Genomic DNA, 72,089 nt, shown 5'->3' with positions numbered 1-72,089 from the left:
TTTCTGGAAAATATTTTCTACTCACCGACCAAACATGGGAAAATAAGTCAGAAATCCACTTGTTTTTCAGGAAAAAATATTTTCCTCCATACCAAACACCCAACACAGGGGCGGAGCTACTGTATCAGAAGGAGGTTCGGGTGAACCCACTGACTTTTTCGTAGACCCTATATTTGTATAAAAATATAAAATGAAATTTATAGATAAATTTCATGCGAACCCACAAGCACAATAAAATGATTGGAAGTGGTGTCGTGCACCTAGCGAATTCATTCGGCCCATTGGACGTGGGTTCGAAACTCAGTGTAGCCACTATTTATTTTTGGGATAATTTCATACGTGATTTTATATAAAAACAAAAAATTAAAAGAAAAAACAGAAAAATAAGGAATAACTAAAAACATACGTGGTTTATATAAAAATAAAATAAAAAAGTATTTGTGTTGTACTCTAAAACAATATATGACTATTGATTTCTACTTCAGACATTCAAAAAAGTTTAACTCAATTTTCTTTTCAAAAGTTAGGGTTCTAACTTCTATTGTTGATCTGATTGCTACCATCTGAAATCTAAGTTATGGTTCTAACTTCTATTGTTGATCTAATTGCTACCATCTGAAATCTGGCCTCTGGTATATACTCTTGTCTCTCCCTTTTCATTTTTTTCTGATTTGTTTTCTTTTACACGGTATGATTATCTTGTTTTTAATTTCTGATTCTAGGGTTATCCCACATATTGATAATTTATTATATTAAAATAATTGTTGTTTGCTTTTCAAAATTTTAACTTTTGTTTTTTGGTTGTTATGATAGTGTATGATCAGGTGTAGTGTTGTTGGTATATAAATATGATTATTATCCCATTTATACTTGTAATTAGATTATTGTTTTAGTATAGTATTTGATTTATTTATTTATTGTTATGTTCATTTTCAAAGTTGCAGTGTTGTTTATATTATTTTTAACAGTTCAACTTTATTTTATGTTTTTGTAGTATGTTGTTAAAATAGTTATCATGCTCTAAAAAATATATGTTTAAACAATGGTCAGTATAATGATAGATCAAGACTATTATAAATGTTAATGTGTATACTTTGTGTTGATTTCTAAATATGTGTAATCTTCTTGTTGATTACATATCCGTAATTAGCTATATTGTTGTCTTATTGTAATAGCTGAATGACTCAAAATTTTATTTTTATTGAGAACATTAAGGTTGTTGTTGAGGATCAAAGAAAAGGAAAAGTTGATGTCCAAAATGAACATTTGCAAGATTGTGGAGATAAAGATGGTGTCCAGACACCATCTTTGTTTCGTAATCATATTTTTGATAACAGTTGTAAGTTATTTTTTGTTAGCTTAAATCTATTTTTTTAAACTATTTTTAGTTCATTTCTGGTTTGTGTTTAAATTATCATAAAATATAGATACATAAATGATGTTTGTATATCTTAATAGGTGGGTGTACTTGTTGATTTTGAAATAAATAGAAAAACTCCTACATTGGATGACTTTGTTATGCCCAATATGTGTGAATCACAGTTGGTTGCTCTTGAAACTGGATAAACATATGTGTCATCATTGGTAGAAGTTGAATCTGAAAATATTTGTGTCACACCTTTGGAAGTTGCTGAAGCTGGAAAAACAAAGTTCAATCAGTTTGGTGTTATTGAGGGTGAAAACACACATATCTCTCTAGTTCAACATGTTTGTACGAAGATTCCAGGAAAGTATGTCCAATCACCATACACAAACTTAAGTGAATCAGTTGGCACATCGGTGAACACAGTGAAGTACTGTTTATGGAAGCATCTTTTTGTAAATTACAAGGGGTTTGATATGTACAGTGAAGTTAGCCTTCATTTTAAAAAAATGGGTTGATAGCAAATTATCCAAGAAACGTGGAAAGTATATATTGTTGTATAATTGTATTTTATCATTTGTTCATTCACTTTATATGCTATAACTACTCATTTTGTTTTATAGGAAAACCAGTTTCTTCACTGCTGCTTCAAATCCAATCGATCCTCCTTTTGAGTTTGGTGTTGGTAGGGTGGATTTAATGGATTGGTTTCACCCTTTGGCTTATCTAGGACAACCTTGGAGAGATTTGGTAATTTCTTACTGTGTAACTCTATATTAAAGTAAGATTTGGTATTTGTTTTTAGTTGTGATTTTTAGTGATTGGTAAGTAAAATTGGTTTCATTGTAGTCATTACAATCTGTGATTTAGTTCTCTGGGAACAATTGTTTTTGGTATGTATGTTAGGAAAATAAACTAATGACACAAACATAGACTCCTAATTATAGTTTAATAGTTACAATGACACAAACATAAAATTTTAAATATAGTCTAATAGGTAATAATCAGATAATGATGATTTTTTCAATCAAGTTGTGATATTATTTTATTGTTTGGTGCTAACTAATAAAACTTGATATGCAGCATGTTGATGTGATAATGTATTATCTTCGCAAGTTTTGCAAGTATGGTCCTGATAATAGTGCAAGAGTTACTACTACTGACCCTTTTTTCATCAGTTGGGTTGTTCAAATCCATGATGCGTGGGAGGCCAATGATAAAGATGAAAGTCTTATTAGTACACATCATGAGGTTGCACAATATATAAGAGGTGATAGGATTCTTGCTAATACTCCATGGGTGGATATTGATCATGTATGCATTCCAGTCAATAGTAGTGTTGCATTCCACTGGTTTCTGGTTGTTTTTTTCATAAGAAAAAGGTGTTTATAAATTTATGATTATTTAAATAGTTATGGGGTTAAACATACCAATGCAGTAACAAGTTTGGTTCAAAAAATATCTAGAATGATACCTTTGTTCCTAGTTGCTACTGATTATTATGCTTTAAGAAAAGACATTGACTGAAATACAGATGTGCATTATGCTGGAAGGTCAGTTGGTGATCCATTGGTATATGGTAATTGTGAAAACATCCCACAACAACGCGACAATTCAACGTAAGTATAATTTGTCTTTTTTGTGGTTGATTATACTATGTATTGTACTAATTATGTTGATTGGGTAATATTTGTAGGGATTATGGTCTGTATACCTGTGCTTTTGTTGAATATGTGTGCCGTGGAGATAGGAACATATTTATGTCGGGTTTAAATGTTGAAAATCTTCGGTTTAGATTTGGAGCATTACTGTGGGAATATGGAAAGATGAAAATTAATACTGAATCTATTAGTGAATATGAAGCTTCTAAGCAAGGTGGTCAGTTAAATCGGAGGGTCAAGGAGTAAAAAATGTAATTTCTTAAGACAGAATTTCATGAATGTTTTATGGTTTTGAATCTCTTTTGTTATTTTGGATAGTACTTTAGTTGCGTTTATGATTTTGATTTCGTTGTTGGATATTGTCTTTATTCTGTGATTATGCATTTATTTGGTTGCTTTTTTGGTTAAATTTTGTGATAAATTTATAGTGTGAGTTTGCTTTGTACATGTATGAGTTTGGTATAAATTTGGGTTTTATCATTATTGAAAAATTATACTAAATGCTTGTATATGATCGATTGGATTTCATTCAAAGTTACAGGTTTGTATACATACCAATGTGTTTACCCGGTTTTGTGTTTTCTTCTTTCATATGTAAACCAATTTTTTTTCTTTAACAAAGTGTGTTTTTTTATGGTTTCAGTGTTAATCAAGATTGTAGTCATAACCTGTTTTTTCCGATATAAAGTTTTAGGTTTGTATATAATGTAAGCATTCAACTTATATATACCATCATTATTATGACATTTGGTTGTTATATATACCATCATTTATACCAAGTTTTGTGCCTGTTTTAACAAGAGTAAACCAATTTTACAATAATTGAGTGTTAATTATTGTAGCGTCCAAACTAATATACTAACATTTAATACTTTTCAATTTATTGTTTTAGGTTGGTGTACAATGCAAACATTGCTTTACTATATACAACCATTATTATGATCCTTGATTTTTACCACAAATTTGTGCCTATTTAGCATAATTTCACCAAGAATTTGGCTTATTTACCATTTCAAATCAACAGCAGAATATCATCCAATAAGTTCATTTTTTATCAATATTTCTGGATATGTGACAACACGTAATCCAGAAGAGTTCATGATATCTATTATATACAAACATTTATAACAACTATGAATTCAAAAATATGAATAAGATAACAAAAAGTAATCAGCTTTGAAATAAGGTAATGAAATTTAAAAACAGCACATCTAATAAAAGTAATATAGTTCAACTGTATAACTGCAAAGTAAAAATAACAACAAAAATACCACAAAGCTAATTATCATGAGATTTTTTTGGGCAAGTCTTCTTGTTATTCCCAACTATATGTCACACCCCGAGCCTACACCCTGGGCGGGACTAGCACTCGGAGACCATTGTTGGCCCCAAGCGAACCCTTGGCCTGGCATACTTAACTCTACGAAACACTTAACTCAAATAAACAGTCTCAAATAACAACTTAAAGAATAATAAACTGGCCAAAATGGCACTTAAGTCATTAAACAACATCTGAAGGATAAAGAAAGACATCTGCACTAATAACTATCTGACTGTCTATAAAGCCTCTAAAATACTGAGATGGATGTTGGGACAAACCCCACAACATCCTAATAAATGAAAGACTGAAAGAGAATAAAAGAGTCCTCCGGAATGCAAGGAGGCTCACCACTGACTCTGCGCTGCTCAACTAGATCAACGATGCGCCGGAATGCCGATCCTAGATACCTGTGTCTACATCATAAGACGATGCAGGCCAACTGCCATTAGTACATTGAATGTACAAGTATGCGAGTTGAAATGCTAAAACACCATAGGCTAGAAAGAATCTGAGAGAAACTAAAGAACTTACCTGGCTCAACTCAACTCAACATGACTGAACTCATTTCAATATAAAGCAGTTTAAAAACAAGTGCAATATAAAGAAAAGTTGTTTTAAAAAAAACATTACATTAACTCTTTGTGTATGCAAAGATACAAATAACTCTGAGATGTATGTAAAAATACAAATAAACTGATGTATATAAAAATACAATACTTCTGTGGAAGTTTCTCTAACCGACAACCATCACACAAGAGCTATAGTGATGATACAGCGATCTACCTTACGTTGCCAGCGCAACCTATACCCGGCCAAAGGTATAGAACCTGAACTGCCTAATGGATCCACTAGTCTATTGTGAAAATGATTCATCTAAAAAGTATGACCATTTTCTACCCATGGTAGCTACATGGTTCTATGGTGACGTGAGTTATCTGAACTCATGCTCGTTCCCAATTCGGTGCTCAATATTACTCCCAAAATATACTGGCTCTTATGTTTTAAAAACATACTTCTTCTGTTATTTAAGATTAGTGCTCAAAATCTTAGCTCAAAGGCTGTCTTGGAAATCTCAGTTTCCCTTCTTGCTTCATTTAGAAAGCTATTACTCTTTTCTGAAAACTAGCCCAAAGGCCCTTTGGAAATCTCAGTTTCCGTTCTTATTTAAATGTGAAAAACATTTTTAAATCTCTTTAGGGAAATAATTAGTTCCCATATGCTTCTTTCAAGAAAAGAACTTCAACTTTACTCTTTACTGAGCTTAAAACTTAAGTCTTAAAATAAAGTTAAAACATTTGTGAAAGACCTTTTGAAAACTTTAAGAACATATCTTAACTTGACTCTTGACTTTTTTTTACTTTGATCTTAACTGCTCTTGACTTGACTCTTAACTGATCCTTGAATTGAATTATGGATTCAAGGATTATGATTTGTGTTTGGAAAGACCTCATGATGTTTAGGAATGATTTCGAATAGCTAAACTTGAGAAAAGTTACGAAATCACCATCTTGGAACAAGTCCGCGACGCGGAGATGTTTCTAAATAAATACTCACGAAATTTAATTTTGAGACAGAAAAGTCCGCGATGCGGAGTTAATTTTTGTTCACTGGGGGAACAAGTCCGCGACGCGGACTTGTTTGACGAAGTCTGCTCGACTTTTTCCTTCTTCGTTTTTCAGCCCCAATTCACCTAAACTCGAATATTTTACTCAAATTCATTTTAGTTTCCGATACTCAGCGTATGTACTCAAGAACCTAACTCAAGGTAACTCTAAAACACCGCGTAAAGACATCAGAAACTCCATAATTCAACCCAATTCAAGAACAACATTCAAATTCAAGAATTCATGTCAAGAACATCAACATTCAAACTCTTTTAGGACGAATTGCGCTGAACTAAACATGTTTGGTGCGTGGGTGAATGAACCCAACACTATGAGAGACTCACATACCTTGTAGGATCAATTCATTGGCGAATCCTCCACCAAAATCGATCGTTCTTGGCGAATCTTGCTTTTATTATTCTCCTTTCTCTTGCGCTCTTTCTCCAAAAACCTTTGCTCTAATTTTTAAAAGCGTAACCTGAATTAAATCAGTCTTGACCCCAATTATTTTACTAACAACGAATTTAATTAATTGGGTAAGGAAAAGACCAAACTACCCTTTAAAAATTCGGATTGAACATTTCTTTATTCAAACTGCCCAACTTCCTAAAGGCATATCTAACACATATGATGTCAAAATCGTGCAAACTTGGCGGCGTTGGAAATATCTCTCCAAGAGCAATGCAACCATATCAAGATCTGATCCTAACTCATCCTGAGCTAGGAGTTATGGCGTTTGAAAATGGCCAAAGCTCACTTTCTTAACTTAGACAAAAATTTCCAGATTTCCTTTTTCTTTCCAAAAATCAATATTTTCATATTTTAAACTCTTTATATTCGTTTCTAGGTGCGATATGTTACACTATACCACATTCACTACAGGCTACTTTCCTCTTCTTCCCCTTTCCTTCGGTGAATTCCTTTTTGCGATCATATTTTGGAGGTTTGTCTGGTTGCTTTCTTGTAATTGGTGGTAATATTACCTCTTCCAAGACATGTGATGGAACATCCCAAGTGCTTTCGCAAGGCAAGGGTTCAATTTGTATTGCATATGTATCTTGATAATTCTTATTACTATAATAAGCTGAACAGTAATCATCGTGATGTTTATTCCTATATTTGATCGTTGTAAGTGCATGACTACAAGGGATCTCATCATGTTGAAATCTGCCACAACTACATATTCGTGTATTCAGACATACCGTAAGGCTCTTTGCACCATCTGTAATGGTATGCAGTTGTATTGTTGATGCGCGTACCTTCATTTAAGAACATGCATTATCAATAATAAAACCAAAACATACTATGCACAGTAGAGAATTGTTAATACTTACAAGCATATGATGAGACAAATTTCTATTGTCCTCCAACATTTCATTGTATTTACTTGTCAAGGTTGTTGTAGTATTTCTACCTTCTTCGTTCTGTTTCTCATTCCAAGCTTCAATTGTTTTTCTAACAAATTCCAACAATGGTACCACTGGTAACCTTCTTCCAATAAGAATAGTGTTATTTAGTGACTCTGCAATGTTACTTGTTAGTGTCCAAGTCCTTTTTACTGGTGAATGTGTGTGTGACCATGTCTCATAATTTGCCTTATGTAGATAATCACGGTATTTTGGATTAATTTGATCCATTATTTTCATCAATTCATCAAACTCTTGAACATTGTATGCTTTTGCTAAACTGAAGAATAATGTTCTCACCTCTTATGTATCTTTGTATGTTTTCTTTAGTAAATTGGTCCACCGATGGTATATGCATGTGTAATGTCTGAATTCGAGATAAACAGCTGCAGTAGCATTCCAAATGCTCTTATTTCTATCAGAAACAAAGCACATATCTTCCCTTTCACCGAATGCATTTTTTAAATTCTCAAAGAACCATAACCATGAATCATCATTTTTTCTGAATCACCTATTCCATATGCAAGGGCAAGATGTGACCTATACAACAAATATCTTCAAAATAAATACAACATATATTGTTTATATATAAAAAAAAAATCAATCTAGTTGCAGTAATGGTATAAACAGTACCTCTTGGATCTAATGTGCTAGTTATCAACATTGTGCCTTCGTATGTTGATTTTAAATGTGTACCATTCACGACTACTATTGGTCGACAATACTCCCAACCTCTTATACTTGCATCAAGTGCTTTAAATGAATATAAAAAATAATTTTCATCTGTTTTTTTATAATTCACAATTGTTCCCGGATATGTCTTCTCCAATATATATAGATATGTTGGAATTTTTCCATACGATTCGGCAGGGTCACCTCTTAATGTCTCGAAAGCTTTTTTTACCTCTCCATGCTTGCATGTATGTCAATGAAATACCATGTATCCTTAGCATGTCTGCTCGTATGTTTGTTGGTGTGTAAATAGTTTTCAGATCGACATACTTTTCAACCAACATTGCACCAAGCACACCACTTGTTGATTGTCATTTTCATTGAATCTGTTCCTTCAATGGACAAGAATGTGTATCATAGAATTTTCTCACTTTGAATAACTTTGAATTATTCAAACATGAGGATTTAAAAACCCATGAAAAGTTTTCTCTAGCACACTTTAGATAGTAACTGCAAAAACTCATGCATTAATATACATGGTAAGTTGTTAAAATATATTGGTAATTTTTAAAATCAACATATATAATAACTCACCAGGTAGGACTTGATCTATTTGCAATGAAACAAAACTCTCTTAGAAATGCATATCCCTTCATAACTTTCGATATAGTTCGCTTGTTTATATAAACTTGATCTTCGGCCACCAAATTGTGTTGAGGATTTGAAATTATTTCAGTACCTTCAGATTCTTCAATATAACATTTCAAAATTGGATCCATGCTAGTCAAACATAGTGTGTTGGATCCCAAAATATGTTGACATGTTGTTTGGACATTAGTTTGGTACTCAATGGATTCCATAGCTCTGTCCACACATGTCACACATAAAGGATATTTTGAAAAGAAATCTGAATTGCATCTCTTTTGATCTAATTAAACTTGCACTCTCATATCGTTATGTATCTCCATTGGTGGAGATGGACCACTCACGAAATACTTGAGTTTCAAATGATAAATTGTTGTGTCCACTCCCAATTGTGAAGATATAGTTGTAATCAAGCCTTCGTATTTGGTGGCTGGATCATACATAACTCCTTCAATATGTAATCCACATAATTGCCTGTTTAAAATAACAAATTCTTTATTAATTTTAAAAGGAACTTTCAGAATTACTTAATACAGCCATCAACTTTTTTAGCTTTGTTTTTACATTGATTTTCGTTGGTAAATAAGCCAATTATTGAAATACCAAAGTATTTTATCAAAATTTTAACCATTTAATGAACTTAAAAAAAAAACAATCAAAGAAATACCAAAGTATTTTACCAAAATTTTAACCATTTAATAAACTTAAAAAAAACAGTCAAAGATTACATACCCTTAAACCAATTTTTTAAATTTATGATTTTATCAGGTTACCATCAATAAATGTAGGAACTATTTTTCATATTATTATTTACACCAATTCACATACTTAAAATACAATAAAATATGTACCATATTTTTATTTATGAGGTTCTAATTATATACCACAAATCGTCAAAATTGTAGCTTTTTACACCACCAATTACACCAAATAATTTATTACTGCAATCATTTTAATATACGTATGTTCATATGTAAGATAATATAAATTTGACCAAATAATACACCAAAACATACATCAGACTTTATGTTTGGTGTCAGTTATTAGCGACAATTATACCAAATCACATACCAAAACAAATACAAAAATACATATCACAAACCTATTGATATAAAATATTTGCTATCATATGGCACACATCATACCAATTAAACCTAAACTTTAACAAAAAACAAATTTGACACATCAGTGTACAACAAAATCATATGAAGTTGTTGTAATTACACCAAAATTTCGGCGATCCAGAACATCAACCAAATTGTAGGAATTAATTTAAACCAAAATTGACAAACTAAACAAAACGAATAACTACCAGAAAGTACAAAATAGATATTTGTGAAAAATCAAATTCAACCACGTAATAAAACACCATGAGAATTATTTTTTATATAATTATCTGATGAGTCCCATCGCCCGTTGTGTTGACTTAGAAATGAGAAATTATTGATATGCATTTTTTCGATAGTCGTTCTTCTCAGAGAAAGGGAGTTTTGTTTTGGTAGGAAACCTCTATTTATGGGAGATAATATATAACATATTGAATATATTAGGGAAGGTAAAATTATAGGAGAAATTTGTGGGAATCGGAATAAGCGTGGCTGATTTGGATTTTTTTTTTTTAATTTAAATTCTACTTTTGAAAAAAAAAAAGTATTGCTATATAATTTTTAAAAAAAGTATTGCTATGTTGGTGTAAATACAGTTGTTAAGTTGTATACTTAAAAAAAGGGCCCTTAATTATGATATAAGGCCATTGAACATTACTTGATCGGATCTTTATCCTAGATAATGACCTTTTTAAAAACCATCTCTGAAGTGATGGCTATACTAATTTCCATTTTGTATTGGCTTGCCATTATTTAACACCTTTAATTAATAAGCAACTTCTTGTTTTCCAGAAAATTTGATGAAACTAGTGCAAGTGAGTGTCTAATAAATACTTTTAAAAAGAAGTGTCTAATCAATTCTATGACAGATTAGATAGGTGAGCTATTTGAAAAAAGCATAATTAAACATAATTTATCGAATTAGTTTATTTTAATCGGTTATACTAGATTACTTAAAATCTTTGTAGGTGTCAATAACTAAACACAAAAATTACATAAAAAATTTCCTTTAAATGTATGTTACACCTTATAGTTTATGACTTGAAAACGAAACACAATTATAGGACTACACTATACAAAAAAAAATATTTAAAAAAAAAGCAGAAATAATAAAGTAATTTAATCATGAAATAATAACATTAAATTAAAATAGTGAGTCAAAAAGTTTAATCTATTAAAATTAAAAAGTAGCATTAGGAACAAGTTTGGTTATCAATGGAATGCATAGGAAGATCAATGAGTAAACAAATTCAAGGATTATATACTTTTGACTAGAAAAATTATATGAAAACAAAATAAAATGTAATCATACAAGAAATTTGACTTCCTAAATTAAATTTAAGTTTTTGGTAGTTTATTAAGTAGTTAGATCGAATTTTAAATTTCTGAAATCTAATGTTAAACAATTATAGTAAATTATTTACGAGCTTTACATATTTCATAATTTTGAATACTTTTTATTTCTAGGATGTCCTCTTCAAAGCAACTATAAAATCATGCTCTTTGTCCGTTGTTTTTCACCCGCAATTGCATTAGTTCTCTGCTTATTCATTATATATATTTTCTCTATTTTTAGATCTCATTTCACCTTTTATTTTTAATATTTCATAAATGGTCCACATTACCTATGACCTACAAATTGTCCCAAAATTTATCCCAATTCTATGTTAGATTTCTTTGAGCGGGTTTATTAAATAAATATTAAATTTATGAGTTATCAAATTATTGAATTAACCACAATGCAAGCAATACATTAGATTGTTATGTTTTATCATAGCTAGAGGTACCTTTGGTTAGAGGCATTTCTAATAGGTAACTATTTTTTCTGTAGTTTATTGATCATTATATTAGCTAAATTTATGATTTTATTTGTTGAATTTATAAAATATGATTTTTATGTATACAATTTGCATAACATGATCAAAAGAGGAGCAATTAGGAGATCGGAGATTTCTCTATCAATTGTGTGGAATGAGTGTATTTGATATTGAAGAATAATATTTCGTTAAAATATACAATTGAAAATGTATCATTTATGGTGATCAATACTTTTGTGTGATAATACTTCTGAATTTTGTATGTGCCAAAATAGATAAACGTAATATTTTTTTTATTTTTATTTTTACTTTTACTCCATAAATAGTGATGTATCTCCATTTATGTGAATATTCATCGCAAATTATTATCGGACCTAAAATTGTGGTAGATTAGTGGTTGATGCACAAATAATGTCTATACTTATGATGGTATTTGTAATATACGTAGAATGTACTCACGAAAAAAGCACAATGAATATTTAAATTTTATATAATCATCGAGTAATGTCTTATTGAGACAAGTTTTTTCTACATAAAAAATTCCTACTTGAGGAGACACAAACGTTTTTTCTAAAACTCACCCTCGATGAAAACTTTTTCGTCGGTAAGAAGTCTATAACTTAATTTATTTTGAAAGTATGACCAAGTAGTGATTCTTTGTGAATACAGTTAGATGTCTTAATTTTTCAATATAAAAAAAAGAAAATAGTCATACCTCAATTCAGATTTGACTACACAGTTCATTACTAAATAGTACTTTTTTTGGGTCAAATTTTCAGGCTTTTATTGATAAAATTTAAAAACAAGTACATAACACATTTGGGCCTAACACCCAAATCTATTAAGACATACCAAAAAAATCTAACAAACAAAACCCACTTCAGATCCAGCCCAAAAACTAATCCCTATGAATACTTCCTTAAGTCTAAGGTTTTCTAAATCAGCCTCTTTTCATTCATCGCCTTCATCCCTAACCATCTCAAAGATGTTCCCTCTTTGGGATAACAAGAAGTTCTGCCTCGACATATTATGGATCAATGTTCAATTCTTCTTCTTGCATCCTTGTTTATCAGCTAAATAAAAGTTAGTCTTCTCTATCTTCCTTACTTCCTTGTCATGCGCCTGTTTCAGCTAACCAAAGTGTTGTTGCAGTTTTGTGTTCTTTGATTTATTGGATTATTCTTGTGCGTTACTTCTAGATCTGATCTCAAGGAAGGATGCTTAATCATTAGGTTGGTGATTTCTACTTCTTCTTTTTCATTTTTGCCCTCATCTTTGATTTCTTTGTTTCTGCTACCTTACACGTGGTGCTTGAATGGAGTGCATGGGTAGCTTCTTTCCACCTCCTCATACTAGTGATTAAAGCTTCTTCTAGGTTAGAGCGTCTTCATCTGACTTAGATCCTCCTATTTCGTCGAGTCCTTTTTGCTTGCTGAAAATAGCCTAGTGTAAATAATGTTTCACATTTCTTATTTCCCCTGTGTCTTTTGTAAATGATGTATATCTGAAAATAGCTTCTCCTCCCCCCCTTATCTCCTTATCGGTGATACTTTTAGATATAGACTTTTTAATTTGTCGCTATTTATAGTTAGTGGCGGGACCAACATTTTTTGTCAAGGGTGTTATTTTTATGACAGGATGTGGATTAAATTATTTAACCAAAATTAAAAAAAATAGTAATTATATTTTAATCATAAAAGGAGAAAGTCAAACACTAAATGATGTCCTTGGCTTGTTGTGATTTAATAAAAAGGAACTTTTTTTTTTAACAATAAAAGAGAGTTTTTCATTTCTTTTTCAACAACAAAAGAGGACATTTGTTAAAGTGAAAAAAAAAACTAAATATAGTTGTAGGAGCCTAGGGTCGTACCCAGATCTCCAAGGAAAATTTGCATAGCTTTAGCCACTGAGCTATCTCTCTTTTATGTCAAGGGTGTTCAACAATTAGTATATATTTAACAATATCTATATTTAATCTATATATTTTTAAAAAAAATTCGACGAAAGGTGTTCATCTGACCATCTTTGGATTTGTGTAGTTCTGCCCCTGTTTATAATTCTTCCTCCTTTCGCATCCATGCTTTGAAAATATATGTGAATATGCAATTTCCTTTCTTTTAGAGTCATGTTTGCCAAGTAGTCTGTAAGTTGATTCTCTTCCCTCATTATATGATGAAATCTATATTGTTTACCTTGTAACCAGTCCCTAATTTTTTCAACGGCTTCGTTTATTATCCACATAAGTACTAAATAGTACTCCTATTTATTGAAATGACAAAAGTTAAAAATTGCATATGAAAGATGATTGATAAATATAATAAATATAACTTCCATACCAAGAATAAATTTGCATATGATGTAATATATTTTTTTCTAATTTTGATGCCTTTATTGTATATTTCAATGATGTTTCTCTTCAATGTGAACGTGATTTAAATGATATTCGCAATCGCATGGTAACTAGAAGCTATGTATGTGAGATTTTGGGTGAAGAGCTCCTTGAACCTCTTTACAAAGTTAAATATTAGTCATAATTTTGGCTAATAAACTATAAAATTGTTTTTTTTAAAAAGCTAAGGACTATTATTTTATTCTCTTTGAATAATTATATTTGAAAGAAAATTTGTAAGCTATTTCTCATTATTTTTTTTTGCATAGTGGTGTTTTAAGGAAAATTTCTCATTATTTCCTTTGTTAAGGTATTATACTTTATTTTAACTGCTAAGGACCTAGAAGTAACAATACATGTTAGGATATAACTAAATTATCCTCAACTTTAAGAGTGTCATCCTTAAGAAATAAGAAGTGACCAGTGATCAATGTGCCTCTAACATATAATTTTTTAATCATAGAATTAAGTTCTTAGGAAAGTATGCAGATGCAATATAATGAAGACTTATATATACATAGAAGTGTAAAAGAAGCATATTTTTGTTAGTAACTATAATCTATATTTTGTTCTACTTACAAAGAAGAATTGAGATGGAGGAGGAAAGATTGGAGCGACTTCTTTTGTACGGCTTCAAAATATGAATAGAGATTTTGGCTTTAAAAATGAGTAAGAATGTTTTTCTGATACTATTACTTCATACTTTTCTGTATTGGTTGCAAATGTTTCCTATAATATTATTTTGTTTCATACCTTAAACATGCACGTCTTATGTATCACTATGATTTAGAGAACATAATAGTCCTTATGCGTTATTATAACATGAATGGACTTATAATTAATTGGTTCAAGTGTTGAAAAGAAGATCAAGTATTATTGAACTATGAGTTCCAAGAATTTTGATTTTCTTTATTATTTAAATAAGAGTCAACATTAACTCTTTCTAAATTCAGCTTCACAAAGTTATGTTGCTTCCTATTTAAAAGTGAAGATCAGAATCCTTGTTAACCCATAGTTCAATAGCAGCACCCAATATTCTCTAAAATGCTTAAACCACCACTAGTTCATCCATATTATAATGAATAAGAACAATTTTCTTCTCTAGTTCAAAAGAACACGTAAGATTGACATGTATAAGACATGAAAATTTTTGTTATTGAAAACATTTGCAATTGACTCAGAAAAGTGTAAGTCGTAGTAGCAGAAAAATCAATTTTGCTAATATTTATCCATAGGCAGAACTCATAAACAAGCCCCTAAACTTGATGGATTTTTCCCCTTCGAGTACCTTCATTATGCTATTTTCCTATTGAATCTTGAACCACCCATAATTTGTTCCTTTTAAATATTGTTGGTTGATGTGGCACAAAATGTGATCTCACGTCGTTTGAGCGCGTGAAGATGTTTTGAAGGCGCTAATGTGGATCCCTGAACCACCCACCAACAATCTTCTTCCCCTTTTAACCCTAATTTCTCCCTTTTTTCTCTTATTTATCCTCTTTTCTTTCTCTTCATCATTAAGTTGGAGCTGCTCATCATAATATATCTCTTCTTCATTGATTTCTTCATAATCACCATGTTCCAATGTCGAAGTTATCTTGTTCATCGATTTCTTCTTCTTCAACTACAAATGTGCTATGTCAATGTGGGGTTGTTGTGGAAATGAAGATCTCATGGACGCAATTCGGACGTAGGTTCCTTTGTTGCAAATTTTCAAAGGTAATTCATTTTTACTATCCAATATAGTAAAGAATTCCCTTATTTGTAATTCATTTTTTTCTTTAATTTTGTAGGCACGAGGTGGATGTGGATATTTCTGATGGTGCGATGATGAAATGCCGGTCCAATCTAGGAGGGTGATATGGGGTTTGTTGAAAAGAGTCAAAACATATGAACTGGAGAGGAATCGATCAAGAAAAGTATGAATGATATGCATTGTCATAGGGGTGATATTGGCTACTTGGATTTACGTAACAAAATAATCTTAGTGCTTTGGTTCATTTGTCTTCTTCTAGATTTCTTCATAATAGTATGTATGGTAGATTGTAGTCTTCTCTATGAGGGCAATTTTGATCGGCTTTTCTATTGTAATTGCCTTCAATTGTGTTCTTATTGTACTGATTTTGATTTAAGGAATGAAGACAAACTGTGTGTTAGTCTCATTTGTTTTCTAATGTGTTGAAATGACTTCTGAAGTAAAACACAATTATTCTCGAACATTTTCACACAAAATGGGGTAAAGCATAATTATGAGCGTTCATACACTTTTACTATTAATTAGACTAATGAGTTCCGGAACAACATAAATCAACACAAATATAACTGATCAACCATACCATTAATTTGCTCTAGGGAGCTCCAATCAAACATACCAATCCATGACAACTAATTAAAAGTAGTACTATATCGGACACACATCTATATTGCTATGTGGTTGTTTGAATATGTTATGTACCTTTGTTTGGACAAGCGATACTACTCATTAAATTCATTTCGTTTTCATTTCTTCATAGTTCATACAACAAATTCATTAAATCAAATACTAGCAGTACTCATTAAATTCATTTTTTTTATTGTCATACAAATTTATTAAACCAAACACTAGTAGCACTTATTAAATTTATTTTTCTATTTCTTCATAAAGCACATTTGTTTCACCATGGGATTAAAGACGAATATACTATTACTAGGAAACATATCCGTGCTTCGCGCGATAAATTAATCAATTTAGAAAATATTTTTAAAGTACAAATTTTGTGAAACAAATATGATAAAACTTTTCATGTCTATGCATAAAAAATAGTAGAAATCTTTCTTATATAATTTTGTTATTAAAATTAGAGTTAGATGAATGGTATATAAAAACATTTTCATTTTTAAATACAATATATGTGATTCTAATAGTAGTAGGTTTGTTTCTTTTATCAGATATATGACATATTTGTTTTTCAAAAATTTCCTTCATTAAGAATAAAACAATAAAAAATAAATGAAACTAAACATATAAAGGGAAAAAAGAAATATAAGAATCCACTACAATGGAATCGCTCCTCTTCAATTTGACGGTTAAAACTTAAAAGGTATTTACTACAATTTCTTTTGATTATAAGATTAAAATTTTGAAATAATATTTTTCTTTTATTTAATTATAAGTATTTAAAACTCTTTTCTTAGTTATTATTATCCTATGTCCAAAATTAAGTCAACTAACAATGTGTTTCTCTAAGCTTATATATGAAAAGTATTACTATAAATTATAATTTTACTCATGTATTTATCAATATGAGTAAAAAGATATATATTAACTAAATTTTGATCGAAATTTATATCATTTGACTCTTAAGAAAGAACGAATTAAAAAGAGAGAACAATTTTAAAAAGTGAAAAATTAGATAACAGGAATAGTACAATAGGAATATGATATGACCTTGTTACAAATTTATCCAAGATATAATATGGATTAATGGATTAAGTTCATAGCTTAGATTTTTTAAAATTTGCAATTACAAAATTCTCTAATTTTAAATTTAAAAGTAGATATTCTAACATTAACAAATATTTGTTAATATAATCCATATCTTATGTAAAAAAAACTATAGATTACAAAGTAAAAGGAAAAAAAATTAAATCTAATTTTGTAAAATATTCAAAATATGAAATATTTATCCTCTACTAATTTATAATTCGTAAAATTTAAAATGGTTAAAAATGTATTGATGAAGAACAATGTCATGGAATTTTATAAGCCTCAACTTGTTTAGTAACTCTAAGCTTATATATGAAAAGTACTATAAATTATAATTTTACTCATGTATTTATCAATATGAGTAAGAAGATATATATTAACGAAATTTTGATCGAAATTTGTATCATTTGACTCTTAAGAAAGAACGAATTAAAAAGAGAGAAAAAGATTTTAAAAAGTGAAAAATAGATAATAGGAATAGTACAATAGGAATATGATATGACCTCGTTACAAATTTATCCAAGATATAATATGGATTAATGGATGAAATCTTCATGTATTTATGCATACAAATTTAATTATTTTCTCAAATTAGTTCAAAAACTTTGCATATCACCTATTTTATAATTAATTAAGTTCATAGCTTAGATTTTTTAAAATTTGCAATTACAAAATTCTCTAATTTTAAATTTAAAAGTAGATATTCTAACATTAAAAAATATTTGTTAATATAATCCATATCTTATGTAAAAAAAAAACTATAGATTACAAAGTAAAAGGAAAAAAAAATGTAATTTTGTAAAATATTCAAAATATGAAATATTTATTCTCTACTAATTATTTATAATCCGAAAATTTAAAATGGTTAAAAATGTATTGATGAAGAACAATGTCAAGGAATTTTATAAACATCAACTTGTTCAGTGAGAAAACTTTTTAGCCAAAAGTAATGTACCCCTTCTCTAATTGCTTTCAAAAATTTCTTGACTGCTTCCTCTTAACACTTTTCTCAAAATCATATTTTTAAAATCCTCATACTATTTCAACATTTATATGAATTGGAACAATTTAATTAATTCAAATAATAGAAGAAAATTCTTAGACATTCTTAGTATAATTTGTAAATATACGCATTTCTCAATGAAACAAATATCTATTATATTTATGAAGAATGGACAATTAGATCATTTCAATGATGCAAATTTTAAAATAAATAAAATAATGATAATTCACAAGGAGACTATAATTTGTTGGAACTTGGAAGCCATATATATTAACAAATAATTGATACATATACTAGATCAAAAAATGGATCAAAATTCACATGTTCTTTCCTCATTAGGAATCAAATCATTAATCCAAATTCATTGAAATAATCTTTTTTGGCTTGTACTTCAAGAGGATCAGTGGCAAGTCCAATCAACTTTAAAATCTCTTTTTTTTTTTCTTCACATGTGTGTTTCGCGAGGCAAGGACCTAGTTATCCTTCAATCGTTATTCCTTTGTTTCAAAAGGAGCCAGAATCACCTCTTTTTTCGATCATGTTCATTTGATACATTTTCTACACACATAAAATTCATAATAAGCTCAAAACACTCAAAATAATAATTTAACAATACAATTATGCATAGAATATAAAGCAATAAGTTATTATTTGCCAATAACGTAGTATAAATATAAACTTTTAGTCGAATACCACTCCACAATTTGACATATGTAGTTAGAGATAATCTAAAAAAGGAAGAGAGATCAAGGAGCCTAGCAACTGATTACATATGTGAAATGAAAGAGGAAAGTTGTTGATGAGATAGAGAATGAATATGTATCTTTAAGCCTTAGAAGGAATTTAATTAGCTGTAGAGAGAATATGCTTAGGAAAATAGTGGGGGATTAACAGAGTTTAAATAGCTATTAAAACTTAAATATAATCATTAATGTTGCAATTACTAAAAAAATTAAACTTTTCTAATTAGTGCTAATTTGTAGATAATCAGTTATGTGGATTAGGAAAACGTCCCAAATTTAATTGGAGAAATTACTACGTGTTATAATTATACTAAATGCACCACTATGTTCTTAGCTGTTACATAATTTATTTTGATAGTAAAAGTAAATGTAAAAATGCTAATAGTAAGGAAAGAGATTAACTGTTAATAATAAGGACAGAGAGTAAATGTTTAAAAAGTTTTTTTGAACAAAAATAAAAGAATTTTTTTTAAGAAAATAAATAAATAGTAATAGAGGCCAATGAAGCATGCCACATCAGCTCTTTTTTTTCCAGCTTTATATATATATATTGATTTTTTAAATATCCGAGCAACATAAATTTTGAGTAAAAATGGTACATACAAAGAAAAGAACCTATGAAGGGAAGTAACAAAAGCAAAAAATAAAGTTGCAATTCATTTCATTGCCTTCAAATTCAAATAAAAAAAACTAACCTGCTTCATCTTCTAAATGAGTGAGTTTTTGTAACACCTAGGTTAGTATTTACAAACTTGGATTGTGTAGTCTCCATGGTGCTTCTTATATCATTTACATAATCTAGGCTAGTGTTGTCACTACTATTTACAAAGGCACTAGTCGTTTGGCATGTCGCTCCAACACTATCCCTCTCGGTTTCTCTGCCATGGTGAAGTTCAATGCTGGATTCATCCATGGAAAGGGAAGAGCACTCACAACCACTATTTAACTTGAGCTTATTGCTTGCAGTGACCTCTGGACTTGGACGTAACTGTTGGATGTTGTCGCCATGAACACGAACACTTGATCCATTTAGTAAACAAAAATAAGAAATCTCACTTCAGATAAAGCAAATTGCTATCCACCTCTAAAACAGAAACAGTTTCAAAATCTTTTCAAACCAAGGAAAAGTGTTGATTACCTTGCTTTTCCGCTCTTGGAAGCTTGAAGGTGGTGACTATAAACTGGAAATAAATGTTTTGACCTTGCCTCAACCATATGAGTTGGTATTACTTCAATCTCAGCCTCTCCACCACCTTCATCGTCTAAGTGAATCCTATCCATAACAAATGATCGAAAAAATACCTGCATATTTAAAAAGACGATAGAGATTTCAGCAATTACTCAAAAAGGATGGAAGTGAGATCACGTTACCGTACAAAGGTTAATGTACCTCAGGTTTTGCCCACACTTGATTATGAGGTTTATGCATTTGGAGTTCTGCTTCGGATATGTAAATATGATGTCCTATCTCAGATCTTATCTTTTCTTTAGTAAATGTGTTCCAAGTCTCGGAAGAGACACTGTTTCCCTTGGTTATTCCTTCAGGAAATACTTTACTGCTATCAGAACATCCAAATTCACCATATATATCAGCATTATCATCTCGTTCTTTGTAATTTTGTTTCTGGAAAATATTCCACTTCTGGATTGCCTCTACCACTAATTTTGTTTCAAGATATGCCTCGTAAGTTGAACCCATAGAAGGAAAGGTTGCAACAGAATCTAGCTCAGAACACATACGCAATGCATACTGCGTCATACAGCCCCGAGATGAAAAAACAAGCAGGCGATGATTTGCTTTTAGAAGGCCTGAATCAGCATATTGACTAGTACTATTGCAGTGGTGAAAAGCTGAAGCAATGGACCCAGAAAAAGAAATTGTCCTTCCAGTTGCAGCAGCTGCAGCACCGGTTACAGTATTTCTCCACCCATTACCTCCACTCCTTATTCGACCAACAGCAGAAAGAGTCACCGGAGGACCAGATTCACAGATGTTATGTAGATTAAGCACCGGAATTTTTGAATTCAAGGTGCAATGAACTGCAGGTTTTTCCAAGACACTAGAGCCATTACTCCTACCAGTAAGAAATGCATCTGAAGATTGAAAATTAACCGTCCCTGAAGGAGGAATTGTAAATAGATGGCTAGTCCCTCTGGAAGAAGTTATCATAATCCACTGGCTATCACCACTAAAACTTATATCCTGTATAACCTAAGATATCCAAAAGGAAAATTTAGTTTACAGTCCTTAAAACACAATAAATTTAAACAGGAAAAGAAGCAGGCAAACTACACCTACCGCATTAGTCGGTCCACGCTGCAGCCTGTAAAGATGGAGATAAGATGAACCAGGATTAGGCGATTTATTTTCAGATAGTATAGGCATTATCTGGAATACATTGATATTATGACCCTGAACTGAAGCTGTCACCAATCGAGTACTGCTAGGATCAAAGCATAGAGCTGAAACAGGACTCTTATGTGCCCTAAACTGAGCAACAAGAGCTTTGCTGACAATGTCCCTGACTATGACCTAAGATGCACAAAATTCATGACGTTAACATAGAGGTCGAATGTTGATCCACAACAGTGTATTCATAAAGCACCAAATGCCAATCACTTTCAAAGATCCAAATTAAATGAAGAGAGACACACACAACACAATAACCACAATATAAGAGTTGATTATAATATGAAGGAACTTATTGCAAAATCAACAGAACACAAAAAAAATAATCAGTCAACAACTAACGTTTTACATGTATCAACTCAAAAGAGGAAGAGAGCGAAATATTCTGTCCACAACAAGGAGCAGATATAGAAAAAAGTAACTGAAATGGCACATGAAGACATAAGTTTAAACCACTATTCACAGTGAGATAATGGATGTTGATCAGAGTAATTTGTACCATTCCGACATTGTCTGCACCTGGGAGATGACCATTAGCAGTTCCTGATATCTTCCCACAAGCAGTCCCAGAGTGAGAACAATTACTATCTGGTGACAGATCAGAATAGTACCTAGCGAGCTTCTTATACCCGATGTCCCCTAGAGTCACAATACCAGCTGCAAGTTGCTTGCTGGATTCCTTTGCATAATGAGTGATTAAGCTGCCATTTGGAGCCAGACTGGGGAAACTAGCTGAAGGAGTAAGGTGCTGTGGATTGATGTGACCAGAATTTGAAATTGAAACTGGACTTCCACTATAGGCCATCCACCTGGGACCCAATGCAAGAGGTCCCACACCTGTACTACCGAACCCTGAAAAACCCGTGATGACAGGATTGGTAACAACAGTATATTCCTTATATAGAGTTGCAGCATCAAAGCAGTGTATCTGCAATAGGAAAAACTTAACCGATGTCTAGCAAGAAGAGATCAACCAAAAGTTTATAATATGATACACATACCTGAGTTGCTTGTAAAATGGCAATCACACGGGAGCTACATCTAACCAAATGAACAACTGATCTGAACTTCAACTGATGCACATAAGAGTGACATGTCAAGGAATAAAACCAAACAATAGCAGGATCAAAACTGGTACTTTCTTGGTCATGATGCTGTTGGATGGTTACATCATGAAGTTTCCCTATGCCCTCCCGAATGTTACTACCTCCAGAAAAACACCCATCAGTACAAAGTATTAAAACTGGGCGACTATCAGAAAATTTGTCCTCGTGCTTCTTTGATGCTATTGGTTTTGGTAATATATGCATGAAAGGAACAGGACCATCTGACCTGGAAACTAAGTTGCGTATATTATCAGAATCTTCAACATCCCAAATCTGGAAACCATACTGACAACCCAAGAGCAAAATTTGACGAGAAGTGCCTCCCTCACATTCCAGCTTGTCAAATCCAGCCCACAGAACCTGATGTGGTAGAAGAAGAATATGAGACGGCATAATTGCCATCGGGAAGTGCAATAAGAGAATCAAAGAATATTCACATAGCAATGCAGCAACCACCACCTCTTAGCACTGCAGGCAAGTGATTGAACTGATATCATATAATATATTTGATCCATCAAACAAACAAATTTTTTGTTTACCACCTTTCTATATTAAGCCTTTTTTAAGAAAAGGCATAAAATTTATTAATGATGGGGGAAACCTCCATATACAAGACGTATACTGAGAAACCTTCAGTATTAAGTTTCTCAATGATGATTACATAAATGAAGAATCATAACTGAATTAAATCCTTGACTAGTGATGAAATCCTAAATGAACCAACCTAAGCTTAAGTGGGTTCCTTCACTGTCGTTGAACCAAGTTACTGCTTTGTTATTGGGTCCAAACAGATATTTCTTATATATTTAATAGATTTCACAATATAAATATAGGTTTAGCACAAAATTTACTGGTTCACCTCAACTCAACCCGGTACCCTAGATCCATCCATGCTACAACACTGACTAGCGCATATGGTATAATTCTTGAAACTATATACAAACTCGGGAAAGTTCTAACAGGGAGTTTACTTTTGTCGCAAAAATATTCATTAAAATGATGGAACAAATATTGTCACACAAAAAATTCTGAACTTCTCCAGAGTAACCTTAAAACACAATAAAAAAAACCAGTGAAGCATTCAAGATATAAAGAATTTGCTGCATAAACTAGCACCATTCAGCATTAAAATTCCATCAAACTAATATTATCCAGCTATAACTTGTTGACAAGATTTTTTTTTAATTACCTTGGTGTCCATCCAACTACTATTATCCAGCTATAACTTGTTAACAAGATTTTTCTTTTATTACCTTGGTGTCTAGACCAACTTTCGCAGCCCTCGACTAATCCATGAGATACCTGCCACCTCCCACCAGCAACAGGTATCAGTAACTCATCTCAGCTGGAATTTGAACCTAAGACCTCACGGCTCTCAACCACTTCATTAACCTCTAGGCCACACTAGCAACTTATTGACAAGATTAACAAGTAAAGTTCCAACCTTTTGCTAAAATACAATCTATTCACCATAACATCTAACTAATTCAAAGTAATTTGAAGCACGAAAATTGCACCTGATCATGATCATTGTCCCTGTCCATAATAGCCGAAGCAGCTGACCTAACAGTAGAAGCAACAGTCGAAGCACCAGAGGATACAATCCTAGAAAGAACTCGAAACGACGTCGGAATGAAGCCATTACTACTCCTACCTGACTTTGATCCTTCCTTTGGTTTTTCACCATCATTGTTCTTCGTCCCCATGCCCCAAAACACAAATCAAAAATACCCCTTTGCTTCTTCAATCCTCTTTCGTCTGCATCCAACACCCAAAACATCCATATACTTGCAAATCACAGAAAAAAACAAGAATCCCACTTCAATTCCAATTTGGGTTTTTCAGATATTCACAGTTTAGCAATTTCTAAGAATCACAACAACTTTTTCAAGAAAATCCTTCAATTGCATGTACTATCTGATAAACCTACAACTAATATATCAAATCATCGAGACCCCAGAAAAAAATTAATTACGTATAAAAATAGTATCTTTTTTACAAATATGAATTTGAATCGGCAGGGTTGAAATCTTGGAGACCCAAAGAAAGAGGAGATAACATCAAAATTAAAAATAAAAAAAATAAAAACATTATTTAAAATTTTCAAAGTTAAGTTAGAGTTGTAGTTGGAATAGTGTTGTCATAGTTTTTGTAGGTAATATTTTTTTAAAATAATAATAATATAATTTGAATCTGAAAAATAATTCAAATTGGTAATTTTATGACAAAATTAAATGAAAAGGTGAAAAAAAATAGTGATATTATAGGCTGTTTGGAATTGAACACACTAGGGTTTGAAAAACTCATGTGAAATTTAGAGATGGATTGAAAGAGTGTCACTAATAGCCTAGCTTACCCAATGTCATCAACTTTTTGAATTAATATCAATTACCTAGTTATAATACTAGAATATATGTTAGCACATCCCTATGATTTTTAATACTTGAAAACAATCTCATTATTGATACATTGTAAAACAATCATTGAAATTTGATATTGAATTGACAAATTGTGTTGCTCAATTTTAAACCTCCAATTTACTTTTCTTGTAATATTTTTGAACATGCAAAAAGCTAGTAAATCAACAACACTCTAATGTGAAACTAGAACCTCATTGCCTATGGAATTGATCCCAACTTTTTAGGTGGTTTATTATATTGCTAGTGATCGTCAACATCTTCTTTGAGAGGTGTAATTGAGCTTTTATCAATTGTGATTGTGATTGCTTTGTAATATTGATCGAATTGCTTCTACGAGTAAAGGATTCCTCTGGAGGGTCATATTCAAAGATTAGATGCTTGTTCGTATTAGTAATTCAAAATTTTAGTTGTTTTACAACCATTATTGTCAATTAGTTCCTACTTGTGTCTATCTTTCTGTCATTTTTTAATCTTTATTATTGTTATTAGTTTTTGAATTTTGATTTTGTAGTTTGGTGTGTATCATCTGTCTATTAAAGTTTGGACATACAGAGGAAATCATGGTATTTTTTCTTTATTAATTTGTTAATCAGAGACCTATGATCACTATTACACTTCATTGATCACATATAGGATTTTTAAACAAAAAGATACGTATGACGAGTTTGACTAGACTTAAATAGATTATCCTTCATATTTCATTAAAACGATAACAATAGCATAAAAAGATGAACAACGAAAAAACAAATTCAAACCAGGTAATACTACTAAAAGATAAGAAGATCAAATAATAATAGAAAAATAAAAAAGTATTACATGTTCAATGAACATCCTAAGATTTTCCATCATTCTCTTCTCCATCATCGTTGTCATTGGGGTTAATTTCATTTTTCAACATTTTCATTCAGTTGTATTTTTTTTCTTTCATCAAGTTTGCTCCTCTTAACTGCAAATAGCTTTAACAAACCTTTAGTTTCTGTGATGTCAAGTAATTCATCAACTCATTTTTCTGCCTTAACAAGTTGGTTGAAGAGTTTCTCCATTTCCTTCTGCTCAACCATTTTCTCTATTTTATAAATATATTTTTCCTGAGCATCCACTATTTTCTTAAGGTGGTGGTCATGTCTTTCCAACTTCTCTAGGTTTCCTTTATTGATGCTAGCTAAATAATTCTTTACGCTATCTTTAGCCTGGATTAGAGATGGCCAAACAAATGCGTTGTTTTCTCTTGGAGTGAAAACAATTAGACCAAGTTCTATATCACATAGAATAGACAACTCATTTGCTTGCTTACATAGTGCTTCTAATCGTTTATCTAAAATGACTTTTTTCATTATCGGATCGAGATTCCTAGTGCTCCTAACCCCCCTTTCTAGTCATATTTTTGTGAATAAGTACCTCTCAATGAATATCAAATAAGAGTATTTGGCTAATATTTTAACATGTCTGAGAGAACTAGATAATAAAATAATTTGAAAGTGATTAATATAATTTGACAAAAATTGGAAACAAACTATTTACACAATCTGATTTTTAAGGTACTTTGTAGCTACTTGCCTAAATAAAGATTGTTAAAATCTTAAAACTTTATCATGAAGTTTGATATTAATTGATTTTATTTTCACAATAATTATATTTGAATATAGAGATAGATTACCTAATTGAAGTTATATGTTGTTTAGAATTGAAAACACATTGAGGTTTGAGAAAACTCATGTGAAATTTAGTGAGAAATTGAAATGTTATCACAAATATCAATAGCCTAACTTACCCAATGGCATCAACTTTTGAATCAATGTCAATCACCCAGTGGTAATATTAGAATTTATGCTAGCACATTCGTAGGATCTCTTAATACTTGAAAATAATCTCACTAATGAAAAATGTAGAACAATTATTGAAATTTTATATTGAATTGACAAATTGTGTTGCTCACTTTTAAACCCCTAGTTTACTTTTCTCATAATATTCAAACATGCAAATAGTTAGTAAATCAACAATAGTCTAAAGCAAAACTAGAACCCCATACCATGTGAAATCGACCCTAACTTTCTAGATGGGTTATTATATTGATAACAAACGTCTACATCTTCTTTAAGATGTGTAATTGAGCATTTATCGATTGCGGCTAGGCTGTTTGGAATTGAAAACACACTGGTTTTAAAAAGTCAATAATAAGTTCTTACTGTTCTTTTAGCTTTAGAATGTTGTGTTTGGTCTAGAATGATCCTTGGTTCGGGTTTCGAGGCTTCCAGATTCATTCGGAGTTATCTCATAGAATTGGCTTAAAATGAAACTTAGGTGTGAAACATACTTTTTATCGAGACAACCTCCATTGAAAGTTGTGACATCTCTATTGAGTCCAGAATATTAAATTTGGTGGGGTTGCATAATTTATTTATGTGCATGAATTTCTGAACCTATCCCAAGAATCCGAGCATCTGAGTAGAGTTCGTTGAGACTTAGCTCATATTTGTTGGTGTCTACTTTAGGACCAGTTGACAGAGTCAATTATGGGATTCCTTGTGTGGGTCATGATGTCATTTTGGACTCATTTTTGGTCCTGTATTTAAGTGCTTCAATTTAGGTGTCTAAATGTCCATTTATCATGATCATTTACTTGATAGCGTGGCAACAGTTGGAGGCGGTTCAAAAGAATAAATCTCTAGTTTAGTTGATTTTGAAGCATGTTCGATCATCTTCGAGGTAGACTATGGATTATCGATCTTAGATTGAGCTTGTGTTGGTAATTACATGTTATTTATCTAGTTTTGGAAGGTGTTCCTAGCACATATCATATTTAGTTGGTAGAGATCATGTTTATGCCTTCTTTTGGGTAATTTCAAGAAATTCAAGCGTGTTTATCTTGTTTGCATAGTTGCCTTGCCATGTTGTAACTCATTACCTTCTTGTATTGTTATTTGTGACTTATTCTTGGACTTATCCTAGGCATAGGTTAGTGATTGTCTTATGATTGTTATTTGGAGTCGTTATGCCTTTGAAATCTCGGATGGTACTAACTCCCTACAGATTGATGTAGCAGACCGGGATCCAGTAGAATGAATTCTTAGTTAGGTGACAACTCAACTCATGTAGCCTTTCATCCATAACTTCCTTATGTTTCAGCGAGATGTGTTTCAAGTGAGATTGCGGGTTTCGTTGGTGATATTGCATCAAGCTGTGGGTTTCGAGCTAGAGTGGATCCTTGATGAATCTGAAGATGGTTTCGCTCTATGTTACGTTTCCGCATGATGATGAGCATATGATTTTGGAGACATTTTGTGTTTATTAGCTACGATAAAAGACCTAGCGCATTTCTATTAGGTGTGGTTCGAGGCTCTGACACATTTGTACTAGCCACGATTTGAGACCCTGGCGCATTCCCACCAGTCGCAATTTGAATCTGAGCACACTTTTATTTGTCAAGTTCGAGTCCTGACATTATTGTTCTATTGGATTTTTCGGGGTGTCTTCATCGCGGTTCGAGTCTAGGCTCAACCATTTTAGTTGGGGAGTTTGTCTAATCTTAGTTTTAGTTAGGGATATCTTTAGTTCTTTTGTGTACTCATCGGGCTTATGGGGGTCCATTTGGATTATTTATTTTGCAATTGCGCACAAGGGTACCTTCTAGGCTTATGAGAGTCCAGTTAGCTTTAGATAACTACTTTACTTTATTGTTCTATTCCTTCTAGACTCGTGAGCTATAATTAGACTTTTCGTTATTGCTTCGCTTGTTTGAATTCTACTTTCAGCTACTTCCTCACTTTTTCATATATATTTACTTCCCAAGCCTAGTCAACCTATGTTACCTACTAGGTACTTGTTATTTTGGTACTCATGGCAGATCCGAGCACCAGTCACTAACGTTGATTTTGAGCTTCATCAGGGATCTTTGGAGATAGAGGGTGAGTTGATGTCGTCGTAGCTCAGCTTATCTCAATTTCTATATAGTTTTGGCTAGTTTTTTTTTTATATTCGCGACAAGTCTGTACTTATTTAGTCTATGTTTGACTGTTTGTCGATTGTACTCATTTGGCAGCTTTGTACCTTCGTCCACCAGGTCATGCGATTGGACCACGTTCTCATGTGTATATATATATAGAGAGATGTTATTTCCTTCTTTCCACTTTATTTTTTTTTATATTGTTATTATCTTCTCGTTGATTGTTGATTCTACCAAAAATGCATGTTTGATATGAGTTGGTTTACGTACTGATGAGTTATGCTAAGTGTCATCATACTTAGATCGTGATACCTTCCCCTAAAATATCTTATATCTTCTTTATTTATATTCATAGTGAGTATTATAATTACTTCATATTCTCTTTCTTCTTACTCTCTCGGCTATTATTTAGGTTCTATATTGAAGAATCCACTAGATCCTTCATTTGACATTATCAAAAGATTTAAGTACTTTTTTTTTCCTGATACAAGCATTAAAAAAAAAATTTGTTAAAATTAATCAACTTAATTAGCATGTTTTCGATTGGACATATCAATCTTGAAGAAGAATCGGTTATCTAATTCCAATTATCTAAATAAGTTTTTCTTAAATTCTCCAATTGAGTTGTTGATCTTCCTATAAAGTTTTAGTATATTTTTAATCCTAATGTCACAAGAGTTTGTAACCAAGCTTGGTAGTATTTTAATCCAAAGAGCTATAAATGTGATTATTATTGTGTTTCTAATCTTATTGCAACTCAAACTATTAATTGTGACCACTATAACTTGAAAAAGTTGAGTATTTCTCCCCACGCAAACCTTATCCCTGTCTTGTGAAGATGAAGAATGCTTAAGCTTTTATTTTTCAAAAATTCACCTTTACTATTTTTGAGTAATCGTTAATTTAAGTCATGAAGTATCCGGCACCAACCATGCTTCGATCCCCTACCCTCACCTCCCATAATATTTTGTATAGATTATACACATAGCTTTTAAGTGTTATATTCCTTTTCTTACATGTTGAACACCAAAGAATAAAAAAAATCCACTTACTTCTCTTAAAATAATAAAAAATCAAGAACACATTTAAGCACACCCTAAATGTAGTATGCTAAAGATTCAAATCTATATGGATGAGGTGGGGAAATGGAAAAGATGTTATCAATGATAAATCATTTTTTTTAAAAATAATGTGTCAAGTTAAATAATGCCATATAAATTGAGACGAAGAAAATATAATATTATTCAATTAAGAAGTTGTTAGAAGTTGCTACTCAAAATACAATCAGAAAGGTATCCATTGTCCATAAAATACTCATCCATGTGTTTTCATTTTCTTAAGGTAAATAATTAGGGAGAAGCCTAGTGGGATATGATATTTCTAGACAGAAAGCATCGAATTATAAACTTTCCAATTTCCTTTATTTAATGTGGCCCAAAGCCAACATGGCTCACAAAAAAGAGAAAGGATTGAATAATTATTAAAAAAAAAGGATGAGGCTTATGATATCAAAACATATAATTCTACATGGTTCTTTTATAGCCACTTATTAATGATGAAACAATGAACATGAATCATAATATTTACCTAAAGAGAATGAGTAAAACAATGGTGTCCAAGAAAAAAAAATCATACAACTATTGTATTCTTAGGTCTCTTTAAAAATATCGACAGATGCATGCTGAATTCTTCAAAAGAAATGTATCTTTAAAGAATATTAGGTAATGTCAACATCCTATCTATAGTAAGGCTCACGAGGGGCTGGGGGCCTGATTAGAGTCATGATCGAACACGACGCTTGTTTGGACGTGGATTTAGTTAAGAAATAAAGTTGCGCATTTGCTATGACCTATAGCTTTTTGCATAATGGTAAACGCTTGATCCTAACAAATGGTATCAGAGCTAAGGTCGTGGGTTTGATCCCAAGAGCAACATTCTGCATAAGACAGGTGTTGGGAGAGAATTGTTGAGTAATGTCAACATCCTGCCTATGGCAAGGCCCACGAAGGGCTGGGTGGTCCAAGTCAAAATCATGATCGAACATAGCACTTTCTTAGTAGACTTATTAAGAAATAAAATTATGTTTTTACTAACTTTAAGCATGATAGTAAGCGTTTGATCCTAACAAAGAATTTGATACAAATATGGTAATATGTTTGAAAAGTCAAAGTAATACGACGATAAACAAGGGTAAGAATTTGACACAAATATGATAATATGCTTGAAAAGTCAAAGTAACATAACAATAAAACAAGTCGGCAAAATTTAATAAAGAATAAATACAAAAGGAAAGATAACACTAAAACTACTGTCAATTTGTCAATTTCAGTTAACAAATAATAAAATAAAATTGACTTTTTTTCAAACGAAAATGACATAAATGAGCTAAACGTAATTTATTTATTTTTTTGGAATCAATAGTTTTTTGATCCAAACTATAGAACTAGGATACAATCAAACCAAAACGAACAAAATATTGAATTGAATCGTACTAGTCATTTACAACAAAAGAATCAAGCTAACCAAAACAATTAGAGGAAAACCTAAACCCATAAGATAGCAATGAAGCTGTTGTGCACTTGATTTACCTGTACTATCCACTTCCAATGTTCTATTTTCCACAGTAAAATTATGTTTCTTGCCAAACCAAAAAATAATCTTGTAACTTACTCTTGTAGCCACATCCACCCTAAAAACCACTTTTGATGTATTTGTAACATTCTTTAAAGCAGCATCCCAAGCCATTTTCTGAATTTCCAGTTTCCCTTTTTTCTTTGCTTTTTTATCATGCCCTTGGTAAAATCCATTTATTGTGCTATTACCTAAAGGGATACTGGTATTTGTACCATAATAGAACCTTAACATAATTTCGTCGTAACGAACACCTTTGTCCTTCATCTTGTTGTTCAAATTGAGCTGAAAATACAGAGTATGATTGGATCTTGTGGTGTTGGAATTATCAGATAGGTTAAGGGCAGGTAAATAAAAATTATGTAAGGAGCAGGATGGTTTTGAGGTTCTTAGACTTAGCCAGACAAAGAGAGCTGTTAAGCCTGCAGTTAATATGAATTTGGTGCAACGAAAACAGCATGTATGTGAAGATCCATGGTCAGACATGTTTAGGGTTATGAATTGATGTTCAACAATCGGAAAAATGGGAAGAAGAGATGAGACGGGAGTATATTAATATTTCATTTTAGACCACTAATTTTATTGATGAGAAGAACAAGATTTTGGGACTTCAAAGAAAGATCTGGGAAAATTACACTTTTTTGCTTTTAGGCAAGTGCTTGTAAATGAGTATGTGAGCACCTCTGTAGTTTCTTGTAAGTGAGTGCACCCAATTGGAAACCTTCAAGTCTTTTAGGTCAATGGCAAGGGGTCAGCCAATAGAGGGGTGGGGTTTCTTTTTATATTATTATATTGTTTCATTCTGACGTACTGACATTATATTAGAGGGGTTTAATTTTAAAAAAAAAATAATTTTACCATAAATGATATATGCTTTGGATTAAGTGTGTTGGATTAAATAGTCGGTGTACGATTCATGTCTATTCAGTATAATAGTTAAGCTATATTCAACTTTTTGAGTGTATCATATTGTATAATTTATATATAACTACTATATAGGTAATCATATTTAGCTTTTTTTAGTGTATCATAATGTATAGTCAATGTAATACTTTCTATATCTTTTGACTATTTTTTATGTAAATAAAAACATGATTATATTTATTGTAAATTAATCACTTTATTGTATAAATTTAAAACCATCCCTTCCCACTTAATCTATGTAGCCAAGCCATCTTCTAGGAAGAGTTCTGTTTGAACTAAACTATGATAATACTAATATTTGTATTTTCTTATTAAAAGAATTTCTAAATCTCGACGATCTTCACTTCTCAACGATAAAACTAGTGGTTTAAAATTAAATCTTAATATGTCCTTCATTCAAAGCCTCAACATATACACCACCGCCTTAGGCAACCTCATGGAGCCAAGCTCAATGCGAGGTGGCTACCTCATAGAGCTAGGCTCTAGTGCGCAACCTATTTCCAACCCTTAATGAACCCTCCCAAACAGTCCAAAGATTTACAAATTAGGCTCATAAGCCCTCAACATGGAATACCAGACAACTCATTACATCAATATACTATATTATATACTCATTATATAATATTATACAAAATTATAAGAGGTATTTATATATTCTTGTATACGATTTTACAATATTATGCATAATTATACATAAAATTATCTTTTTCGTTATGTTTTATCTGAAATTTAACTTAAATCTAACTCAAATTTATTTTGTATCACTTCAAATTTAATTTTTGAATCCTCTAAATATTTAAAAACGACTTAACAACATTCAATTTATATAACTATCAAACTTGAAAAATACCGATCTAAAATAATATAATTCTAAATTAGAAGTGAAAGTGTGTGAGAGAGGAGAGAGATGAAAAGTAGAAAAGATGGGATTTTAGTTAGTGCTGAAATCATATTTCAAAGGATAAATAAATTGTGCCAAAATTGGTTAGAATTTAGAAATAAGGAACTTAGTAACTTTGGTAAACTAAAGAGCATGGCCACTAGTTTGACATTTATCTGTCTTAATTTATGGAATGTCTTTTTTTTTTAAGTTTATTTAAAAAAGAATATCACTTTTTCAATAAATAGAAATAATTTGATTTTAAAATTTTATTTTTACTTTTAATGAAATAATTGGAGTCAACAAATATATGGAAAATATTAAGGTTTGTTTTAAATTACTTATTTGTTTCCAAATAAGTGATACTGTTAACTTAAGCACACCATTTAAGAAATTACTCCTTCATTAAAAAATAAGGAGTGTTCTACCCCTAATTAAGAAGGACAAAATCAAACTCAATTGGTTCAATTTGTTTAAATTTGGGCGGATTATTAACCCACATATTTATTAGCTTAATATATTTTAAATCAATCTATTAAAAATTAGGTTTGTATGTAACCCAAATTGACTCAGAGAAATCTTTCAAAAATATTTTAAATTTAATATGTCATATATTGTTATAATAAAGAAAAAACAATGATTTTATTAGACACTAAAAATCATAAAACAATAAATAAAATAATTAAAACTTGGTAAAAATTGAATTGAATTAGGTCTTGATCCGTTCTATAACTCATTACCTAATTCATTTTGAATCAAACAAATTTGAATTGTGTTGAATCTTTGACACATTATAATCTGCTCAAATTTGATTCAACCCACTCAATTGTCGTCCCTACCCCAAATTAAATGCCTCAAAAAAGTGATTGATGTAAAACTTTATGGATTGAACTAAGAATAAATCTGAAAGAATAAGATCAATTCCTTCTTAAAACAGTGAAATCCTAACAAATTACTTATTTTGAAATAAAAAAATGAAAAGTCTAAAATATAAATTTTGTGTCAAATTAAATTATATTACATAAATTTAGACGAGGAATTAAATATTTGGCCATGAAATTCATTTCACCTTTTTCCGGAGTCAAAAACTTTGGATTAACCAAAAAAAAATCATTCCAATTATAGTGGGAAGTGAACAGAAAGGGCGCACAGGAGTTTATACTGCTCCATCAGACAGTATATAGAAGCTCCACTTGCGTTTTATAATTTGCGACCCCCTAACATATATTCTATCGATCATTTCACATTGAATTGAAATCTTTTTACTCTTAATTTTTTTTGGGTCTTCTCTAATCATCATCTCCATACCTTAACCTTCAAATCAGGTAATTTATATACACCTTTGTTCATATAATAACTTTATTTGATGATGATTAATATTCGAGTCAATTTGTGTGTAACTGTTTTAATTATGGGCGGGTAATTCTCCATTATGATTGTAGTGATCTGAAACTTTTGGGATGATGTTTGGAATTTTTGTATTTAGTTATTTCTTTGATGAAAAATGGGAATTTTAGTTTACATTTCTTTAATTTATGATGTGCTGTTTTGATTTGTTTTCATGCCTTTGATTGTTGTATTTGTGATGAAATATTGGGTTTTCCGAATTCGAATCCTATTTTCTTGTGTTTGATGCATAAGAAGGAAATATTATTTCAGAAGTAATTGCGTATAATTTAGGCAAACATTATGGACTTGGGAGTTGGGTGGTGAGATGAGGTGGAGTTTGTTGAAGGGCGGAGAGGAGACAATTAATGAGGATGTCATTTGTGGAATGTGTTTTCTCTACTTCTATTGGGGAAGTTATTCAAAGATATTTGACCAATCAAACGTGAAAATTGGAAAGTTTCTCCTCCGTATCAAACACACTCTTTGTTTTAGTTTTTGTTACTTTAGCCCCTTCTCCCCCCTGTTTAAGGTGGGATGGGATGTCCTGCACAAGTACTAACTGCTGAAGGGTTCTTTTTTTTCTAGGTCTGAGCATTCAAGTTTGAAGAATTGTGTGTGCTCGTATTACCCTTTCGTTTCAGCCAAGTTTCATGTCTGATCTTGATCTCCAAGTTCCTAATGCTTTTGGTATGCAACTCCATCAATTTACATTCCTTGTTGGTTGAATTTGGTTTATTTCACTATGTCTTGACATCTTTTTAATTCGATCTCTTGAAAATTTTAATCTTGAAGTAAGCACTTGCACATAAGAGGTTATATCTTTTTTTTTTTTTTTGCACTCCCACCCCTTTTTTTGCTTCCTTGGTGACTCGAACTCGCAACTTTCGGGTTGGAAGTGAGGGGTGCTTACCATCCGAGCAACTCCTTCTCGTCATAAGAGGTTATATCTTTATTGTGTTATGTGCAAATGAAAACGAAAAGGATGAAAATGATGAGCTTTCTAGTTAAGAGGAGGAAAATGATGAGCTTTCTAGTTAAGAGGAGTTGTATTGTTCGAGTTATGCTTTATTGTAAATAGTGGTCAATGATATAGATTGAGAACCATTAGGTCGAGGTCTCAGATTTAAATCCTAGCAGGGACAAAACACTAGGTGATTTTTTTCCTATTTGTTAGCGTTGCTAGACAGAGTTACCTGTCTGATACCTGTTGCTGGTGAGAGGTGACAGATATCCCGTAGAATTAGTTAAGGTGTAACTATTGTGGTGCTTTGGTGTCCTCAGATCCCTTTGCTGAGGCAAATGCTGAGAACTCTGGTGCGGGGACAAAAGATTATGTACACATCCGTATACAGCAAAGGAATGGTAGGAAAAGCTTGACAACTGTGCAAGGTTTGAAGAAAGAATTCAGCTATAATAAAATTCTTAAGGATCTCAAAAAAGAGTTTTGCTGCAACGGTACTGTTGTTCAGGATTCAGAATTGGGACAGGTTTGCCTTGAAATATCGATCTCTATATTGTCTCAAAGAGAAATGTTGTAAGCAATATGACTAATGTTAGGGTGATTTTTCTCTTTGAAGGTTATTCAACTTCAGGGTGATCAACGGAAGAATGTTTCAACATTTCTTGTCCAGGTAATTGTTCTTCACATCAATCTGCAGCACCTTGTATAATGTTGTTGTTGTTGCGATGAGAGGGTAACATAGAAGAAAGCATGTCATGCATGTGCCTCGGTTAGTACATCACAAGTTTGATCCTTGCCACAACAAAAGCTTTGTATTTAAGTGGGGAAGTAAAGAGTGGGCTCATTGTCCACCAATTTAGAATATTGCACCAGCTGGCCCTAGGGAATTTTTCGGTTATCAAAATATATATATTCCTATATAATAAGCACTGATCCCCTCTTCTTGATCTCCTGATACGAGGGTCTCTGGGATGTTCTCTAGCTTGATCGAATTTACAGTTTGTTGGTAGTATTTGAATAAATTTTATATTTAAGCTGATGTCTGAATCATTGATTTCTTTGAAACAGGCTGGGGTTGTGAAGAAAGAACACATCAAAATTCATGGTTTCTGATTGCCATCAATCATCAATCACTGTGAAGTAACATTACTGTCTGTTTCAAATAATGCTCTGCTATGAACTTTGAGAGTTGTTGTAAACTATAAACTTGTTAATGTTGTTCTTCTGCTTGTTTGATATAAGTAATGCATTTGTTCTTGTTTTTCCGCGTAATTGTTCTTTGCTTGTTTGATATAAGTAATGTATTTGTTCTTGCGAAATGGTTCTGGCTTGTTTATACAATGGTATCTCAATTATAGCCCTTTAGGACGTAAAATATATCTCTTCTCATCGTTCCTATAGTGTTATGAGACAAAATCTATCATGTCTTTCTCATTTAGTCGAAAATTGATTTTATGATATAGATGCATGTGATCTTCTCCTCTATCCCTTGCAATTACAAACCTTAACCTTTACCACAATGACTCTACCCATACATTTTGATAAATTCTACATATTTTTCATGTAAGACTACAATTTTTTTTTACTTTCTTAATCTATGTGCCAAATTAAAACGAGACAAACCAACTGAAACAAAGGAACTACGATAGTCAACACACCTCATATTCATCCCATCCCCACCATCCCACACCCCCTACTCTCCACTTTCACCTCCCATGGCATTTGCCTAGGTTATATACAAGTAACTTTAGGATGATAGTTTTTGCTTGCTTACCGAAGACAAGAAAATAAGTAAGAAACCAACTCATACTCAGTTTCTTAGAAAATATTTTCTATGGAACATCATTTCTGTTTATCTGCCTCTCTTGATTTTTGTCTTGACCATTCTGTCTATATATCTTGGTAGCCAATATCAAAGAACATCAAAAGTCACAGCAAAGATGAAGCATTGTTTTGTTACTGAAACATGATTGAGATTATAGTACAACCTTTGGAAGAGTGTCCTTGTATACATAGTACATTACATTTGGATTGAATACACACGTACAGAATACGACAATCCTAAGATATTAGGTCTTAGCACATCATAACTACAGTAGCAAAAACAGCTAATGTTCATCGACAAGCCCAAAATATATGAATATAGATTCTTGTCATACCTTCTTGGCCAGCAATGAGGTGATGTTGTCATTATGTTCAGAGAGAATATCACATGAGCTCCATAGTACTCGCCTCTGCTCGACTACCTATTAGTGTTGGCTGCCTGTTTTAACCAGTAGATGTATTTATAAATGAAATCCGTCTTTCGAAAAATAATCTTGCAAATATTGCTACCTAGATACAAGTACTTCAAGAATGACTGTTTTTCATGTACAATATCCTGTTTTTTCTTTCAAACTATCTTGTAATATTAAGATAAAGTTGAACACACGTTTTCATTTATCCGTCAATAGGAAAGGTTACCTTCTTAAGATACTTCTTATGAAGTTTCATAGCGCTACTGCAAGCCTTTCTGGCATCCAAGTTTCCAGTAATATTATTCAGGATCTGAAAATAATAAGCAAACGATTAGAGTATGAATACATACTCTATATGTGAGGTCTGGAAAAGGTAGAGTGTACACAGACGTTACCCCTGCCTTGTGGAGGTAGAGAGGTTGTTTCCATATCAAAGCAGATTTAAAAGGAGAAAACAGGTAATGAAGACATAGCACCTAATTATGTATATGTCAAACCAACCTTAACAACCTCGTCCAGTCCTCTAGCTTCTGTTAGCTTCGCACTCTTGTCCTTCAGGACGCTGGCAACTAGGAAAACAGAAATTGGGAGGGGAGCTTCTGCATCCTTACCTCCACTTCTCATGTTATCTCTCTCATATTTCCCATACTGGCGTATCGACTTAACTTTTGCTCGTCCAGATTTTTCAGCAGTCAAGTCAGGGTCTTCTTCATACAGAAAAAACAACTCTGGATCATATTCCAGAGACCACATCATCTGTTGGCAAATGGGGATAAACCAGGCAAAGAGAAGATTTAGAGAATACGAACATCATGGTGAAATCACAAACTTTGAGAGAAGGGAAATTTGCTAGTGGCTTCGCAACTTCAGATCAGGAAAACATTATTAGGAGGCAAATCTTACCTCCCAAAGATATAACGAATCAGCGAAAGAAAATTCTCGACGGAACATAACCATGAGCATCCGAAAAGCAAACACGTAATTTCCTCCACCCAATGTCTCTGTGTGCCAAGATCACAAGGAAATTCAATGATATTTTTCACAAGATGAAGCATAAAAAGAGAGAATCATTGACTACTTTTGATGGTTAAAAATTTGTACCAGAAGATTAATTCTCAAGCAATTAATATATATAAAAGAATATCACTGAGAGACTCAGTTCACAAAAGGACCTCAAAGTGGCTGCAAAGCTTGTTCCTTTATCAAAGACTGAATGCAGATACGAGACAATTACTGACATGGGGTTTACTGTAAAGCATTGTGAAGATAAATTGCACAGTGATGAATTGAGTTACTTTAGGCATGGCGTAGAAGATTCGGAGAAACATTCACAGACTCTCGGTGACTGAAGCAATGCAAAAGTTACAGAGCTGTATATAAACCTAAGTTGCGCAGACTCTTCACTTTCGATGCCGCGCCCGTGTCGGATTCTCCAAAAATACACTACTTTTGGCGAATCCGACACGCACCCCTTGACATTTTTGAAGAGTCCGAGCAACATAGATATAAACCAGAACATCCTAACATAATAGGTTAACAACGTAAGTGAAGGACTCTTTAACATGCAATGTTCTTCTTGTTTTGAGACTTCCGACAGTTCAACTTCACACAAACAAGAAAATGTGTTATGAATTGGTTGTGAAAGAATTACTAGGATATATGGTATGGTGCATCATTAACTCCCTTGACTTATTTGTAACTCCATCAGTATGACAAAAGTTTGCATCAATATAAAGAGTTGTAGATGAAAATAGAAGTAAAATTGGATAGTGGACTCGGTCTTAGAGGATAAAGTAGAGAGGTGGTACCTAAATGCTGGTGAAGTTTGGGATCGATAACTTGAGTTATTGATGCTAGATTACTTAGCTGCGCCTCCACTCCAACAGAATTCCCAGTAGCTCTGAAATTTTTTCTCTTTAAAAATGCACAGAACACTTAGTATTAGCCACAGTAGTTACAAAAATCTAAGGAATTGCAAGGCTAGATATCAAAAGGATCGATGAACACAAATTAGTGTTACTGGAATTCAACTTGAGGTAACCAAACAAGTTCTGTTATGAAATGATGCGGGTATTCATGAAAATTCAGAAAATTACAATTTACACAGCTATACACAGGCAGTCCGAGTAAAGTTATGTACCAGTCTCTTCATCATACGTTCAAAGCACCAAAATGCATCTGCTTCATCATCAAGTAGAATAATCATGGGAGAACAAAGATCACTCATTCCTGTTCGTATTGTCAAATGTTAAAATAGTTTCAGCACAAGCTACTTGGACTGGAAGGGAAACAAAAAGGATTATTCCCCCCTGGAAATAAAGTTAATGCTAACAATGACAAAAATATTAACATTGGTGAGAAAAGACACAAAAGGACCATTTGTAATATATGGACATCTTCCCTTACAAGAATAATTTATGAATGGAACATTTAGCTTTATAGAAATTTTGAGAGTGTACACAGATTTGAGCAATTAGAACTGATCGTCAACTTTAGCATAGTGCATGGTAGCAAGTCAAAGACGAGATATAAGTAGAAACTACAACATTCAAACCAGTATCACAAACACGAGATCTTAGTCTACTTCAGACCATAACTCACTGTGGTAAAGCAATCACGGGATCACAAAGAAGCCAAAATACTGGAAGAATTATCTTAAGAGGATACTATAATAACTCACCTTGACAATAACTAACTTCTTTGTCGAACCAAGCATAAACAGCCAAAATATCCCAAAGCTTTGATAGATTCTCTTGTTTCTCATAAAAGACAAGTGTCCGGTCAGTACGAATCACATCCAATCCTAGAATAAATATGAACAAGGATTGAAAGATGTAACATACAAATAAAGAAATTAAATTTGATAATAACAAAGAAGGAAGTGATTGCCAAATTAATAAGAAAAATCCATAGTACATCCAAAGCCAATACTCGACTTGCCAAAACTGAAAAATAGATGAATGAATTACATATTGGCATGATAAGAAACAAGTGCATGCAAACCTATCTGGTGTAATGAGAGTTTCCACTGGATTACTTTTTTGTCATGCTCCTTCACCAATTCAAAACCATCAGACGGACCTGTAATTGCACGATGTCCAAAAAACAATCGTCACTGTATACAGCATCCAAGAGCCCTTCCACCAGAAAGGAAGAGAAAGAGAAATCACACTACTTGGGGACTGCACATATTAAGTATTACCAACTTGACCAACTGAAGTTGGTTCTTTTGCCGCATTCAACTCTTGAAGAACTATAGGATCTAGAATAGGGTCACCATCTTCAGTGATTACAGGTGCAGAAATAAACCGACCACTTCCGATTAAGGGAAACATCACACGACAGTCTTCTTTCAACGCAGCATAATGTACCCTGAATGCATACAAGAAATGTGTGTTGAGAATGTGATTTTGACATGGATTAGGTATTGATATACACTGTTGAATGGCAAAGTACGATGAAATTCACATGAGATGATAATTTGTCTATTGCCGAATCATAGATACAGAATTCGCTAAAGGTAAATCTTCAGATATGAAACTTTGGAAACCATTGAGCTTTAAGATCTCATGCAAGCAGCTGAAAACAAGCATGTTTGAGTCACCTTCAACAACAACTTCTATTGTAATTCTACTCGAGTAACTAACTTAGGATGATGAAGCATACAGTTCGAAAAAAATTAATCGTTGCCTGGATATATTTATACTTGCTTAGTAAGGAAAGTAAAATACCTCCGACGTTGTCGTAATTGCTCTCGTTCCTCAAATGTGCTCTTTGAATCATAACAGCCCAGTAAGAACTCCCAAACTTCACCTCTAATTGTTGGATGGATTCCCTAAAAACCACAAATACTCAATACTAAACATTCTGTTACGCTGATGAATGAACTTACCAGAAATAGGTATAAAAGACTAGGATTATGTCACAAGTTCTTTTAATTAAGTCCCACACAAAAAAAAGCATCAAACAAACAGTACAGATGATAAAAATACAGAATTGCAATATTCCTGAATCATTTGGCACATAAACCGAAAGTAACTTACGAATCATGAAGCTAACCTTACCCCACGACAAACTCGACTAAGTATTTTGCCTATATCAAGATAACCTTCAGGGGTAAATGCAGCATGCCATCTTCTTGAACTTAAGGTTTTCCCAACCTGAATAAGTAGATTATTAGATAATAATTATGAGGCAAAACATTAGAAATGAAGGGTGACAAGGATTCAATTCAAGCCATCAATCAATCACACATCAATTCCAAACCAAGTTGAGGTCATTACATGAATCCCCTTCCTTCACAGTCTATTCGAGCTCATTTATTACAGAGTAAATCATGAGTTATCTAAAACTAGAGGAACAAGATTCATTGCAAATGCCGAACCTTATGTAAGTGTAACAACAGCTAAGATGGTTAGATATTTGGGAGTCTTAGTTGTTGTAACAACAACTAAGATCAGTGTTGCACCTATACATCAATACAATTTGATGTCTATATGGGACATGATCAAACCATCTCAGGTAACCTTTTCTAAGTTTGTCCTTTATATTCGCACTACTTGCGACTCTATCTATGATCATTTACAATCTTATCCAACGTTGTATAACAACATATCCAACAATTTTTAGTAATAAAATATCAATACAATTTTTAACTAATCTTATAAAATTGATAATGCATCATACCCTCATTTTATGAATTAATATCAGTTTGTTCTGGTGGTAAACAGAAAAGACAATTTTTTTTCCGACAACTAAAATTGAATCAGGGTTTGGGCATTCAGCCGCGAAATGTCGCTGATGTAAGGATCACTGATGGACACTACAAAATTATGATAAGCAAGAAAAGAGATGGCTATTTAGCTAGAGGTAGAAGCATTCATTCTAGTCGAAACAATGTTTTGATAATAGCTAAACTGATCACTAGGATAGATTGCCTTTGTACGTAGAGAGGAAAATCAGCAAAAAAACAGCTCCAATATGAAAATTGGATATTAGATAATCTATGTATGGTGTAACTAGGAGTATTTTAGTTTTCTAGGACATTTAAGAATAATAGTACTTAAAATGATAACAAATTATTCTTTTTTTCTGTTATTATATTTCTTGTCATCCCCTTCATTATATTTTTGTATCCTCATTATTCCATGTTTACAGAGGATTTTGGGAAGGGGGCCAAAGGCTTTATCCTTTCCCTTGATGTTTATACGGTAAAATTTCAGTTCGCCCGGAATGCTCTAGTTTAGACTTATGAGCAATCTTGAAATCAGTCTACACCATTTAAGTAGAGTGAAAAAAACACCAAGTGTTGTAACGGGAGAAATTCTACACTAGTTCCCACCACCTGTTTTCAGTATTGTGAGGATTCACCATAGACTAGCTAAGATGAGCTTAAATGGAGCAACATGTACAATGATGATACATATATCCGACTCCAACTTGCTTGGGATTGAGTCTTAGGCTCGTAATAGTTGTTGTTGTTGTTAGTTCACACCTATATAGTACAACAAAAATAATTGAGAAATTGATGATCTTTTCTGGAGATCACACCAGCAATTTGTGAAATGTTCCTCACCACCTCCTAACTGTGGAAGCCTCACCCCAATTGCAAATAATCGAGAAGAACCAAATATTCTTTGACAAGATTAAAGGAACCAACAGACAGGAAATAACGTTTGGACAAGTCGGTGAGTTTATATTAGGTCAAACACTTGCTAAGAGTTGGAAAAACTTCCCTCTAGTGTTAGAAAACTTGAATTAAATATTGGAATGGAGCAAAAAATGGATATAGGATTCATATAGCCCCGAAATTAGCTGTGATTGAGGCTTTGATGTTGTTGTATATTTGACAAAAATCAACAGTGAGGATTCATAAAGACGAATTCATTTATACCTCAAAAAGCAAATGATTCGATCAAATCTTTCTATCTCCAAACATGAGATAATCAAAAGCCTAAAAATGCAACTCCAAAGTCAAATTACAGTTAGCTTTGCAATCAAAATCATTGTTCCAAACATTTGCATCTCTAATAATCTCAAAATCATAAATAAAATTCAAGCCTTCATCATAACAGACCAAAATAACATACAACATAAACTTAAATACAAAAATCTACTAAAATTACAACAAATATACAATTAGTTGAACCCATCTAACTCATAATATGTATCTAGAAAAATACCAATTACCTTGATTCTAAACTTGGTTTCAGGAACATCATCAGCACATTCAGGACGGACCTATCAATAAATATACCACAAATTACAGTTGAAAATAAAATAAAACAAATAAATTTTCAGGCTGAAACACAAATATCTCACTCTGCTACACAGTATAATACCTGATAGAATGAATCAGCAGAAGCTCCATAGTTCCTCCACATGCTTCAAATGTCTTAAAAAATTTTGGTACTTTGGAAACTCCTCAAAAATCAAAAATTCAATACTAACAACTTTGATCAAGAATTTCAACAACAAGAACACAACAGGGGACCCACCTACATCATACCTTTTTATGCTTAGCTGGTTGGTGTTTTAATAAAGAGATTAAAGAAAAAAGGGTAGAAAAAGGTTTTTTTTTATAAAAATAAATAAATAAATTGGTTTTTGTTATTTTGATGTTTCAGAGTAGGAGGGGTGGGGGAGATGGGGAGCGGGGGAGGGGGAGCGTGGATGGTACTGAGAAATGTGGTGAGAGGGGAGGGGGAAAGTGGTACAGGGTCATTTGGAAATGGTCCACTTGTATTTGGTCTGAAATCAAACGTGGGTTTTGGGTCAACACAAAAGGGGATAACTTTTTTTGGAAAAATTATGGAACAAAGCAAAAATGTCAATATATTTATGGAAAAGAGCTATAATTTAAAAAAATTATAAAAAAAAATGTTACTCCTTCTATTCCAATTTATGTGACTTACATTCATTTTTATTCAGTCACAAAAAGGAATGACACATTTCTATATTATGTAATAATTTAACTATAAAATGTTTATTTTACCCTTAATGAAATTTCTATCATTCATTTTGGACCACAAGTTTTAAAAGTCTCATTTTCTTTCTTAAACTTCGTGTCGAGTCAAACTACCTCACATAAAATAAGAAGGATGGAGTATATTTTATTTTTATAGCAAATTCTCTCCCTTTCTCACTTGCTTTCTCTCTCCCTCCATTCAATTTTATTATTTATCAATTGTATTCAATCAAATATAGGTGAAAATTATGTATTTTATATTAATTGTATTCGAAAAATTATATTTGTATATTTGTATCAGTTGTATTTGTATTCATATGAATACAATATGCAGCATCCTCTCTATCAAATGTATTATGTATCAATTGTATCCAATCAAAGAGAGAATGAATACAATTGTGTTCGTTGTATTTCGAATACAATTGATATTGAATACAAAACAGTTATATATTAAATAAATATAAAATACAATGCAAAATAAATACAAAATACAATCTTCTCTCTTCCCTCTCTCGATCTTGTTCGCCCCTCTCCTCCTAATATGCAGTTTTGATACAAATCAATTTGTATTTGTATTTTTTCTCCAAAATTCGTAAAAAATACAAATGCGTAGCAAATCAAAGTATATTTGTGAATTGTAATTAGTTAAATTGTAGCTATGGAGTCCTATTTAAGGTCTATTATTTTCTATTTTTAAAGTTTCCCTAACTTTTTTCTTTGATTTTTCAACAAATTTCACTAGGTTGTCTTTGTTTAATTTTTTATCCTACTTTAAAATAGAAAAGAGTTATTTTCTCTATTCAATTTGTTTTGACATATTTTTATTTGACATGAAATTTTAAAAGATTATGTTTTTGAATTTTGTCATCTTAAAACTAAAGATATATCAAATTTACTAAAACACCCTTAATCATGGTCTTAAATATGTTATGTGTAAAGTTGAAATTAAAAAGTTACAAAATAGGAAAAGAGTCATTCTTTTTTATATAGACTAATGAGAAAAGTATGTCAAATAAAATTAAGGGAAAAGGGTCTTATAAACCCCTCAACTTTGCCATTTGGAGCTGATATGCCCCTTGTTATGAAAGTGACTCATATATACCCTTACCATTATACAAACGGCTCACATATACCCCTACCGTTATAAAATGAGCTTACATATATCCTTCATTTAACGGAAGTGAAAAAATTAGTTTTAAATTTATATTTTTGACTTTTGATTTTAAAAAAAATTATTTAGGGGTATATATGATTTTTCTAACAAATTTTAAGGTATATTTTTTTTTTCGGACATAAATTATTTTTTGACTTCTTGGTTATCATTATTTGAGTTTATTATTCTTATTTTATTTTTTCTTTCATTCCTAGTGTAAAGAAAAAAATTTAAAACTATTTTTTGTGGCCATATTATAATTTAAAACTATTTTTTTTTAGATATATTGTAATTTAGTTTTTGTATTTGAAGAAAAAAATTGGGTCATCTATAATAAATTTTACAAGAATATTAGCAAAACTTAAATAAATTTGACCATCAAAATAATAAATCTAAATTAGTCATTGAAACAAAAAAAAAGTTTTAAAAAATAATATATGTTTGAGGAGGATTAAATATACCCATATGGGATTATATTTTTTTAAAAAATAATAATAAAAATTAAACTAAAATTAATTAATTTTTTCACTTCCTTTAGAGGAAAATGGTATATGTGAGCCATTTGTATAACAATAGGGGTATATATGAACCACTTTTATAACGAGGGGTATATCAGTTCTAAATGACAAACTTAAGGGGTATATCGGATCCTTTTCCCTAAAATTAAAATAGAGGAAGTAGTAAATATACATATTCACAATACTTACTTTATTTTTAAAAACAAATGTAGAAATGAGGGGGAAAAGGCGTAGTGGTCTCTGAAAAGAACCTACTCATGGATGATTATGCTTCTTTGAGAATGTATTATCAAAAAACTGAGGACAGAAATAACCTTCTTGTGAAAATCTTGAAGAACATAACAAAAAACTTAACAGTTTTTTCAAAGGGAAGAGTGAAATCATCACTTTTCAAATATCCATAGAAAATGATTTTGAGAATTTGACAACGAAATTTCGAACAACTATCGAAAGATATAAAGTTTTACAAGAAAACATTTAATAGGCCAGACTTGATTTGGAAAGACATGTTAAGAATGCTCTGGACAGTGCATGCTCCAGACACGTGACAAGAAACAGACTTCTAAGGTGGAAGTGTAGCATTTAGAGATGGAAAGACTGGTGAAATAGTTGGAATCAGAAAAGTTAGAAAATATCATTCTCATGCCATTGAAAATGTATATTATGTCCAAGGACTGAAATACTATCTCTTAAGTGTATCTCAGATGTGTGACAAAGGGAACAATGTGTGTTGTTCAGAACTGATGAATGTCTAGTAACAAACTCAAAATCTGAGAATCAGGTTCTAAGAGGAAAAAGGCATTAAAATGTTTACAAGGTATATATTATGCAAACCTCAAAGATTCAACTTAAATGTCTCGGTGCAATCGTAGGAAAAAAATCTTATATGGCACAAAAGACTGGGACATTCAATTTCTCACAATTGAATAAACTTTTGAGCAAGGACCTAGTTCTAGGACTGCCCAAAACGTGCTTCAACAGAGCATTGTATGTGATTGGAACACCTTGGAAGTGAAAAAGGCAGTTGGAAGTGGAAAAGTTGCAAAAAACTTGTTCGTGTTGTGGTTTACGAGGCCCATGTATGGGTTGTGTAATGATCTACGGCTCATGGATGGCAGTCGTGAATGAGATATAGAATTTAAGCAAAGTTGGTACAGTGTGTACGAAGAGGTTTCATGGTTCGTAATTTGGAATACGGCTCATGGTTAGCCTCGTAGATGGAGATCCTAAAAAGTTTGCAAATGTAAATCCTCTTACCTCAATGAACGAGCCAACATGACGACTCATGGTTGGGAAAACGGGTTGTGCTTGCTTCTTATAGATGTAGCCTTCAGACTTAGTGATTTCAGTACCTTGGTTCTACGGATGGCATTATACCTTGGGTTGTATAATGGATCACAGCTTGTGGAGGGTTGGTCGTGGTTACTCTTCATGGATCCTTAGGATTCAGTGTACAAGACGTTTACACGGATTGTAAATGGGAAGATGGTTCATGGATTTCCATCAAAGACTTGGACTCTCAGTCAAAGGAATAACGGACGAACGAACAATACCGTTCGTAGATAGATTCGTAGAATTGGTCTAGCAATTATTTTTCAAAGTTATTTGGGTCTTTTTCTACTTCTTTAATTCCTATATTGTGTCGTTTTAGGCCTATTTTGGAGAAGTATAACTGATTCTAAGACCCTAACCACTCCCCATTCTCTCAAGTCTTCTTCCCCAAGACAAGGATTCCAAATTTCCAAGGATTAAAGCTTCAAGTCTGTTCTTTCAGATTTCAATCTAGGATTTTACCAAGGTATGTGGGAAATTCATCAATGGATTTCTCTTATCCATTGAGTCTCAAAGGAACCTCAATTTCTATGCTTATGATTCTTAGTCAATTCTAGGGTTTCATGACTTCCTTATGGGTTCAATTGATTTTAAGTTTAGTCATCATGATTGGTCATTCGTGATTTGATCATAATTCAATGTTTTCAATGATATTTTCATGAACCAATGTTATGCAAGTTTTTTTTATATGAATTCAAGCTATGATGATATATATGCATTATGATTTGAAGAGTTTATGAATCAATGATGCTTTCGAATAAAGTATTAACATGTTTTTATGAAATTATGATGCTTTCGATTGAAGTACTTTCATTATGAATAAATATCATGATTTAGATATTTTTGATTAAGCGTCTCTTCTGAGTATGTTATGAAATCATGATTTTAAAGAAGCAATTCATATGACTATGAGATTTTATGAATGATTCAGTATTGGTAGATTCTTAATTATGATTATGCATAGATAATTAATATTAACCTTTAATCATTACCTCAAACATACCTGATTAAGAAAATTATTAATACATTGATACAATAAAACCAAATAAGATATTCAATATTTTTTACTTTTATAAAAAAATAGATATCTTTTAGTGAAAAAAATGATAGTAAGTTCACTCTTAATACAACTTAGATATCGTATAAAAAGTTGGTCATTTGCACTCTCTAGCTCAAATTATTGTGAGAATAAGATGATTTAGGGTGTGTTTGGTATGTAGGAAAATGTTTTCCTAGAAAATGTTTTCCTGGAAAATAAGTAGATTTTCGACTTATTTTCTCATGTTTGGTTAGTGAGTACAAAATATTTTTTAGTGTTTAATTTATGAATGAAAATTATTTTTTGAGAAATATCTTTTATTTTTACTAGAGAGTAGAAAATAATTATTGAAATTGAAAGTATTTTAATTCAAAAACAAACTTAAACTTTTTTTTTTGGAGGGGATGGGGCGCTGGTAGGGGATGATGGAGGGGGGGGGGGGGGTCGCAGGTAGGCATTGTGTGGGGTGAAAAAAATAAAAATTTGAAATTAAAAATATTTTTTCTTTCATACCAAACACACCCTTAATCTCAAACTTCATTATTAAGTTTTCAGATTTTAACTATCTATGCTAAGAAAGTAGGTACACCTAAGTACCTTAAAGATCAGATTGTGCAAATAGTTTATTCATAAATTTTGTCAAATTATGTGAATTTACTTTTAATTATTTTATCATCTAGTCCTCTCATAGATCTATAAATATAAGTCAAACACTCTTATTTTATATTTATAAAGAGGTATTCACTCATAAATTCTACTCTTTTGCTTTTTTTTTTAGTATCCGAATATATATGACTAAAAGGGGGGGTTAGGAGCACTAGGAATCTCGATCCGGGAATGAAAAAAGTCATTTTAGATAAAAGATTAAAAGCACTATTTAAGCAAGCAAATGAATTGTCAATTCGATGTGATATCGAAATTGATCTAATTGTTTTTGCTACAGGAGAAAACAATGCGTTTGTTTGGCCATCTCTAGCACAGGCTAATGATAGAGTAAAGAACTATTTAGCTAGCATCAAGATTGCAAAGCTAAAGAAGTTGTCCACGCACGTCGACAAACTTAAGAAAATAGTGGATGCTCAGAAAAAACATGTTTATGAAATAGAGCAAATGATTGAGCAGAAGGAAATGGAGAAACTCTTCAACGATCTTGTTGAGACAAGAAAAGAAGTCAATGAACTTGACATTACAGAAACTAAAAGCTTGTTAAAACTATTTGCTATGAAGAGGACCCAACTTGATGAAAGAAAAAAACAACCAAGTGAAAATGTTGAAAATGAAATTGATCCTAATGACAACAAAGATGAAGAAGAGAATGCTGGACAATCTTAGGATGTTTATTGAACTTGTAGTACTTTTTTATTCTTCTATTATTATTTGGTCTTATTTTCTTTTAGTAGCATTTCCTAGTTTGAATTTGTTTGTCGTTGTTCATCTATTTATGTTATTTTTGTCATTTTAATGATATATGAATGATATTTTATTCAAGTCTTGTCAACCTCGTTATATGTATCATTTTACTTTTTTATAAAAATTATACTTAGATACGATCAATTAAGTGTAAAAGTGAACATGAGATCTCAGATTCAAGTATTAATAGAGAAAAAAACACTATAATTTCTTCTCATATGTCCAAACTTTAATAGACAGAGGATACATACTAGTTTAACTTTATGCACTAATGACATAATTGTTTTGCATCAAGTTAAAATTACCAATATTCTTTCAAGCAATTAATTCACATCTAATTAATTGGCTCTACATCCGAACAAAAAGGAAATACTTCAATAAGACAAGATAACTTGTGTGAATTAACCAAATGCAAACTAGCATTTTGTTGCTTGTAAAACACAGATCCATTAGAACCCTCCATCACAATAACATCATTATTGTATAAGTCAATTGGACTTGGATAATTCATCCCCCTCTTGATGTTTTCAGTCTCAACATCTTGTTCCTTCCTCCAAACATGATTTATAGTACTCGCAATGCACCAAAGCTCTAGGATTTCACTTGGAGACAAACAAATAAATCCCAACTTGCCTTCATACGAAATTAGTTTTTTGTTTTTATAAGCTTTATTTTGGGACACTTGTTCAGGTAGTTAAAATCTTGTATACGCTTCTTCCCCATCGTAGTTTAGAATTTATACTTAATCATCAGTTGTGAGAAGATAAAGTAAACCACTTGCATTGATAGGTTGATGATGATATTTCAAACACACATCTTCAGAAAGTGAGATTATATTTCCTTGTCTCCATGCTAATAACTTGGAGTCGAAGATTTTACAAAAATAATTGCCAAATCCCAAATTCCTATATTTAAACAAACATTCGAATGAAGGATAACTACTACAAAGTAAAGAAATTAATGTGTAAATAATCTTACATACTTAGAACGCATTGGTGAGTCTTTTGAAAAACGAAGAATCTTGAAACGTACGTGATCTGATTTAAGTACAACAAATGCAACTTGGACAGTCCAATACCTCAGTTTTGGATTAGGCAACACTTTCCATTCTATAATACTAGGTTTGCAAATGTAGTACCTATAATTATTGTTCCTTGTTGGTCTCATGCAACACAAAATCCCTTGCCTTGAAGATGCCTCAATTTTCATGTTGCTATCGTAACAGTTAAAAAATCTATCTTTCATTTTCAAGGTTTCAACAGGTAGATGTGAAAATGAATTTTTTCCTGAACATCCATCCATTGAAAAAGACTCTGAAACGTACTTGGATTTTTTTAGATCTTGAAAGAAGTAACCTGAAATATCATATGACAAAGGTAGTTCAGCGTTCAATTCTATGTTCAATCACAAAATTTACAAAATATTTTAAAAATAACCTGAAATATTGTTGGTTCTACGACAATAACTTTGCATGAAGCTTGATTCATAATTCATCACATTCCATGTTTTGCTTACTACTCTGCATGCATCTAATGTTTCTAAGGATGTTCGAGTTAATATATCGAAAGCTAAATCATGTGGAAGCTTTAAAGAAGCCATTATATCTACTTGTACGGCAGATTACTAAGCAGATGAGTTTCTATAGAAAGAAAGGAAAAGATTTTTTGGCTAACGTAAGGAAAAATAAGTGAATGAATCTTGAACTCACTGTGTTATACTTTTAAAGTGTAAATACTTTTAAAGTATAAGAAAACATACAACCAAATTTATAATAAGAATAGTACATTGAACATACATCAAGTCATTAATTTTACTTTTACGATTTTAACAAATTAAGCTTTTTTGGTTATACTTATTAGGTAATGAATATAATATTTTTCTTCTAATTTGTTGTGGAATTGATAGCTTTTGCTTTCTAGCCTCCGAAGATAGAAATTGAAAATAACAAATATCCGTCCTTAAATATAATTCTAGATCAAGTTTTCTTAGAATGTATCTAGTGTACATATTTGTTTCTCTTAACTAATATATCTCTTTTATAAGAAAAAAATATTAATGTTTTGAAGGATTAAACAAGTTAAAATCTTAATGCACAAATATGAATTTTTTTGTAGGTACTATTTTAGGAGTCGATCATTTTTTTGTTCAAACAATTAATTTACCTTACGTACGCTTTTTAATTATGAATTTTCAACTTTTGGTATATAAACATTTATATATTACAAAGATATTAATTAGTTTTCCCATTTCACCCATCACATTCACAATGTTACACTATTTTATTTTAGTTTAAAGAATTTACCAATATAATTATTTATTTATCAATTTTTCCTTAATAATGGCTAATGAAAACGCAACTAGGTAGGATGATCATTTGGATTTTAAATGATATGAAGAGCCTATCTGGATCAGCTAATTATAATTTACAATATGTAAGTTTCAATGCGAAAAATAATTTTATAATTAAATTGTTACGTGTTCAATACAAGTGATGAAAATTATGGTGATTAGTTGATATGTTTGACAAAAAACATTCAATTCATAAGTTGTACTACTATTAAAATACCCAAAAATATTTGTTAAAAAAAATTATATATTAAAAATTTATTATTTAAACAAAAGAAGGAACGCCATATACAAAGTAATGTGGATCAAAAGGGAGGAGTTGCACTTTTGGATTTTAAGAGTGTTGACACTCAGTTTTGACCTGTCACGGCCCAAACCGTCGTGAGTCGCACTCACACTAACCATCTGGTGGGAGAACCATTACACAACCCAAACAAACAAATTTTATGAAAACTAAGACATTTAAAGATACGGAAGCATGTTTAAATGACTATAAAAATGGAGTCCCCATAAACTCCAAAGTTTTAACAAACAACTAACCAAACTAAATATGGAAGAACAACCCGTAGAACCTGAAAGTCATTGTACCAAAACTCTACTAACAACAAGTCTAAGAACAAGGAGAACAACCCTGAAACTAAACAAACACCTTAAACAAATTGTAAAGAATGGACTTAAATAAGAGAGATCCATGGCAGCCTGAAAGAACTGACTCATCCTTAAATCCGGTCACTATCAATAGTCATTTAGCTGAGGTCTATCAATAGCCACCTGAAGATACCCTGTATTCAACAAAGAAAAAGCAAGTGCAACATCAATACACAATCACATTGTACTGCTAGGATCACACGGCTATCCCAATAAGTGAAACACATGCAAGTAACCACAACATTATAAAACAGATATATACCGAACATATACAATATTAGTCATCTTTTCAAGATGAATGTAACATCCCACGTTCTCAATAATACACATTGGTTATCAATTTAAGCAACAAACAATCTTTCAACCTTACTCACCATTAGATATGAACGTAATCAACACAAGTAGATACACAACACAATTCAATGGTCCTCTCATGGAACCCAATCCCAAACTGTTAGTGTACCAATTCGAGGTACCCGATCCAATATTTATGTCGGAACGTGGCAACCGATCCCATATTTATGTTGGAACGTGGCAACCGATCCCATATATATGTTGAAACGTGGCAACCAATCCCATGTTTATGCTGGAACGTGGCAACCGATCCAAGTTAGTGTGTCAGAACGCAACACCCGATCCATTCAACAAACCACAATCATAATCACAATGTATATTCTCACAATCATACAACAAGAGGTTATTCATGACATACAATTATTCAATTATCCTCATTTACGATTTAGGTGATCAATAATGCAATATTCGCATACATACATGCATTATAATGAGTAATTACAAACATATATCACACTAACATGAAATCACAACTATCACATACCTCTAATCCAAACTTGAATCCCATAAGACACTTGAATCTTCCCTTTCCAGATTCTTTCCGTTTGTTCTAGGTCTACAAACAATTAATACACGCAAGGATCACAAATCGAAGGTCTAATTATCTGGGTTATAACAAACTCAATAACCCTAGAGCAAACCCAATATCCTAATACCCAGATTAGGGGTTTTTTCCACCATAATTTCCAGATCAAAACTCTCCCCTATTGATAATCACCTACGAATTTACATTCTATGGATTGAAAATGGATTCGGGGAGTTAAAACCTTACCTTTAGCCTCAAGAATGGTGGAAAACTGTCATGAAAGCACCTGGGGTCATATCCTAGCTCTCAAAGTTGAAACTTGCAGAATAAAATATTTTTGAGGTTTTATTTCCGACTTAAGTCGTGTCTGTCCTGCTACGGCGGGACCTATCCCGCTATGGCGGGACCCATCCCGTTACAGTGGCAGCCATCCCATTATAGCGGCATGCACGGAGACAGAATGCTAGAATTTGAATTCCAAGCCCCCATTTCACAACACACCTTCAACGCTTGACATTCAAAAATCACTCGTTCACGCTAAGATCATTTTCAGGAATTCCACTCGCCCGAATTCAATTCTGTAATGTCGTATGGGTTCCTTAAAGTCTTAGCTATCTATTAATGTAATCAAAATCATAATTAAATCACCCAGTTGTTACCAGATTTACGTAGACTTTACTGACTCCGATTTCATCCAAATTTGGACTAGGTTAGGAAATTCCAAGTTACTACCAAAAGTTTTCTGACCCCAATTCTTTCTCCATTAGCTTTTCCGTAATGATGAAATCAGGTCGTTACAATAAATACTAATTTACCCATCATTCGTCCCCGAGTGATCATCTAGGGAAGACTGGCTAAAGTAAGGGTAGAGTAGTATCTGAAACGTCGAATTACTAGGGATACTTGTCTCGCATGTCCTTAGCTCCCGAACACCGTGATCAAGAATTTCAACCGGTTCTTCCTCACACCAAAGGTCTTGTTTAACAACACTGAGTCTCACTTTATGATATAATCCACGTCTCCAGCCAACCAATTGATTACCTATACATCCTCCCATACAATGCCTAAATGAAGTCATTACAATACTCGAGTGATAATTATTGTTGTATGCACACTTAGCTAACCACAAAGCTATTCCCAATAACCACCAAGGTTGATCGTACACATGTCTGCAACATGTTATCAAGGACTTGACACAATCATCTGGACGAATCCTTTAGCACTTAAGCAAGATAAAATTCCAAGTCAATACTCGCTACAAATAGAAGCGAACCTGAACCAACCAACACACACTCATAATACCCAAACAATCATAGTTCTTATTAACATCTCATTCTCACAACATAAATTTCCATAAGCTTAAGTTACAAACATTTGATCTTTAAACATCAGATACTCATCGAGGGATATGTCCAAGCATACAAGCCCTCTAACCACACTATCGAATGCTGGATTTAGCAATTGTCGATTACCTATTAAGAATAGTAGAATTGGATTTAATGATCCCCACATTCAACCACACATAATCGATACATGACCTCGATGACTAGATGAAAGTTAAGATTGTCGGACAATCATAGATTACACAGGGTAACTCTTCTATGGATTCTCATAAGCAAAGTGATATACGTAAAACCATTGAATTACTTTAACAACTTCAAGACAACATCACATAAGTCATCTGAAATAACCAAATCTTCCTAATCTTCCCACTCAACCAAGAGAACATCACATGATTTGGTACCCCTGATCTACCATTAGGGGTCCACCCACCAAAGTGAAAACACACGAGAGCATAACTAGTGAATCATACTCACAATATTAAAAACCATAATAAACACTCCGACCATTTACCTTATTATAAACCAACACCTTTTAGTTGAAATCTTTCTTAAGTACTTAACAATCAATAGTAATCAACTTACGACTCAACCCAGGTGTAAGTCCTTTCAAAGGCTCAATACTTGATACAATTGATCATTTCTCACCTTACAAATTCATGCATTGACAAAATATATCACCATGAATGTAGACTTACCATGAAAAATTTGAATTGTAAATTCAACTGTATAACACAATCCCTTTATCTATCAACATTAGTTTATACCTTGAAGATTTTTATGAATTCATGTATCTTTGCTTATCCTTGATCCCATCTCTATCGATCTTACAATATCTTTCGCTAACAATCCAATCGTACTCATTACTAAACTCAAAAACAAAAACAAGCACGTATCATAACACTAGATCTAATGTCTATACACTCTTTTCTCAAGTCCTTTCCAATAGTTTTTAATCAATCTGACGGACTTGTAACATTATTACCATAGCCACAACAAAATGAATGAAATCACGCGTCTCTGAACCCAATTATCTACCCCTTTGAAGATATCTCTTTAGCTTTTACAACCAAATAAAATATTCTTGCTCTCACCTCTCTCTAAAGGTTGTACTATATCCCACTATTTTTCTTCATTATGACTCTAGCTCTTTAATTTCTATTCGAACGGTGTCCCACCATCTCTTGAAACTTTCCATACAACCATGTTATTCACAAAATATTAGAAAACCATAACCTTAGACACTCGCAAGTTATAATTACTATACAAAAATCTGCTTAACCAACAATGTTATTATGTAGTTGCATCCCGTCAAAATCCATCACAAACTCGTATTACCATTACGCTTAGTCAGCCTTGACTATCACCACAAAGCCAACATTTCATCAACATGACACCTCAAAATCAGGTATACTCATCCAATTTAGAGGACTAACCCAAATTATAAGCACTTTCTTACTAACATCTTCAATTGCCTCCATCCAAGTATACTCAATGGAGCTTTCTTTATCCATAAGCTTGTTATTCTAGTATTAATCCACTCCCTTATGGATAAAATCATCAGTCCTCATACTACCCTCCCTCTTCTTAACAAACAAGACAGGAGTACCCCACAGAAAAGTACTAGGATGGATGAAACCTTATCAAGAAGCTCTTGGATTTTGAGCCTTAAACTTTCTTAATTCTGCTGGAGCCATACGATACGGAGGGATGGAAATGGGGCGAATGCTAGTTTCCAAGTTAATGCAGAAATCTACGTCTCTATCCGGAGGCATACCAGGCAAATCCGTAGGAAACACTTCCTTAGCACTCAGACACCACATGAATAGACTCAATAGAGGGAGAATTAACCTCAACATCCCAAACATGAGCCAAATAAGCCAAACAACCCTGCACTACCAGTTTCCTAGCCCGAATGAAGGATATGATCTTAGCTAGCTTAGGCTTGTACCTCCCTTCCCACTCTAATCTTTCCCTACCGAGGATCTCTAGAGTTATCGACTTAGTATTACAATTAAGCCCCGTATAACATGGGGACAACTAAGTCATGCCTAAGATTATATCAAGTCAGTCATATACAACATAACCAAATCAACCCAAGTCTGAAAATCCCTAAACACAATAGGACAAACACGATATACAAGGGTGACTATGACTGACTCTTCAATTAGTATAGAAAGATGGATGGGGGCATCAAGTATATCACAAATCACATCAAATCTCGATGCAATTGAACTGACACATACGAATAAGTAGAACCCAAATCACACAAAACAATAGCCATTCGGGCACAGACAAGAGTAGCTCTTGTGATCACTGCATCATACCTTCAAACTCGATCTTACCTGAAAAAACATAAAACTGAGCCCTGTCCTCTTGACGGGCAACCTGGCTGCACTACTCCTCTACCTGCATTACCATTTCCCCGGCCTCCACGGCCTTGCTGATTTCCTCCTCATATGCTCAGGTTCTCCACAATTTTAACACACTTTATAACTTATATTCGATTGTTGAACACTGAATTAAATCGCGAGGGTTAGTTCGGGTACGATTCGGGGTCCATAATTGTGACTAGGGGAAAACATGGGAGACTGGACTGAGATTTTATCTCACCCTATCCTGCTCTGGTGGGAGAAATCTCGCACTGGCGGTCTTGTGTTGGTGAGATTATCCCGCCCCAGCGGCTCCGACGGAAACAGAACCCCTACCAACAATTTCTGGGGTTCCTCTCTTTTCCATATTTCCCCTAGATTTCCTGGCTATAACTAGGCATTTAAGAATATCCCTTTAGCTAGGACAATCATTGTCTGCCCCCTGATCAACCCAACGAAGTACGCACTTTAGAATCCTTTTACATCGTTTCAACACTACCACACACACATCCCCATGATACACCCGTTCTCACACGATTATCAGTTGGTCGTAACACACGTCCAGATTTATTACTTACGAACCATGTTGTAATTTATATAGACCCTTGTACCTAATCTCGTGATGACTTTCTTTTCACAACAAGTTTCACGACACTCAAGGAGTTACAACTTGAAGATAAGTCCAAATTCTTTAATTAGTTCGTTCCATATACAACCATTACTGATCATCTATGCCTTATACGACCCCTAAGGCCATATACCAATTAGAACCTTCTCTGTTCCAATTAACTTGCTTGTGTCCCTTCAGTCGAGACTACGACGTCTAGTTCACTTTGTTGAGATACCAACTAGACTCAACTCATACCACAAGTGACAATAGTAGCTAGCGAGCCCCACAAAAATGCTAATTTCAATCATAGAACTTGGTCGAACCCAATTCTTAATCGCCTCAATCTTTAACTGATGGTAACCAGACCTTAAATCAATCTTAGAGAAAACCATTGCACGTTGCAATTGGTTAAAAAGGCCATCTATCCGAGGCAATGGATACTTGTTATGAATGGTAACCCTATTCAACTGTCGGTAGTCTATACACATCCTTTCTTGCTAGTGATGGTGTTAGCACATTTGTTGCTCTAGTTCGGACCATAGTGTGAATGAGGAAATATGTAAATTTGTATCACCTAGATACTAATTGGATTCATGTCATAATACGAATGAGTAGAAAATAGTGAGTTTTTCCTAAAGTTCAATAGCCTCTCAAAGAAAAGTACGGACGTCATCGTACCATTCCGCAAGACTCTACTAGACTCATTTTGGTACAACAAGATCAACAAACCGAGGGCTCTGATACCAACTTTGTCACAATACAGACCGTCGTGAATGACACCCACACTAACCCTCTGGTGGGAGAACCTTTACTACAACCCAAACAAACAAATTTTATGAAAACTAAGGCATTTAAAGATACAAAAACATGTCTAAATGACTATAAAAATGGAGTCCCCATAAACTCCAAGGTTTTAACAAACAATTAACCAAACTAAATACGGAAGAACAACCCCTAGAACTTGAAAGTCATTGTACCAAAACTTTACTAACGACAAATTTAAGAACAATGGGAACAACCCCAAAACTAAACAAACACCTTAAACAAATTGTCTGAGTAAAAAATAATAGACTTCAACAAAAGAGATCCATGACAGCCTGAAAGAACTGGCTCACCCTTGAATCCGGTCACGATCAATAGTCACTTAGCTGAGGTCTATCAATAGCCGCCTAAAGATGCCCTGTACTCAACAAAGAACAAGCAAGTGTAGTATCAGTACACAACCACAGTGTATTGGTAGGATCACACGGTTATCTCAATAAGTGAAACACATGCAAGTAACCACAACATTATAAAACATGCATATACCGAACATATACAATATTAGTCATCTTTTCAAGATCAATGTAGCATTCCACGTTCTCAATAATACACATTGGTTATCAATTTAGAGCAACAAACAATCTTTCAATCTCAATCACCATTAGATATGAACGTAATCAACATAAGTAGATACACAACGCAATTTAATGATCCTCTTATGGAACCTAATCCCAAACTATTAGTGTACCAGTTCGTGGTACCCGATCCCATATTTATGTCGAAATGTGGCAACTGATCCCATATTTATGCCGAAATGTGGCAACCAATCTCATGTTTATGCTAGAACGTGACAGTCGATCCAAGTTAGGTGTCGGAACGCAACACCCGATCCATTCAACAAGCCACAATCACAATCACAATGTATATTCTCACAATCATACAACAAAAGGTGATTCATGACATACAATTATTCAATTATCCTCATTTACGATTAGGGTGATCAATAATGCAGCATTCGCATACATACATGCATTATAATGAGCAATTACAAACATATATCACACCAACATGAAATCACAACCATCAACTACCTCGAATCCATGCTTGAATTCCCTAAGGCACTTGAATCTTCCCTTTCCAGATTCATTCCGCTTGTTCTAGCTCTACAAACAATTAATAAACGCAAGGATCACAAATTGAAGGTCTAATTATCTGGATTATAACAAACTTAATAACCCTAGACCAAACCCAAGATCCTAATACCCAGATTAGGGTTTTTTTCCACCATAATTTCCAGATCAAAACCCTACCCCATTGATAATCACCTACGAATTTACATTCTACGGATCGAAAAATGGATTCGGGGAGTTAAAAAGCCTCAAGAATGGTGAAAAATTATCAAGAAAGCACCTCGGGTCGTCTCCTAGCTCTCAAAGTTGAACTTGCAGAATAAAACATTTTTGGGGTTTTATTTTCAACTTAAGTCGTGTCTGTCCCTCTACGGCGGGACCCATCCCGCTACAGCGGTAGTCATCCCGCTACGACGACATGCACAGAGACAGAATGCTGAAATTTGAATTGCATGCCCTTATTTCATAACACACCTTCAACCTTTGATATTCAAAAACCACCCGTTCACGCTAAGATTATTTTCTAGAGTTTACTCGCCCGAATTCAATTCCGTAAAGTCGTACGGGTTCCTTAAAGTCTTAGCTATCTATTTATGTAATCAAAATCATAATTAAATTACCAAGTTGTTACCAGATTTCCCTAGACTTTACTGACTCCGATTTCGTTCAAATCTCAATTAAGTTAGGAAATTCCAAGTTACTACCAAAAGTTTTCTGACCCCAATTCTTTCTCCATTGGCTTTTCTCTAACGACGGAATCAGGTCGTTACATGACCCTCCTTTCTTCTATTTCATTGTTTCGAGCTTATAAATTAATAATGTATCAATTTATCATTTTTCACAACTATTTTTACTACTACGACTATTTTTCTTTTAAAATTATTAGTTTTATTATCGAAATTACTAATATTACTTCTCTTTTCCTTAAATAATCGATTGTCGTCATTTTATTTCAAGTTTCGTATTTTATTGAATTAATTATAAGTCGATATTCTTGTATCTTTATTTTATATAACCGTAAAGTCGTAATATTAATTTTTTTTTCTTACCAATTGTAGAGCAACTTTCATAAATAGCAAACATAAAAATCATATTTGTATGCTATAGCTATAGGTTGCATAATTGCGCTTCATAGCAAACATAAATATGTATATTTCGCTATACATATACAAAAGAAAGTAGTTGTATCATCTGTTTTTGTTTCGATATACATATGCAAAAGATCAATTGTATAATTTGTGTTTGTATAAAGCGAGAAAGAGGGAAAGACGAAAGAAAACTGGGCAGGGGAAGATTGTATTTGTATAATCATAAGTATATATGTCGAAAATATATGCATTTCTATTTGTATATACAATTTTCTCTCACTTTATACAAACACAAATGCAATGTATACATTTGTGTTTATATAAAGTGAGAGAGGCGAGTGAGAGTGGCGAGCGAGATCTGGGAGAGTGACGAGCGAGATTTGGGAGAGGGAAACAAAAATATATGTATATTTACAATTTTCTGTCGCTTTATACAAACACAAATGCATAAAATGCATTTGTGTTTGTATAAAAGTGAGAGAGGTGAGTGAGACTGCCAGCGAGAACGAGAGTGGCGAACGAGCTTCACTAGGAGAGAGGCAAAATAACAACAATTTGCTATGGGGTACAATTAAATTAAACTATGTTTATAGTATTTAATTTGAATTAATAGTTTGCTATTATATACAATTTTCCCTATATTGTATTAGTTATCAAGTAAGAAGCCCAAAATAATGTAAAAGAAGAAGAGAAATGACCCATGAAAATTCAACTAAAGCCCCAAAAGTCTACCACCATTCTTCCAGCCCAAAACCTACATGATTAACCCAAATTTGCTCTTCACATTTTGTTATCTTTGTTAGAACAAAAATACTCAAGAAACTGATTTAAAGAATAAAAATAGAGTGAACTTATGAAATTCCAACTATGTATTAATTTGCATAAGATCTGAATTTATACAAGGAAAAGCCTAACCATTTCCTATCTAGTAGCCACTTACAAAGTGGATGATAAAACTAAATAAGAACATGTGCCACTAACAACCATAAAAGGGGCGATTAACAACCATTAAAGGGGCTACTAACTTTAGAATGTTGAGCAACTAAAGTTGACTAAGTCTAGCTAGAAAATAAGAAGCACTAAACTGAAATAAGTAAAAAACAGTAAAAATAATAAGCTAGAAAAAATGCCAATTTTCTAACACTCCTTCTTGGTCTTTTTGTGGCAAACACCAATTCGTTGCCTCAGATCTTCAAATCTTTCCTTTGGCAATGACTTAGTGAAAATGTCAGCTAGTTGGTTCTCAGATGAACAATGAACAAGAAACACTTCATTAGATTGTTGTACTTCTCTAATAAAATGAAACTTGATCTTGATATGCTTAGTTCGACCATGAAACACTGGATTTTGTGAGATTGAAACTGCGGAACTATTGTCACACTTGATCTTGGTAGCTTCTGTTTGTTCATGGCGCAAGTCCTTCAACATCTTCCTTATCCAAATAACTTGATTCACAGTAGATGCAACAACTATGTACTCAGCTTCTGCTATTGATTGAGCTGTAGTTTCTTGTTTCCTAGAGCTCCAACTAAAATAACTTGTCCCCAAACAAAAAATATATCCAGAGGTGCTTCTGGAATCATCAACTCTGCCACCCCAATCACTATCAGAGTACCCGATCAAGTTCATAGTTACTTCGACAGATGTTGGGAAAAAAGTTCCAAACTTGCTGGTTCCTTTAATATACCTCAACACTCTTTTAGCCACTGTGAAGTGTGTGTCTCTAGGCGAATGCATGAACCTAGAGAGCAAACTTACAACAAATAGAATGTCAGGTATGCTTGCGGTTAGATATAAAAGACTGCCAATTAAGCTTCTATGCATACTATCATCCACTTTTTCAGAATCCTCATCCTTGCCAAGCTTCACACCAGTAGAGATTAGAGTACTCACAGGTTTGTAGTATTGCATTTTGAACCTGTTTAGAATATCCGAAATGTATTTCTACTGGCATATGAAAATTCCATCACTGGACAACAACACTTCCATGCCAAGAAAGTACTTCATGACTCCAAGATCAGTCATTTCAAAGATTTTCTCCATTTCATCCTTGAACCTTTGGATTAGTACAATTTTGCTTCCTGTCACAAACATGTCATCCACATAAATTGAGACAATTAAGGGCACACCTGCAGTGACTTTCACATACAGAGTAGCTTCACTTTGACTTCTACTAAAGCCAAGTTGGATGAGATGATTGTCCATCCTCTCATACCATACCTTGGGGCTTGTTTTAGGCCATTCAAGGCTTTTGTTAAAAGATAAACTTGATCCTCTTTTCCAGGAATTGAGACACCATCAGGTTGCTCTAAATATATCTCTATAGCAAGCAAAACATTCAAAAAAGCCAATTTGACATCAAGTTGATGAATTTGCCAGGAACTATGAGATGCAAATGCAAGAATAAGCTCGATTGTGTCATACCTTGCTACAGGAGCAAATGTTTCCTGGTAATCCACACCATATTGTTGTGTGTATCCCTTCACCACCAATCTAGCCTTATGTTTGCAAATTGTTCCATCAAGATTGAGTTTTGTCTTGAAAATTCATTTAACACCAATCACCTTGCGATATGTAGGTCTGTCAACAAGCTGCCAGGTTCCATTCTTCTCGATCATGTCTAGTTCATTTTGCATAGCTCTCATCCATGCCTGAGAGTCTTATGCTTCAGCACAGCTTGTTGGTTCAGAGGTAACCACGTTACACCACTGATAGACATCTTTTAAGGATCGAGTTCCCCTCACTGGTACATCATCCACTAGTTCATCTTCTGAATGTTGAGACTGCTCTTTTGAAAATAAATCAGAATAAGAGGTCTTCTGATTTTTTTAATCCCAACCAGCTGCTTCATCAAACTTCATTTCTCGGCTGAGAATTAGTTTTTCTGATTTCAAACAGAAAGTCCTGTAACCTTTGGATGAACTATAGCCCATAAATATGCCTTTATGAGCCTTGTTGTCCAGCTTAGTCCTCTTTGTTTCTGGAACTCGATAATAACATATACACCCAAAGATTCTGAGATGGTGTACTGATGGCTTGTTCCCACACCAAGCTTCATATGGAGTCGTGTCCTGCAAGGCTTTGGTAGGCAATTTGTTCAGCAAATATACAGAGGTATTGACTGCCTCCGCCCAAAACTTATTTGGGATCTTTCTTTCGAGCAAAAGACATCTGGCCATCTCCATTACTGTCCTGTTCTTCCTTTCAGACACGCCATTTTTTTGTGAATTGTATGGTTATGTCAATTGGCGTTCAATACATGTGCTATTACAAAAATCCACAAACTGAGAAAAAGTATATTCTCCTTCATTGTCAGACCTTGAAGCCTTAATACTAAGATTACATTGATTTTCCACTAAAGATTTAAATTGTTTAAATACATCAAAGACTTCACTCTGCAGTCTAATGAAATAAACCCACTACATTCTGGTGTAGTCATCAATAAAGTGGAGAAAGTATTTGTTACCACTCAATAAATCTATTTTCATTGGGCCGCAAACATCTGTATGAATGAGCTGAAGTTTCTGGTTAGCTCTCCATACTTGATTTGCTTGAAATGGAAATTTTGTTTGCTTTCCCTGTTGGCAAGTTTCACAAACTTGAGCATTAGAAAGAACTTCAGGCATATTTTCCGCTAGCTCCTTCTTTTTCATCTCTGCGATGCTTCTCAGATTGAAGTGACCAAACCTTTTGTGCCATAGGTTTGTACATGTTTGTGAAAAAATAGTGTAAGCCTGCTCAGTTGTTTTCTCCTAATCAACTAAAAACATTCTGTTGCTCATCTTGACATAAAATAATTCTACTCCAGAAGGGTCAGAAACAACACATTCACGATTCTTAAAATGCAGAGAATAATTATTTTCAAGCATTTGTCCAACACGTAACAAATTTTGACTTATATCAGGTGTGTACAAAACATCAGGAATAGTTTTGATACCTGATATTGTTGAGATAGACACTGTACCTCTGCCTTTGACTTCTACTGCCTCACCGTTTCCCATTTTTACTTTAGATTTGTTTGTATCATCGAGGAATTTGAACATTTAAGCATCATTGCACAAGTGATGTGTGCAACCACTATCAAGAAGCCATGAATCAGAGGATTCATTGATTGAAAAGTATGAAACTGCAAAAAGTTGCTCCTCATGTGCATCTGCAAGTTCTGCTACTTGAGCTTGCAAAGCACCAGAGGCTTTTGCTCTTGATTTGTAGACCTTGGATATGTGCCCCGTCTGCTTACAGCTGCCGTATATAGAATCGACTCTCCACCAACAGTACTTCTCCAGATGTGTAGTTCTTTTACAATGTTTTCACGGAGGAAACTTCTGCTTCACATCTCCACTATTATTTCCTCCATCATGCTTGCCCTTATTCTTTTGGTTGACCTGTTGCTTTCCTTTACCAAATATTTGTTTTTGTATAGAGAAAACTCCTTCAGTGAACTTGTCCCGTCTCATAGTCCTTGTTTGCTCTTGTGCTTGAAGAGCACTCATTAGTTCACCTAATGAAAGTTTGCCCAGGTCGTTGGATTCTTCGAGAAAGGTAAACTTAGATTCAAACCTCTCAGGAAGAGTCACAAGAACTTTCTCCAAAATTCGTTTGTCTGTAAATTCTTCACCAAGAAGTCTAATGTTATTAACAATTAAGGAGATTTGATCAACATACTTACTGATTGTTTCATCGTCCTGCATATTCAAGCACTCGAACTCTCTTTTCAGGTTCAACACTTGCATTTGACATGTTCTATCGCTGCCTTGATATTCTTCTTTCAACCTATCCCAAGCCTCTTTTGTTATTTTGCAAGCCATGATTCTGTAAAACACAGAATCTGCCACAACATTCTGCATAAGCGACTTGGCTTTAGATTTCTTTGCCTTCTCTTCGTTGTTGAATTCGATTTGAGCCAAGGTAGGATTTGCTGGTAGAGCAGCAAGTGGTTTATCTTCCGTCACAGTTTCCCAAAGTTCATAGGCTTCCAGAAAAGCTTGCATCTTCACAGACCAGATTTGGTAATTTTCACCGGTGAAAGGGAATGGTGGATTTAAAGGTAGGTTGTTGGATGCCATTTGTGTTGTAGGTTAAAACTTTTTGGTCCTGTAAGATCAACTAGAGGCTTTGATACCACTGTTAGTACAAAAATACTCAAGAAACTGATTTGAAAAATAAAAATAGAGTGAACTTATGAAATTCCAGCTATGTATTAATTTGCATAAGATCTGAATTTATACAAGGAAAAACCTAACCATTTCCTATCTAGTAGCCACTTACAAAGTGGATGGTAAACATGTGCCACTAACAACCATAAAAGGGGCCACTAACAACCATTAAAGGGGCCATTAACTTCAGAAAGTTGAGCAACTAAAGTTGACTAAGTCTAGCTAGAAAATAGGAAGCACTAAACTGAAATAAGTAAAAAACAATACAAATAATAAGCTGGAAAAAATGCCAATTGTCTAACAATCTTAAGTAGGTGTATAAGTTATCATTTTAAATAACATCATATAGTATTGTCAAAACTCGTGCATTATATTTCATTGTTCATAATAATTCATAAGAAATGACAATTCTCTTATAGCTTAAATCTGATGTGTTTGAATTTAGCTTATACTCGAAAAATACATTTGTTTTGATTTTGTTATCGTTAGTCGGGTTAAAGGTCGTTATTCAATAAATGATTATTGTTGTACGGATGCTTGCATATTGCTTGTTTCGGATAGTATTTTGTTGTATGACCTACAATGAAACAAATAAACAACACCTTCATGTACAAGTTAGTTATTTTAATCGAATTCTATGTACTATAGAATAACTATATTTGTAATGTCGTAGTTATATAATTTTTGACTGTTACGCTTTATGATTTATACCCTATGACTTTACGTAACTACTAAAAAAATTTAAAATGTAATACTGTGATATAATTAATATTAGCCTTTAATCATTACCTCAAATGTACCTGAATATGAAAATTATTAATACATTGATACAAAAAAACCAAATGAGATATTCAATAGTTTTTACTTTTATAAAATATTAGATATCTTTTGGTGAAAAAAATGATAGTAAGTTCACTCTTAATACACTTCAGATATTGTATAAAAAGTTGGTCATTTGCACTCTCCAGCTCAAATTATTGTGAAAATAAGAAGATTTAATCTCAAACTTCATGATTAAGTTATCAGATTTTAACTATCTATGCTAGGAAGTAACTACACCTAAGTACCTTAAAAATCAGATTGGGCAAATAGTTTATTCATAAATTTTGTCAAATTATGTGAATCTACTTTTAATTATTTTACCATCTAGTCCTCTCATAGATCTATAAATATAAGTCAAATACTCTTATTCTATATTTATAAAGAGGTACTCACTCATACATTCTACTCTTTTGATCTTTTGTTTGTGTGTATCTGAATAGATATGACTAAGAAGGGGGTTAGGAGCACTAGGAATCTCGATCCGGGAATGAAAAAAAGGCATTTTAGATAAAAAATATTAGAAGCACTATTTAAGCAAGCAAATGAATTGTTGATTCTATGCGATATCGAAATTGCCCTCTAATGATTATTTCTTTTTCTGTAGTTTCTTCGGTATATATTAATGCCTTTGGTAGTTCATGGCATAATTGTTCAGTAGTAATTATTTCATCTTCTGTTACTAATTCTCTTGTAATATAGTTTTCTTCTTGTCCTGTATTTATTAATATTAGATATTTTAGTTGCTCCATTACTCCCGTTATGTAATAATGATATGGTTTTATTTCTTCTTCTATTGATTTTTGTGGAATTTTATCTATTCTTCTTGAGGTACTCATTTTTGATGATATTTGGGATATTTTATAGTTTATTCTTTTTTATGTGCTTAATCTTTCTTTTACTATTTCTAAATCTTCTTCTATGTCAATCTCATTATAACTATAGTCATTATTATCTATGACTGAAACTATTCTCTCAAAATGATTTTCTATTTTTATTTTATTTATTCTATTTTTTGCTGTTATCTTATGTTTTGTTGTTAAAACATACAAGTTTTTGCATCTAGCTGTAAATATTTTACTTCCTGGGGCTAGTTCTATCCCTCACATTTTCCAATATAATACTAGTGATTTATCTATATTCCTGTCATTTATTGCTACTGAATAGTTAGCACTTATTATGAATTTAAATTTTTGGTATATGAGGTTACCTTTTACTGCACTTATTATACATTTTTTTATAGGTTGTATGATCCTATCATCTACTAAATATATTTCTATGGGTGTATTTATTCCTTCTCTAAAACATGTTTTTATTAATATCTATGTTCATCCTAAATGTACATATTTAATTGGATTTTTAGCCTTAATATCTTGTATTTCTTTATTGATTATTTGTTTGTTTATTATTGGTATTTTAGCCTTTCCTTTGATATATTTGCAATCTATGATATGTTCTCTTTGACTTACTACATAATATTCTTCTTTTTGTCGTTTAAACCAATTTCTTATTGTTGGTATTTCGAATATTTTTTCTACGCTTAGGTCTAATTCTTTTCCTTTTATTTGTTCAAATATATTATTATCAAATATTATTTTTTGTTCTGCCGATTCTTCATCTTGATATTTTTTTCTTTAGCAATTATTTGTATATCTGTTTCAGTCATTGATATAGTATTCATTATCTGATTCTATTACTGAATTGTTTTCCATTTCGTCTGTTTCGTTTTTTGATAATTCATATATACTATCTTCACTTTCTAATTCATAATCTACGTACTCTATTTGTGTATATTTTTCATTGTCTACCAGTATTTCTGATATTTGTTTTTTCTTTGGATTTTTAGGTAATGTACAATTTTTTGCTATATGTCCTAAATTTCCACAATTGTAACAAGTACATTCTGTTAATGTTTTCTTTGGTCTATATGGTCTTTTAGTTTTATAGTTTTTTACATAGTATCTTATTCTTGGTTTATTATATTTATATTTTGATCTGTATTTTTTATTATATTTCTTTTTATAGTATTTGTCTGTACAACCGAATTAGGGTGTTGCTTTATTTTTGCAACATGCTTAGTTTTATACCAATATTTTTTCCATTTTTATTTCTTCTTTATGTTTTTCACATAGTTCTATAAACCATCGTTGTAAGAATTTTATTCTAGCTCCTAAGGTATCTGTTAATCCTGCTTCATTCCAACTTTTTATTACTTTTGAATTAAAAGGTTCTTGTAATTTTGTAAAATATAATTTTGTTATTTCTTTACTTTCTTCTATGCTATATGTTCCTTTATAATAGTATTCTCTAAATGCACATGTATATTAATCTATATAACACATGTCACATATTGCTAATTTTGTCATTAGATTCCGGTTTATGATTTTTCTTTATTTTGTTCTTCTACTTCTGTTGTCATATTACTAAATTCGTTTCTTATAGCTACTTCGTATTTATATAATATTTTCATAGTTGTAGTAGCTATTTCACCATCAATTTTTTTATTGCACTTCTTAAAGTTTTTAAACTTTCATCCAATAAATTTTGTAGCCATAATTTTATTGTTCCTATAAGTGTTATTTCTATATATCCTGGTGTTTCTGTCATTCCTATTTTGTTATCTATTAATTGTTTTGATATATATTCCATCCATAATTGGATTGTTTTATTTATATCTACTACACAGTCTAAATCTAAAAAAATTATGTTGTTCAGTTATTGGTTTAGGTGTCCATTTTTTATTCAATCTTCATAGTTTTTTCTCTATCATATTGTCCATAGTTTGTATTATAGTATCTTGGATTTGTTGGATTTTTTACTCCTGATGTACTTGGTTTTTCATCCATGTCTACGTCTCATGTATTTACTTCTAAATTCTTTGTATCTATGTTTGCTAAAAGTTCCGTATATGTTTCGCTTGTTTCTGAATGTTGTTCTTCTAGATCATCATTATTTATTTCATCAATTCCTATTTCAGGTAGATTACCTTGGTTTTCTTCTTTTTCTTCTAGTTCTTCTAATTGTAATTTTTCTTTAAATTTATTTATCTCATTTGCTAATTTTGTTTTTTGTTCTTTTTCTTTTTGTTTCATTTCATACATTTCTTTCAATATTGCCAACTCTTTTTCTAGTTCTATTATTTTAGTAATTTTTACTTCTTCTAATTGTTGTACTTCCTTTTTTGCTGGTTGTTTTATTTTTTCAATTTCTGTTTTTCTATTTATTTCTTCATTTTCTTTTGTTATTCTTATCATAACAGTTAAACTATCTTCTAATTTTACTGTTTCTTTTCTAACATTAAACTTATCACCTTACGTGGTTTTAATTATGAATTTTTAACTTTTTGTATGTATAAGAATTCATATATTAGCAAAGATGTTAATTAGCTTTCCCATTTCATCTATCACATGGGGAATGTTACACTATTTTATTTTAGTTAAAAAAAATTACCAATGTAATTATTTATTTATAACTAAATATGTTTAGGAAAGTTGTTACAGCTAAGTACCTTAAAGATCATATTGTGCAAATAGTCTATTCATAAATTTTGTCAAATTATGCGAATCTACTTATAATTATTTCATCATCTAGTTGTAACATCTCGCAACTAGAAAGAAGTTTAAAATCTGAAAATAGTCATTTTTGGAAAGTATTAAGGAAATCTGGAAAATTTTAAGTTAAAGTGAGTTTTTGGTCAACTTCAAACGAAAATAACTCCTAGATCAAGATGAGTTATGTGTACTTCCAGATATGGTTGGAAAGCGCTTGGAATGATCTTTCCAACACCGCCAAGTTTGCGCGATTCTGAGTTTGGATGCGTGAGTTATTCCCTTTGGAAGTTGGGCTGTTGGATTAAGGAAATGTCCAATCCGGAATTTTAAGAGGTATTTTAGTCTTTTCATTGCCCTATTATTTTAATCCATTTTTAGGAGTTTAATATGGGTCAAATCAGATTTTAGTCAGTTTTAGAATTTGGGATTTCACGCTAGGGCTAAGGAGAAAGGAGAAGAAGAAACAAGAACGTTCAAGATTGTCGAAGTTTGGCTTATGGAATTCATCGGGGGTGATCCCTACAAGGTATGTGAGATCACATAGAGTTGGGTTAGTTCACCCACGTGCCAAGCATGTTTTAATTCAGCGTATTTTAATCTTAAAAAGGTTGAGAAATTGATGTTCTTGACAGTTGTTCTTGAATTGATTTCGTTCTTGAATATGAGATGGGATTAAGGAATTTCTTGATGATTAAGTGTTGTTTCCTTGAGTTGTTTGAGTTAGATTTTTGTGCATATGATTTGGGTACATGAATCTAAGGTGAATTTGGGAAAAAGAATCAGATTGAAACGATTTAGGATCAGAAAACGAGTTGAAAAACTCGTCAGACATACCTGCGGAGGGCCAGGCGCGTTGCACCCCCATAGCACT

At 32.5% G+C, this 72,089-nt stretch overlaps 4 protein-coding genes across 7 annotated transcripts; 1 reads left to right on the top strand and 3 right to left on the bottom strand.

Moving 5' to 3' along the window:
• Positions 1-19,838: 19,838 nt before the first annotated feature.
• LOC125862158 (autophagy-related protein 18f-like) lies at positions 19,839-31,775 on the bottom strand. 4 transcript variants are annotated; one of them, XM_049542165.1, is made up of 8 exons: positions 31,664-31,775; positions 24,230-24,499; positions 22,608-23,072; positions 22,106-22,534; positions 21,496-21,729; positions 20,587-21,408; positions 20,335-20,498; positions 19,839-20,215 (listed from the first exon to the last, which is right to left on the bottom strand). In XM_049542165.1, exons 2-8 carry the CDS (start codon positions 24,416-24,418, stop codon positions 19,897-19,899), a joined length of 2,622 nt encoding a protein of 873 aa, XP_049398122.1. In that variant the 5' UTR covers positions 24,419-24,499; positions 31,664-31,775; the 3' UTR covers positions 19,839-19,896. The 4 variants fall into 4 exon arrangements, with proteins under 4 accessions (XP_049398122.1, XP_049398123.1, XP_049398121.1 ...); XM_049542166.1 differs by lacking the exon at positions 31,664-31,775 and having other exon boundaries at positions 22,608-22,809; positions 22,939-23,072; positions 24,230-24,751; XM_049542164.1 differs by lacking the exon at positions 31,664-31,775 and having other exon boundaries at positions 24,230-24,751.
• On the bottom strand, positions 31,533-32,301 carry LOC125862159 (protein NDR1-like). The gene has a single exon (XM_049542168.1). The coding sequence runs from the start codon at positions 32,190-32,192 to the stop codon at positions 31,575-31,577; it is 618 nt and encodes a 205-aa protein (XP_049398125.1). The 5' UTR covers positions 32,193-32,301; the 3' UTR covers positions 31,533-31,574.
• A 2,388-nt stretch (positions 32,302-34,689) lies between these two features.
• Positions 34,690-37,132, top strand: LOC125862608 (protein translation factor SUI1 homolog 2-like). The gene is made up of 5 exons (XM_049542721.1): positions 34,690-34,835; positions 35,485-35,586; positions 36,181-36,386; positions 36,477-36,530; positions 36,929-37,132. The coding sequence occupies exons 2-5, from the start codon at positions 35,550-35,552 to the stop codon at positions 36,971-36,973; spliced, it is 342 nt and encodes a 113-aa protein (XP_049398678.1). The 5' UTR covers positions 34,690-34,835; positions 35,485-35,549; the 3' UTR covers positions 36,974-37,132.
• Positions 37,133-37,795: 663 nt separating this feature from the next.
• Positions 37,796-44,631, bottom strand: LOC125862607 (rab GTPase-activating protein 22-like). Its single transcript, XM_049542720.1, has 13 exons — positions 44,439-44,631; positions 44,287-44,337; positions 42,162-42,257; positions 41,829-41,932; positions 41,300-41,469; positions 41,101-41,178; positions 40,778-40,900; positions 40,238-40,326; positions 39,906-40,011; positions 39,001-39,098; positions 38,599-38,853; positions 38,324-38,407; positions 37,796-38,123 (listed from the first exon to the last, which is right to left on the bottom strand). The coding sequence occupies exons 1-13, from the start codon at positions 44,478-44,480 to the stop codon at positions 38,103-38,105; spliced, it is 1,317 nt and encodes a 438-aa protein (XP_049398677.1). The 5' UTR covers positions 44,481-44,631; the 3' UTR covers positions 37,796-38,102.
• Positions 44,632-72,089: the final 27,458 nt, after the last annotated feature.

Source organism: Solanum stenotomum, chromosome 4 (genome assembly GCF_019186545.1).
Source record: "Solanum stenotomum isolate F172 chromosome 4, ASM1918654v1, whole genome shotgun sequence".
Classification (NCBI taxonomy): Eukaryota; Viridiplantae; Streptophyta; class Magnoliopsida; order Solanales; family Solanaceae; genus Solanum; species Solanum stenotomum.
The sequence above is the reverse complement of the archived record's forward strand: the minus strand, read 5'-3'. Positions and strand labels throughout refer to the sequence as shown.

Bases quoted from the DNA above. Each gene is read 5' to 3' on its own strand.
- LOC125862159 (XM_049542168.1), bottom strand. From the start codon at position 32,192: ATGTCTGACCATGGATCTTCACATACATGCTGTTTTCGTTGCACCAAA.
- LOC125862608 (XM_049542721.1), top strand. From the start codon at position 35,550: ATGTCTGATCTTGATCTCCAAGTTCCTAATGCTTTTG. The intron at 35,587-36,180 runs GTATGCAACTCC...TGGTGTCCTCAG, and splicing joins CCAAGTTCCTAATGCTTTTG to ATCCCTTTGCTGAGGCAAAT. The intron at 36,387-36,476 runs GTTTGCCTTGAA...TTCTCTTTGAAG, and splicing joins AGGATTCAGAATTGGGACAG to GTTATTCAACTTCAGGGTGA.
- LOC125862158 (XM_049542165.1), bottom strand. From the start codon at position 24,418: ATGGGGACGAAGAACAATGATGGTGAAAAACCAAAGGAAGGATCAAAG. The intron at 23,073-24,229 runs GTGCAATTTTCG...CTACCACATCAG, and splicing joins GGGACAATGATCATGATCAG to GTTCTGTGGGCTGGATTTGA. The intron at 21,409-21,495 runs GTAGGTGTAGTT...TGGATATCTTAG, and splicing joins AGCGTGGACCGACTAATGCG to GTTATACAGGATATAAGTTT.
- LOC125862607 (XM_049542720.1), bottom strand. From the start codon at position 44,480: ATGTGGAGGAACTATGGAGCTTCTGCTGATTCATTCTATCAG. The intron at 40,327-40,777 runs GTGAGTTATTAT...CAATACGAACAG, and splicing joins AGAAGTTAGTTATTGTCAAG to GAATGAGTGATCTTTGTTCT. The intron at 40,012-40,237 runs GTACATAACTTT...GCATTTTTAAAG, and splicing joins AACGTATGATGAAGAGACTG to AGAAAAAATTTCAGAGCTAC.